This window comes from Buteo buteo, unplaced genomic scaffold (assembly GCF_964188355.1).
Source record: "Buteo buteo unplaced genomic scaffold, bButBut1.hap1.1 HAP1_SCAFFOLD_181, whole genome shotgun sequence".
NCBI lineage: Eukaryota > Metazoa > Chordata > Aves > Accipitriformes > Accipitridae > Buteo > Buteo buteo.
Genome location: NW_027439345.1, coordinates 61272 through 131085, shown reverse-complemented (window position 1 = coordinate 131085; position 69814 = coordinate 61272). Strand labels below are relative to the sequence as shown.

The window sequence follows — 69814 nt, the reverse complement described above, 5'->3', positions numbered from 1 at the left end:
GACCGAGTCAGTTCCATGGACACCGACGCAAAGGGACCGAGCCGGTGGCAAGGACACCGATGCGAAGGGACCGAGCCGGTGGCAAGGACACCGACGCAAAGGGACCGAGCCGGTTCCATGGACACCGACGCAAAGGGACCGAGCCGGTTCTCGTGGCTCCGGCGCTCTGCAGAGGCGCCGAGGGCCAGCCAGGACTCCGGCCGTGCCAGCCCTCGGCTGCACCCACGGCAGACTTTGCCTCGGGCTCGGTGCTGCTGGCCAGCCTGTCCCCGCCGCCCCTGGGCTAGCCCCGCTCTCGGGGCGGCACGTCCCACGCGCGAAGCGGTGCCTGGGCTTGCCCTGGGAGCGGCACGATACAATTATGCATGCAGTACACCAGCGTTCTCCGGCTGCTGCGGCTCCCGTCTGCGCGATGGACGGAGGCGGCGGTTTCCCTGGCGGCTCTCCGCTGGTCTCGGCCCATGGGCCGTGACCCCTCGGGCTCCGTTTGGGAGAAGGGGTGGGTGCCGCAGAGGGGAGGACGGCGGGGCTGGGTGGGCTCTGGGCAGCACCGCCCGGGGCTGTCCCTGGCGGGGGTCTTCCCGGCCGGGCCCCCGGGATGGCTGAGGAGGCCGGTGCCCGCTTTTCCAGGGAGGAGCTGGCCGGGAGCGTGAGGAAGGGCAGCTGCCCGGCTTTGCGCTCCCCAGGGGCCCTCGGGGTTCCCAAGGGGCCGGGCCGGGCTTTCCCCCCTGCCCCCCCGGTTTTGTCCAGCTTTGCGCTCTGGCTTCACGCGGCGCTCCGGCGTCGATCGGATAAGCCTTGTTTCCCGCCGCGCAAGGGTGACGCTGGCTTCCCTCTTACGGATGAACAGGAATCTTTCCTGGAGCTGAGAGCAGAAACTCCGTGGGCTTTGGCACTCGGATTTTCCTAGCTTGCTGCCGCCAGCGTCCGAGGGGACTCCAGATTTCGTGGAGCACCGTCGGGACGTTAGTCTCGGGGAGAGGCTTCGTTCCTGTTTCTGGACAAAGATGGTGGCGGCGGGGGAGTGAGCGAGCAGCCTTGTGGTGCTTGGTCGCCGGCTGGGCTGAAACCACAACAGTCCTTTTTGGTGCCCAACGTGGGGCACGAAGGGTTGAGATAACGACAGATCTGGCCGGAGCGTGTTAAAACGAATTTGTTGTACGCATTTCTTAGATTAGTTGAATAGTCGCTGGTCCCAGTGTTGGCTCATTTGTTCCCGTGGCGGTGTTGTGCAAGTTCTTACATGCACTCTGTTTATCACCTCTGGGCGCGGGCTCAGGACTATCATTTTGCTGTCCTGGGTGACGTCGACTCGCAAAATGATTACGTCACGGGTCCTGAGGTTAAGCTGGTAGTTGCGTGCGGCGTCGACGTCACTCCCGTGCCTCGGGCGCCCTCTCTCGGAACTTGTTGGTAATCGCACCCAATCTGTGGGGAAGTTGGGGGGGGTACTTTCTCCCCGCTCGTTCACCTCCCCTTCCTCCTTCAGGCTAATTACAGCAGCTTTTGAGAAGTTTGAAGATCCCTGGGGTGTTCAAGCCAGCATGCTCGTCTTGCTATGTCTCCCGAATGTGTTTCAGGTCTTGTTTAGGGCTCCAAAAAAGTTTTTTAAGAATACCACGCAGAGATCTGCCCCAAGGCTGAATAGTCATGGGTGGCGTGGCATGTGGGAGAAAACGGGCAGGTATCTAGAGGACTTCTCACCTCCAATGGTTTGGAACTTCACTCCCAAACAGCTACAGGACCCTGGTGAAGCGATAGACCGTTGGAAAGGAAAATGCGGTGCCTGTTCCAAAGCGGCACAACTTACCGCACTGTGCTGGGCCCTGGCCAGTATCTACCAACCACTGCTCGATATTATGCAGCACCCTCAGGAGGAAGGGAGGGAAAACAGACCGACAGGCACTGCAGCTATTCCAGCCCTCGTGACAAGCACTGCAGCTACCCCAACCAACCCCGGCGACAGGCGCTGCAGCTGAACCAGAGAACCAACCTCTGCCGGTGTCAGTCGCCCCTATGCAGAAAAAGAAATACACGGAGAAATCGGTTCAACTTAGCGAGGGATGGAGGTGAGCCAGGGCCATCACGAGAACAGGAGAAAGAGGCAGAACCCGAGATAATCACCCGATCCCTATCCCTGAGTGAGCTGCAAGATACGCGAAAGGATTTCGGCCGCCATCCGGGTGAGCACATTTTTACCCGGCTGCTCCGCTGCTGGGGTAACGGGCCGGTAGCTTGGAATTAGAGGGTAGGGAAGGCAAGCAGGTGAGATCCCTGTCTAGGGAAGGGGCCACTGACAAGGCGTTTGGGAAAAAGACACGAGCCCTCAGCCTCTGGAGGGGACTTCCGTCAGGCGTGAAGGAAAAATACCCCTTCAAGGAAGACGTTACGTGTCAGCCAGGCAAGTGGACCACCATGCAGAGAGGTATCCAGTACCTGAGGGAATTAGCCGTGCTGGAGGTGATTTATAATGATCCGGATAACGAGCAGTCACCCACAGATCCAGATGAAGTCCAATGCACACAACCCCTGGGGCGGAAGTTTCTACAACACGTACCAGCGTTGTATGCCAACTCATTGGCAGTGATGTCCTGGAAAAAAGGCGAGGGACAAACGGTGGATGAAGTGGCTGGCCGACTCCGGCAATACAAAGGAAGTCTCTCTTCCTCCCGACGGGCCCGTGTCTCGGCTGAACTCCCGTGTCGCGGGAGTTTTTCCTACAAACGTCGCTGTTAGGCTTTTGTGGGGTAAAAAGGGGCATTTTTGATCATCGCTCGGCTAGGTCACTGACCATCGGAGCTTTTCGGTTGTGTCTGTTTGAGAGGTAAAAGGTGGCTGCCAGAAAGGCTCCAGACAGCTATCTATGAGGGTGTTTCCTCCCCCAAACCCCAGAAGAGCCTAACGCTGCTGCTGTTGCATTTCTGTGGCCCTCCAGGAATCCCACTGTGTGTGTAGGGGAGGGATGAAAAAATCTCTGGGAATCTTTGCGTGAAGGGTGCCTGGACCAAGAAAAGGCAAACCTGCTGACATCATTGCAACTGGGGAGAGAAAGGGCTGAGCTACCAGGGCCACTGCCAGCATACCGTCATTAGGCACCAGAGTCAACGTTGACTCGAGAGGCCTGGGCAGAGCCCAGACCCCCCTGAAAGCAGCTGCAAGACCTGCCACGAGGTACAGGCCAACTCCTCTGATGCTTGGGGCTCACGCGGGAACCCAAAGCGCTCCAAGCCCCAAAATGCAGCTGCCTCTGCAGCGCAGCAGCAGCAGCAGCAGCCAGTGCAGAGCAGCGTGGGGAGCTGGAGCAGAGGGAGGGGGCGCCCGGGCCGGGCTCGGCTCATCTCGGCTGGGCTCGGCTCCCTTCGGCTGGGCTGGGCTCGGCTCCCTTCGGCTGGGCTGGGCTCGGCTCCCTTCGGCTGGGCTGGGCTCGGCTCCCTTCGGCTGGGCTGGGCTCGGCTCCCTTCGGCTGGGCTGGGCTCGGCTCCCTTCGGCTGGGCTGGGCTCGGCTCATCTCGGCTGGGCTGGGCTCGGCTCGGCTCCCTTCGGCTGGGCTGGGCTCGGCTCATCTCGGCTGGGCTCGGCTCCCTTCGGCTGGGCTGGGCTCGGCTCCCCTCGGCTGGGCTGGGCTCGGCTCCCCTCGGCTGGGCTGGGCTCGGCTCCCCTCGGCTGGGCTGGGCTCGGCTCCCCTCGGCTGGGCTGGGCTCGGCTCCCCTCGGCTGGGCTGGGCTCGGCTCCCTTCGGCTGGGCTGGGCTCGGCTCCCTTCGGCTGGGCTCGGGTCCCTTCGGCTGGGCTGGGCTCGGCTCCCTTCGGCTGGGCTGGGCTCGGCTCCCTTCGGCTGGGCTGGGCTCGGCTCCCTTCGGCTGGGCTGGGCTCGGCTCCCTTCGGCTGGGCTCGGCTCCCTTCGGCTGGGGTGGGCTCGGCTCCCTTCGGCTGGGCTCGGCTCGGCTCCCTTCGGCTGGGGTGGGCTCGGCTCATCTCGGCTGGGCTCGGCTCCCTTCGGCTGGGCTGGGCTCGGCTCCCTTCGGCTGGGCTGGGCTCGGCTCATCTCGGCTGGGCTGGGCTGGGCTCGGCTCCCTTCGGCTGGGCTGGGCTGGGCTCGGCTCCCTTCGGCTGGGCTGGGCTCGGCTCATCTCGGCTGGGCTCGGCTCCCTTCGGCTGGGCTGGGCTCGGCTCCCTTCGGCTGGGCTGGGCTCCCTTCGGCTGGGCTGGGCTCGGCTCGGCTCCCTTCGGCTGGGCTGGGCTCGGCTCATCTCGGCTGGCTCGGCTCCCTTCGGCTGGGCTGGGCTCGGCTCATCTCGGCTGGGCTGGGCTCGGCTCCCCTCGGCTGGGCTGGGCTCGGCTCCCCTCGGCTGGGCTGGGCTCGGCTCCCCTCGGCTGGGCTGGGCTCGGCTCCCTTCGGCTGGGCTGGGCTCGGCTCATCTCGGCTGGGCTGGGCTCGGCTCCCTTCGGCTGGGCTGGGCTCGGCTCCCTTCGGCTGGGGTGGGCTCGGCTCATCTCGGCTGGGCTCGGCTCCCTTCGGCTGGGGTGGGCTCGGCTCCCTTCGGCTGGGCTCGGCTCGGCTCCCTTCGGCTGGGGTGGGCTCGGCTCATCTCGGCTGGGCTCGGCTCCCTTCGGCTGGGCTGGGCTCGGCTCCCTTCGGCTGGGCTGGGCTCGGCTCATCTCGGCTGGGCTGGGCTGGGCTCGGCTCCCTTCGGCTGGGCTGGGCTGGGCTCGGCTCCCTTCGGCTGGGCTGGGCTCGGCTCATCTCGGCTGGGCTCGGCTCCCTTCGGCTGGGCTGGGCTCGGCTCCCTTCGGCTGGGCTGGGCTCCGCTCATCTCGGCTGGGCTGGGCTCGGCTCCCCTCGGCTGGGCTGGGCTCGGCTCCCTTCGGCTGGGCTGGGCTCGGCTCCCTTCGGCTGGGCTGGGCTCGGCTCCCTTCGGCTGGGCTGGGCTCGGCTCCCCTCGGCTGGGCTGGGCTCGGCTCCCCTCGGCTGGGCTGGGCTCGGCTCCCTTCGGCTGGGCTGGGCTCGGCTCCCTTCGGCTGGGCTGGGCTCGGCTCCCTTCGGCTGGGCTGGGCTCGGCTCATCTCGGCTGGGCTGGGCTCGGCTCATCTCGGCTGGGCTGGGCTCGGCTCCCCTCGGCTGGGCTGGGCTCGGCTCCCTTCGGCTGGGCTGGGCTCGGCTCCCTTCGGCTGGGCTGGGCTCGGCTCCCTTCGGCTGGGCTGGGCTCGGCTCCCTTCGGCTGGGCTCGGCTCCCTTCGGCTGGGCTCGGCTCGGCTCCCCTCGGCTGGGCTCGGCTCGGCTCGGCTGGGCTGGGCTCGGCTCCCCTCGGCTGGGCTGGGCTCGGCTCCCTTCGGCTGGGCTGGGCTCGGCTCCCCTCGGCTGGGCTGGGCTCGGCTCCCTTCGGCTGGGCTGGGCTCGGCTCATCTCGGCTGGTCTGGGCTCGGCTCCCTTCGGCTGGGCTCGGCTCAGCTCCCTTCGGCTGGGCTCGGCTCGGCTCATCTCGGCTGGGCTCGGCTCCCTTCGGCTGGGCTGGGCTCGGCTCCCCTCGGCTGGGCTGGGCTCGGCTCCCCTCGGCTGGGCTGGGCTCGGCTCCCTTCGGCTGGGCTGGGCTCGGCTCCCTTCGGCTGGGCTCGGCTCCCTTCGGCTGGGCTCGGCTCCCTTCGGCTGGGCTCGGCTCCCTTCGGCTGGGCTGGGCTCGGCTCCCCTCGGCTGGGCTGGGCTCGGCTCCCCTCGGCTGGGCTGGGCTCGGCTCCCCTCGGCTGGGCTCGGCTCGGCTCCCCTCGGCTGGGCTGGGCTCGGCTCCCTTCGGCTGGGCTGGGCTCGGCTCCCTTCGGCTGGGCTGGGCTCGGCTCCCTTCGGCTGGGGTGGGCTCGGCTCATCTCGGCTGGGCTCGGCTCCCTTCGGCTGGGGTGGGCTCGGCTCCCTTCGGCTGGGCTCGGCTCGGCTCCCTTCGGCTGGGCTGGGCTCGGCTCATCTCGGCTGGGCTCGGCTCCCTTCGGCTGGGGTGGGCTCGGCTCCCTTCGGCTGGGCTCGGCTCGGCTCCCTTCGGCTGGGGTGGGCTCGGCTCATCTCGGCTGGGCTCGGCTCCCTTCGGCTGGGCTGGGCTCGGCTCCCTTCGGCTGGGCTGGGCTCCGCTCATCTCGGCTGGGCTGGGCTCGGCTCCCCTCGGCTGGGCTGGGCTCGGCTCCCTTCGGCTGGGCTGGGCTCGGCTCCCTTCGGCTGGGCTGGGCTCGGCTCCCTTCGGCTGGGCTGGGCTCGGCTCCCCTCGGCTGGGCTGGGCTCGGCTCCCCTCGGCTGGGCTGGGCTCGGCTCCCTTCGGCTGGGCTCGGCTCCCTTCGGCTGGGCTCGGCTCGGCTCCCCTCGGCTGGGCTCGGCTCGGCTCGGCTGGGCTGGGCTCGGCTCCCCTCGGCTGGGCTGGGCTCGGCTCCCTTCGGCTGGGCTGGGCTCGGCTCCCCTCGGCTGGGCTGGGCTCGGCTCCCTTCGGCTGGGCTGGGCTCGGCTCCCCTCGGCTGGGCTGGGCTCGGCTCCCTTCGGCTGGGCTCGGCTCAGCTCCCTTCGGCTGGGCTCGGCTCCCCTCGGCTGGGCTGGGCTCGGCTCCCCTCGGCTGGGCTGGGCTCGGCTCCCCTCGGCTGGGCTGGGCTCGGCTCCCCTCGGCTGGGCTGGGCTCGGCTCCCTTCGGCTGGGTTGGGCTCGGCTCCCTTCGGCTGGGTGGGCTCGGCTCCCTTCGGCTGGGCTCGGCTCCCCTCGGCTGGGCTCGGCTCCCTTCGGCTGGGCTGGGCTCCCTTCGGCTGGGCTGGGCTCGGCTCCCCTCGGCTGGGCTGGGCTCGGCTCCCCTCGGCTGGGCTGGGCTCGGCTCCCCTCGGCTGGGCTCGGCTCGGCTCGGCTGGGCTGGGCTCGGCTCCCCTCGGCTGGGCTGGGCTCGGCTCCCCTCGGCTGGGCTGGGCTCGGCTCCCCTCGGCTGGGCTCGGCTCGGCTCCCTTCGGCTGGGCTCGGCTCGGCTCCCTTCGGCTGGGCTGGGCTCGGCTCCCCTCGGCTGGGCTGGGCTCGGCTCCCTTCGGCTGGGCTCGGCTCCCTTCGGCTGGGCTGGGCTCGGCTCCCCTCGGCTGGGCTCGGCTCCCCTCGGCTGGGCTCGGCTCCCTTCGGCTGGGCTGGGCTCGGCTCCCTTCGGCTGGGTGGGCTCGGCTCCCTTCGGCTGGGCTCGGCTCCCTTCGGCTGGGCTGGGCTCGGCTCATCTCGGCTGGGCTCGGCTTCCCTCGGCTGGGCTGGGCTCGGCTCCCCTCGGCTGGGCTGGGCTCCCTTCGGCTGGGCTGGGCTGGGCTCCCTTCGGCTGGGCTGGGCTCGACTCCCTTCGGCTGGGCTGGGCTCGGCTCCCTTCGGCTGGGCTGGGCTCGGCTCCCTTCGGCTGGGCTGGGCTCGGCTCATCTCGGCTGGGCTCGGCTCCCTTCGGCCGGGCTGGGCTCGGCTCCCCTCGGCTGGGCTCGGCTCCCTTCGGCTGGGCTGGGCTCGGCTCCCTTCGGCTGGGCTGGGCTCGGCTCCCCTCGGCTGGGCTGGGCTCGGCTCCCCTCGGCTGGGCTGGGCTCGGCTCCCCTCGGCTGGGCTGGGCTCGGCTCCCCTCGGCTGGGCTGGGCTCGGCTCCCCTCGGCTGGGCTGGGCTCGGCTCCCCTCGGCTGGGCTCGGCTCCCTTCGGCTGGGCTGGGCTCGGCTCCCTTCGGCTGGGTGGGCTCGGCTCCCTTCGGCTGGGCTCGGCTCCCTTCGGCTGGGCTGGGCTCGGCTCATCTCGGCTGGGCTCGGCTTCCCTCGGCTCGGTTCGGCTCATGTCGTTGCGGCGGCGCTCGCCTCCCCTCGGCTCCGCTCGGCTCGGTTCGGCTCATCTCGTTTGGGCTCGGCTGCCCTCGGCTCCGCTCCGGCCGCAGCCCCGGCCCGGCCCCGCCTGAGGCAAGGGCGGGCGGCGGGCGCGGCGGGGCCGGTGGCCGTGGCGGGGGCTCCTCCCCGTCCGTGGAGCGGTGGGCTGCCCGGCGGTCGCCAGCGCCGGGGCTGCCCGGGGGCCTCGCAGGCCGGCAGCGGGGCTGAGGCGGCGGCGGCGGTGGCGGCATCTCCCCTCGCGGCAGGCCGGGGCGCCGGGACCCGGCCTTCCCCCCGCAGGCCCGGCCAGCCCCGGCCCCTCCCTGCCGCCCCCGGGGCTGCGGGGGCAGCAGGGGACTGCCTGCCGCTGGTGGCTGTCCGGCGGAGGCCGGCGGGCACCGCGGAGACGTGCGGCTGTGGAGAGAAAGGGGTTTCTGCCGGCTGTCCCCGCGGGGACCCGCAGCCGGCGGGGGTGTCCCTCCCTCCCTCACAGCCTGGCGTCGGTGGCGGGCTGCGACGCAGTCCTGCCCGGGCGTTCTTGGCAGCCCCCGGGGCAAGAGGCCTGTCAAGCTTCAGGGAGGTCGGCAGCGGCGTCTCCAGAGCAGTCGCGTCCCGTTGGCTCTCCTGCTTCCTTCCCTAGGCCGGGAGAAAGGAGGACGTCCTCGAAAGCAGGTACCTGTCGGTCGCCTGAAACCAGGTTTCTTCATGCAGGCAGGCGTGTGTACGGACTTAAAATCGGCAGGTGAGCGTGTTGAAGCTACAGCCTGCGGTTTGGTGCCTGCCGGTAGCAGTGAGTTCCTAGGAGACCCTAAATTCGGACGGGGGGGGCTGCTCTTTTCCTGCCTTCTTTCACTGACCGTGAAAGCGGTCACTTCCGAGGGGCTACTGCGCTTGCACGGGCTGAGCATCGAGTAATGGGAGCTGTAAAAAGCGCTCCTGTTTCACTGCCGCGCGTGGATTTCGTGCTTCAGTGGGAAAAGAGGCTGGTTTTACTGACGGTAGTTTGAAATTTTGCTTCAAGCGTTCAGCTGAGAAGCTCTAGAGCCTTTGTGTGTGAAGCCAGGACTGTTTTTCCCCACGTGCGCCACTTTGTACCTCTCTGCCATTTTATTGCTCCACGACCGAGTCTTGTAAGACCTTTCTATGGTTCTTTGCTACCTGCCCTTCTCCCTGTGTCAGTAATCTTGTAGGATTTGCAAGCTTTCTCACCTTGCTGCTCATGCCCCTTTCCCTGTCACGTCACGCTGTTTTTCTCTTTAACTGCTTGTTGGGCTTCCTAGAAAAGCAGAAAGCCTAATACTGGAGTGAGTGCCTATTGTCATTTTTTAGATGAGACTTTGAAACGTGAGTACAAATACAGATTAAGGGTACCTGTCTTGTTGGCTTAGAGGGAGGTACTAAAACCCTGCTTTCTAATGAAATACTTGAGCAGCCATTTACAAGATTGCTTCCTTTTTGTGACTTTTGGTAAACTCAGTTCTTACCCGTTTGACTTATTTTCAGAACTGGAGCCGAGCGCGTTTGCCATACGAGTAAAGCAAAGCATGGATTTGAAACGATAAGCTACAGAATATTCAGAGACAACAGCATCTGTTTAGTCCTAGGTTCTTAAAGTGGCAAGCATAAAAATGCCTTCAGGTAACTTTTTTTCCCTTTTCACCTGCATCACCTGCATGGAGACATTTGTGATTCCTGCTCATCAAACTTAGCCACGGGATGAGTTTTACCGGGAACCAACACAGGCTTTTCTGACTGTGAAGCTACAAGCTCTAGGGGTGAACTTAGCCTCTCGCAGCTGAACCTGAAGGTTGCCCTGCCTTGTCCTCAAGAGACTCCAGTCCTCTTTTACCTCACATGCTCCTTTGTGCAGAACTCCATGAAGGGCCAACAGTGGGTGCTGACACCTTGACGCTGGCTTCGGTGCGAGTACTTGCCACTCCTCAGCAGTGTCCTTTCTCTGTGCAGATGGCCTTGCAGGCATCTCCCTCTTCTTGAAACAGTGTCATGTTTTTTTCTCGCTATGTCCTCAGAAGGCAGATTTACGACAGGATTGTCCCAGAGGGATTGGCAGTTGCTTTCTAAACCCACTGTTCTCCAGAGACCTTGTCAGGAGGGCAAGATTCTTTCTCTTGTAGCCCACAAGCTAAAAGGCTGCTCTGACAGAGCTGCTGTTAGGCACACCCTTTAGGTAAGAGGGTCTTCCCTCACCCCCCTGTTCTCCTCCTCTTGGCTGTTGCCCATCCTCCCAGTGCATTTCATCCATTTTCTGGATCCTGATAGCCATTCTGCATTTAATTCAAACCCCTGCCACACTATTGCCTTCCTGGCCACCTTACCTCTCCAGCTCTTTGGAGAGAGTCTTCTCAAAGGAGGCAAACTCATTCCTCTTGGGGCTGTCCACAAAGGAAGTTGCCTGGTGGTATAAAAGGAACAGCTTCTTCTCCCACTGTTCCTTGGGAGGGGAAGAGTTGCATCAGATGCCCAGGTTTCTGCGTGTTTCTGCATGATGACGTGCTGCCCCCATTTCAGAAACCTTTTGGACCTCTCCACAACTGGCTGAGCCTTTACGCAAATATCGTCTGTGGGCTTGGTGCCTGCTGGCCAGGGCATGCTGCCTGCTTGCTGCTGTAGGACTAGTTTCAAAGGGCCAATCTCAGCATAATTGCTCTGCAGGGATCCCCTGCATGTACAGTGGCCTGCAATTTCAGGTGCTGCTAGCTGCATGGTTACCTTCAGCCTGCCCAGGTAAACTCCTGTATTGAAAGAGCCCTCACCTTGTTGTAAGCCCAAAACTTTCTTTCAGAAGAGGGGTTTTTGACAGGTTTGTTGGATTTTCAAGATAGGAGGGAGACTGTCTGGTAACTCCTCAGGAGCCTTCAGTACAGAACTTCTCTAAAACAAGTAGGCTGATTTGTCTCCAAAACCTGTATCCCTTTTTTTCCCTTCAGCTTACCTTTGCAGGATTAGCGACAGGTCTCTCTACGCGTGCCCTTTCTGGCTTCTTTCCTCAGGTGCTCCAAACACTCTGTTGGTGGGATAAGGGTCATCCTCTGAAAGATGCTTTTTTTTATTCCCCGCTTTGCCATAATTGCTGTCCCCAGAATGCCTCCGCTCCTTGTACAGTGGCTGAATTTCCCAAACATTAGGGTCCTTGGAAGCTGGAGCTCCGGGTTAGCATGTTGGACCCTGAGAAATGATGTGGTAGGTGGCAGACATCACCGTAACCTCCTGTTATGTTAACTGATGTGGGAGGACATGTCCTGAGCTCTTTCCAGGTAATCTGGAACTATGATGAGTGAATCATCAAGTCGGCAAATACCAGTTCAGGTGAGAAGAACCTTCTCCAGAAGAGATGCTTGTGCCACCATGACTCGTACCTGCAATTTGCACTAGTCAGGGCACTGTTACACTGAGAGGGAGCTCCAGACACAAACTGGTGTCTTTATGAATACCAGACCAGATGTCAGGAGCACCGCATGGAATCCTGAGCAGATGACCTCTCCCTCGTGTGCTTTCTTAGGAGATCAGGGCCAGGTGCTTCTGTGACACGCCTTCCGTTTGGTTTGCTTTCCATTTGTTTTCTTTTGGTATTCAGGATGAGAAGAAAGATCAGGTTTAGGAAAAACCATCTCAGTAGCGCCTGTGCTTTCTCAGGATTCTTCTGGTCATTCCTCCAGGGCTCTTGTTCAGTTTATGAGCAGTGTATGACTTTGGATCCAAATCCAGCTGGTGTTTTAGAGTGCATCTCGAAAAGGGAAGGCTCTCGTTAAAACATGAAGGAAATCTGTCTGCTTAGTACGCGTAGGACTGACTTTACAGCATCGGCAGTCGATTCAGAAGGAGGAGCGTGGGAGTGCTGCAGTTGCATGGCTTTTAAACAGATTGCATTTTCAGCTCTCATCCCAATGCCTTCCAGGCCTGTGATTTTGACAGGAGGCTGTCTGGTCAGGGTGACTGGAGTTGAGCCTGTGCATCTTTCTGCTTACCAAGAGCACCAGTAGAAGTCCAAGGAAGAAAGAAGTGGGAGACGCTCAGCCTGTCACTGCAGATAATTTTCCTACCTTAGTTAATGCTCTGAGACTAAACTGCAAAGATCTCTGGCCATCTAAAGTCTGGAATTTCAGGTGAACCTGAGCTTAGTGCAAGAGAAGCACCATCAGGGAGGGATCTATTCTTTGCTTATCTTATCTCTGTGACAGAGTTGTTTCACTTTCTCCTAAAGAAGCTTACGGGGTGGTTTTGTTGTTTGTGGTCCTTTGTATTGCTGATAGCCTTGTGAATGGGTATTGCTGGCTCACCTCTTGCTTCTGGCACTTTTCACTTTTGTCCCTGCCCTGTTACTCTGCTTCCTATGAGTGTGTCTTAGCAGGGCTGATGTCTAGGGGCCTGTATTGTCCAGCGGCTGTTATTTCCCACAGCACCTCTGTCGATGTTTTTTAAAATGTCTGTCTGTGCCGTAGCTGGTGTCCCGCTTTCACTATCTGCTATATTAAAGTCTAGTCAATGAATTCCAGCTTTATGTTAGGCCTGGGAACGTCCTGAGGAGGGAGGGGCAGAAAGATATTGGTGAAGAAGGTCCTCATAGTAGCAGGAAAGAAAATAAAGTCACAGAACAAGAGAGCAGACCCTGCCTTTTAGTTCTTCAAGCAAGCAAGCAAAGAAACAAAGATCTCCTGTAGAACAGAATTTTACATGGTGTGAAAGTTCTTGGGTTCCTTTTCCTTTCAGAATTCCTCCAAAGAAGATGAGCGTGAGTTTAGTCCAGCATCCCTTACTGTGGGCTGTAACCGGGTGAGTTTGTGTAAGTAAGGAATTCCTGGCTTGTTTCATTCGAATTGGTCATATGAAGTCAAAAGCCGCAAGGATGACATTGGTAATAGTTTTCCTTTAAAAGTGGTGTTTGGTATTTTCCAGCACGTGAGACTAGGAATTAGAACCACCAAAGAGCAGTAGGTCAGCAATGATTTTGGCTGTAAGCAATTCCCACCCACAGAGCCAGGCTACGTAGCTCTTTCAGAGCCGGGCTGTGAGATGGGAGCCTACCTCCAACCAGTCTGCACTGTGATTGCTTTGAAAGCTCCCAGGCGTGATGTCAGTCAGAGTCTGGACCGACCTCTCGGTTTCAGGGTCTGCCGTTGGGTGTGCAGGGAGTGTGGAGAGAGCGAGCTTGTGTTTTTGTTCTTGCTGCTGTTTCTGACAGGGGCGCCTGTGGGATCGAACCTTGAACAAAGAACAGGAACCGGTCAGGCTGAGGGTGCGGTGCAGCTACTGCAGCAACTGGACCAAACGGTAAACAAAGGAAACGTGGAGTCAGAAGGAAGAGGTCTGTCCAGGTTCTGGAGAAGGTACAAATACTGCAGCTACGAGCAGATGCAGTCCTGGCTCTGTCCGAGGCTGTGCCTGATTCTGGCAGTTCAGGTGATTCTACGTTCTCTTGAAGAATGGGTCCCTCTTTTCTGTGGTTAAACAAAAAAGTCTGCCAAGGCAAAGGAGCATTCAGGGGTGTCCTTTTGTCTTGTGGTAAGGTGCAGCATTCCCAGGAAACGTTCCTCTTCTGGGCTGTCTTTGGGGAAAAAACTCCTCATGGGGGGTTGGGGTTGGGGAGATGGGGGGGTGTTACTGACCTCAGTCACAGCCCTCGTAGGATGTGGCTTTTATCAGCTGCGGAGTGCCGTCTCCAGCCCGGTTTCTAAAGGACTTTTACACACTGCCCCTTCTCGAGGGGCCTTCCTGGGAGGGACCTTCAGTCCCCTTAAGGCAAGTATGGCCTTTATTTGCCCGCTTAGCAACTGTGGCCTTTGTAACTGACTCCCAAAGACACCATTTTAAACTGAAATGAAAGTAGCCCCGCCAGCAGTTGCTGGGCATTGCTGACTAAAGGAGTGCTCTAAAGCTGTCGAAACAAGAGTGGTCTGTTCACTGCACAGCCCGTGTTGAACGTTGGCAGTAACTGTTTGATAGGTGGGTTGGTTTTGGAAGGAATAAAACTCCTTGTTAATCATAATGTATGCCAGTCCCCTTAACTATTGAGACTAGACCGTTATGGCACAGGTTGTTCTCTATGTTTCCTCTACTTTGTTGGTCTTCCTCTGTATTATTTTGTGCTGGGGATGTGTCTTTCTGGTGGACAGAAATTACCTTGTTGTTACAATTGTCAGAGAAGTATTTTAGGTACAGCGTGGGGGGGTTTTGTTGTTGTTGTTTCCCCAGCATAATCTTCTCGCCACTACAGCATCTCTTTGTTGGAAAGAACTGACCTGGAAGTACTACTGGTTGTGGAAAGGTAAACTTGTAGCATGAATGTCGGGTTGTATTGTTTCTTTTGTAATTCAGCTTTACACATGGCTTGTCTCCGCTATTAAATGCTTTAAAATGAAATTCTACTTTGTTTACGTTTTCAAATTAACATACTGAAGATGTTGGGTTAGAATGTCTTTTTCTTCACAACCTAGAGGTTTTGGAAAAAAGAGCGACAAGCTTTACGATGTTGATCCTTGAGTGTCATAAATGGGGAATTTTACATTTGAAAATCATTGTATGAGACTCTAATAAAACAAGCATCGGCTTGGCACTGTGTGTTACTTTAATCAGTCTTACCCTGGCAGAAAGCACTCCTTCCCTCCAAGAAGAAGAAGTAGAGGTTTCTCGTCTTGGATGGACTGCTGCCCTATGCTTCACAGCATTAAAAAGGTCAAAATTGGTGAAAATGTTTTGGATTAGCTTTTACCACTCTGCTACAAGTTGTGTAATTATTTATGCCTTTGATAGGTAGTGGGATGAGGCTGGGAGTTAAGATTTCAGACGCGCCTAGGGCATGCTGAGGCAGCTTTTTGCCATCACGCTAGCGCATTTGCAATAAACCGTCATTCTTCAGCCCTCTCCCGAGCTGAGGCACCGTCAGCACCTACACGCACAATGCTGGTCTAACACATAACACCGTGTTACTGGTGGTTACTTTAGCAGTAGCGACGTGTGGCCGTCTGATGGGGTAACGTGTCTGGCAGAATGAGGCGATGTTCTAAAAGAGTCAGATGATAACGCAACACGGGGTCTGTTTGGCTTGTTCCCACCATGATGCACGGATTATCCACCCTATATGCCTCTGTATTCATTCCCGGGCTCCCATCAGCAGTGAAAGAATGCTTTCCCTCCAAGAAGAAATGGGGTTGAGAAACTGGTTCCATTTACGGCGTTCTCCTCAGTCCTGTCCCACAAACCGTGGTACAGGCGGAGTGCACCAGGTTTCGGTCCCTTCTGCTGGGGGGCTGTACAATGAGATGGACAGCGGTGAGGACCAGGGAATGGCTAGAGAGTTGACCAGATGGAGAACAAGCCATAAATAAGGGAAGATATCCACGAGTTGATCTTCTTTAGCACTGGTTCTGTCAGGAGCAGGAGGATGTCCCACTTCCCTGATCTTAGATGCAGCTGCATAAGAAAGGGCCTTTACCCTGCAAGAGCTGGGCTGGCTGAGGCTACAACCTACACACAAAGACATTTTGATGTCTCAGTCCGGAAAATGCCATTACAGAATTACGGGCAAGATGCGCATCCATTTTGGAAAATCATTTTAGACGATAAAGAACATGGGTTAATGAAATCTAAACAAAGATGGTTTTTATTTTAACTGGGATAGGCATTCTTTTAACTTTGAGAAAGCACCTTGTTCTTTAAAGCAGTGGCCGCCTTCTAAAAGGAAAGGGAAAGGTACTTAAAGAAGAACAAGCAGAAACAAGCAAGCTCTTCCCTCTCTTCCCCTTGGCATCCCATAAACCCTGGAAAAAGCCACACGCTTGCTTCTGTTGTCCTAAAAGCGGATTTGGTACACGGTGTGCAAGAGAGCAATCTCACACAGGCGGAAGAGATACTGTTTTATTCTGCGCAGGGTGCTCCGTGGACTTTGCACAAATCAAGCAGGGCGGATTCATCAGTTGTGTCCCTTTTATACGGTAACAATTGCATCTAATTTATTAAACTACTCCTACCTAATACATATTCAAACTATCTGGTGCATGTGCCTAGCATTGTGTAACCCTGACGCATCAGACGCCCTCTCTGCACGCGCGGGGGTCTCGGCTGGCCTTCGGTGGTCTTTTGAGGAGGTGTCCCCTCCTCGCTTTGACCGCTCAGTCGCTCTGTATCGGGTCAGCGGTCCGTTTTCCTGCCAAGAGGGACGCGCCATCCATGAGGAAGAGCAGAAGGGATCGGCACTGGTGCTCCAGGTGAGGCACCGTTAAACAGGAAGACTAGAACCGATCGGACTGGTCTTGGCTAACTGACTGAATTTAAACCAGGACTTTCTCACCTACCACAGGGTTTTCTGTATTTGACATCACTTCCAGCGGTACCTGGGCTGGTGGCACCGGTCCCGTATTGCTGGCACTGGTGACTGTGGACCTTGATGCTCCTAGCTGCTGAAGTCAGTGTGATCAGGCCGGAGAGCTCGTGGGTGAGGAGGGAAGTCGGAACTGGGAAAGGCTTCTCCGTTTTTCCTCCTCCCGCAGGACATTTTTGTGCTACTTACCCGCTCCCTGCCCAAAAGGGGGATCTCCTCTGCCCCGGTGCTGCTTGTCCTGCTGCTGGCTTTGCTTTATTAGCGATTTACTTTCTTGGGGAGGATAAGTTTGTATGAAAATACTACACAGACACCCGGTGCTCCTCCGATTGATGGTTGCTGTTACGGCTTGTTGGCAATTACAGTTGCACTAGAGAGAGGGCGAGAGCTACCTCGCTAGATGCACAGCGTCCGTGTCCCCCCAGTCCCCCCCCCGCACACACACACAGACACACAGACACACAGACACACACACACCCCTGAGGCAATCCGTGGCAGAGCGGAGCGGTGCAGGGGAGGAAGCCCCCATGGCCGTGTGTCGCAGGGGAGGCGAGGGACCCCCCTTTGTCTGCCGCCTCGCCCCCCCCCCCCGCCGGGGCAGCTCCCCAGGGCTTTGTGCAGCGTGACGCCGCTGTCAGTCAGTCCCCCCCCGCTGTGAGGGCAGCGCTGTCAGTCAGTCCCGGGGCGGACCAAAGGGGGTCCTCCCGTGCCCCCGCCACAGGGGGGTCGCCGCCAGGACAGAGCCGGCCCCGGCCCCGGCCCCGGCCCCGGCCCCGGCCCCGGCCCCGGCCCAGCCCTGGGGCTCTCCCGCTGCCCTTCCCGGGCACCAGCGCAGCCTGCCGGGACAAGGGGACCCGAGGACGGACGGACGGACGGACGGACGGACGGAGCGGCGGGTGGCTCCCGGCGGAGAGAGCTTCCTCCAGAGGAGAGCCCTCGTCTCCGGGAGCTTCCTTGGAGCAGCCTGGGGCCGCTGCCCGGCTGTCACTGCGGCTGGCAGTCGGTCGCCGAGGCGAGCTGCCCCGGAGCCGGCCCGGCCCGCAGCGGAGCGGAGCGGAGCGGAGCGGAGCGGCAGGTCTCGGCCCGGGGGCCGCGCTGTTGCCGAAATCCGGAATAAAACCCCTTGACGGCAATGAGAAGTTAAGAAGCAGGCACTCCTTTATTGCAGCGCTGGGCACACAGGGGATCACTGCACCTCGTGTGTGCACCCGTCTGGTTTGACCATGCAGGTTAAATACACACCTGTTATACATATTCGCTAGATGCCTGGGAAATGTCATACATAATCATCAACTGTCCGACAAATCATTAGCATATGTAAACGTCCCTTTACACAGGCGTGGTGAAGTCTCTGGTGGTCTTCAGGAGCCCTCTGGTGGTCTTCCGTAGTCGTCTTCACTTTGTCCGAGAGTTGACCTCTCTTATGGGATTCTGCGCAGTACGATTTTCGCCATCATGTATTAGATTGACATAAAAAGGACATTCAATGTTAATTCTTGACTTTAACGTTTCTAGTGATTGGCCCTCAGTCACACCACCTTATCAATATTCTTATACTAAAACATTCATTGGTTAATCTTACTTAATGCCACTAACTGGAACCTTGATCAAAGTGGGGCTTCTAAGCAACAGAACTAAGGTCCACAACGATCTCTCTTAGTTTCTTAGGACAAAACACTACAAACTAACCAATCGGTCGAAGTTTCTATGGTTAACCAATCTTAGACACTACTTATTTCTTATGACTGTATACAGCACATTTTGTACGTTCCTAAGTTTCGACGACTACATTGCGAGCTTCAAACCCCTGTATTCTACAGTCTTCACCTTTTGATCGAACCCACTTTATATAAAATTTTAACTTACCAGATTATTTGTAACAGCGCCACCCCCACCCCTTTCCGAAGCGGCCTGGGGAGCGCCGCGGCCAGAGCGGGCAAAGAGAGCCGGGGGCGGCAGTTGGCGGGGAAGGGCGGCGTGCCCCTGCCCGCTCCAGAGGGGAGTTCGGCCGGGGGAAGGAGCCAGGCGACGGTAGCAGAAAGCCACGTCCTCTGCGCTCGCCAGCAGGGATGTGGCGACCCAGAGAGAGCTCCCACGCAGCCTCAGGGCGTGCCAGAGCCTGGCCCTGGGAAGGGCTGGCAGGAGCGGGACCAGCCCTGAGAGGTGGGACCGAGGGGACGACCTGCTCAGCTCAGCTCAGCTCAGCCCAGCTCAGCCCAGCTCAGCCCAGCTCAGCTCAGCTCAGCCCAGCTCAGCCCAGCTCAGCTCAGCTCAGCTCAGCTCAGCCCAGCTCAGCTCAGCTCAGCTCAGCTCAGCTCAGCTCAGCCCAGCCCGCCGGCAGAGCTCCGGGAGGCAGCAGGAAGGGGAAGGCGCACCCGGGACTCTGAGAGCCTCTGGCTGCTGGAACCGTGCTCTGCCCTCCCCGAGGCAGAAACGGGCGCCAGAAAGCACCCGAGAGCCGGGGGACCCTGGATCCTCCCGCCGCCGGGGGAAAGGAAAGGGAAGGGGAAAGGGAAAGGGAAAAGGAAAAAAGGGAAAGGGAAAGGAAAAAGGAAAAGGAAAGGGAAAGGGAAAGGGAAAAGGAAAGGATAAAAGGAAAGGGAAATTGAAAGGGGAAAGGGAAAAGGAAAGGGAAAAGGAAAGGGAAAAAAGGGAAAAGGAAAGGGAAAGGAAAAAGGAAAGGGAAAAGAAAAGGGAAAAGGAAAGGAAAGGGAAAAGGAAAGGGAAAAAAGGGAAAAGGAAAGGGAAAGGAAAAAGGAAAGGGAAAAGAAAAGGGAAAAGGAAAGGAAAGGAAAAAAGAAAAAGGAAAAAGAAAAAGGAGGCCAGGCTGGGGGCAGCAGGCAAACCCCCTCCTCACCTTCCCAGGTGCCTCTCAACAAGAGCTGTGAGGCTCCGGAGGTGGAAGGCCAGTCCAGGGAGGATGTGGAGCTCGGGCCAGCTGCGCCAGAGGTGTTGCCACGGTCAGAAAGGCCTACCCCCGTATCACGACCGCCTCCCCGAGGAAGCCAAGACAGCTTAGGGGTGTGGGTGACTCCCTTCTGAGGGGAACAGAGGGGCCGAGATGCCGGACAGAGCCTCCTCTTAGGGAAGCCTGCTGCCTCCCAGGGGCCCAGGTTCAGGGCAGCACTGGGAAACTTCCCAGCCTGGGACAGCCCACGGGCTATTGCCCACTACTGCTCTTCCGCCTGGGTGGCGACGAAGCTGCAATGCGTGGTCCAAGGGCGATCGAAAGAGACTTCGGGGCCTTGGGATGGTTGGGAGGGGAATCTGGAACACGGCTTATTTTTCCCTCTCTCCTTCCAGCTGCAGGCAGCAACACTGGAAGAAAGAGACGGACCCGGTCTGTTAATACGTGGGTCGCGGCTGGTGTCACTGCCAGAGTTTTGGGTTTTTCAATAATGGGGTGGCCGGCACGGCCCCAGGCCTGCTGGTGTCAGATGGGATTCGCCTTTCTCAAAGGGGGAAGGGGGTCTTGGCTCACGAGCTAACGGGGCTCATTGGCAGAGCTTTAACCTACACTCGAAGGGATGTTATGGAGGCACACACAGTCAAATCCAACAGGTGTTAAAACTCAGCTTTATTCTTTCGTAAAAAGTTAGTTAGAACTCCAGTAACATTTTGTAAACCACAGGCTCAGTGATGTAAGGGGAATTAATACTACACAGCCGACTTAAGAATTTAAAATGATGACTCAAAATGCGCGTATCACTCACCTAAAAGTTGAGGGCTCTCTACCTTGAGGAGTTACCTCGGGCGGCGTCCCGACCCAAGGGGGAGTCCCTGACTGCAGATCCGCTGCTCTTGGGAGGACTGATTCCAAAATGTCCTCCGGCGGGACCCTCTTTACACCCTTGTTGAATCTGATCTGTGATCTCCGGTACTGAAAGCAGAGGTCAAAAGACTGGGAGATGCCTGGGAGTCACAGGTGGATCCCGGAGGGGAGAGCTTCCTCCAAAAAAGAAAAAAACCTCAAGGGTAGCTTACTTGGAGGATTCTGGGGCTGATACCAGAGATCTTAGGTAGGTAAAGCAGAGGACAAAAGCCTCTGGGAGATGACTGGGAGGAGGCTCAGGCAGCTGCCGGAGTTGAGCTGTATCTAAAGGAGAAAAAAAATACCTGGAGTAACTTACTTGGAGGAGTCTGGGGCTGCTACCTGGGATCTCTGGTCCTGAAAGCAGAGGTCAAAAGACTCTGGGAGATACCTGGGAGAAGTCTCAGGTGGCTGGCAGAGTTGAGAGATTTATCTAAAGGAGAAAAAAATATTTCGAGTAACTTACTTGGAGGAGTCTGAGGCAGGTAGCTGCAATCTCCGGTACTGAAAGCAGAGGTCGGAAGACTCTGAGAGATAACTGGGAGGAGTCTTGGGTTGATCCCAGAGGAGACAGTTTCCTGCAAAAGAGAAAAATCATCTTGTGTACCTGCCTTGGAGAATCCAGGGCTGCTACCTGGGATCTGAGGTCCCTATAAGAAAAGGCCAAAAGACTCTGGGAGATGCCTCCGGGGAGCCTCAGGTGGACCCTGGAGGAAAGAGCTTCCTCCAAAGGAGAAAAATCATCTTGGGTGGGTGCCTTGGGGAAGTCTGGGGCTGCTACCCGGGATCTCAGGTGCCTAAAAGGGAGGTTAAAAGCCTCTCGTGGTTGCTGGGAGGAGTCACAGGTGGATCCTGGAGGGGAGAGCTTCCTCCGAAAAAGAAAAAAAAATCTCAAGGATATCTTCCTTGGAGGAGGCTGCGGCTGCTACCTAGGATCTGATGTCCCTGTAAGAAAAGGAGAAGGGTGAATGTTAAATTTCCCTGAGCAGAACTAGCACAACAGTTTAGGGGGAAAAAAAAAAAATCAAAACTGGGACTATAATGGTGTAGGAGACTGAGCTGTTTGTCAGACAGGGCTCTGAAATTTAATAGAAGCCATTAGGGCATGTGGAGAACTAGGGGTAAATTGGTAAACTGAACTAAAAGTACAAGAATGCAGGCAGAGACCTGATGAGTGTCCCAGTGATTTTGGGGGACTCAGACAAGCTCTGCTAACAAAATTTTAATGATGCACTTGCAATTAGTGTCCTTGTGGGTCAAATGGCCCCTGATAGCAGAAACAAAACAAACAAAAAAACAAAAAAAAAAACCAAAAAAAAAAAGAAAAAGAAAGAGAGAAAAAAGAAGAGGAGCAAAGCAACAAGAGGCTGATTTATTGGCAGTCGCTTTTGCAAAGAGTTTACAAGTGAGATAAGGATTAGGAAGAAAGATGATCGGGTGCAGGGTCTGAACTAAGACCTAGAAAAAGAGAAGGAGAATGTGAAGGAACACTAGAAGAAAATGTTACTCTTGTGGAAATCTGGGATATGTGCACCAATAAAAATATTTTTCTAAACATGTCCCTGAATGACCAGGGAAGTTAATGGATGAGGTAGTGTGTTTGGCTACAGTGGTCAAGAAGAGGAAAGGGTTAAGGAAGAGGGATGTTAAAGGAAAGAGGAATCAAGTGTATTTGTGGCTGTGCTGAGAGAAGCCTTTGAAGTAAGCAGGGGGAGAGGACTGATGGGGACCAGAGCAACCTCTCCCAGCAGAACCTCTGGTTAAAGCAAAGCTGGGAGATGAGGAAACACAATTTTTAGTCAACACTGGGGCTACGTATTCAGTCTTAAATACACTAGAAGGAAATTTAAGTAACAAAAGCATAAATGTCATTGGTGCGACAGGGACTCGTGAGACCTGGCCATTTTTCAAATCCCTGAAATTTAAACTTGGAAAACAATGGGTTACTCACCGGTTTTATATTTGCCAAATTCTCTGAAAACTTTACTGGGTAGAGATTTACTTGAAAAGGTAGAAGCTGAAATCAGATTCAAGGATGGGGAAGTTGAAATTTTAATCCCAGAATCTAAATATGTCGAAGCCATAGCCTTGTTGTTACAGGATACAAACCCCAAAAGGGACAAGATACCTTGAGAAATAGAAGATGCAGCGATCCCCATCGTTTGGGCAGGAGAAGTTCCAAGAAGGTCTAAGAGAGCATAACCAGTAAGAATTGATCTAAATCTAGGATCGTCACCTAAGAAGAATTAAACAATACCCTTTAAAATTAGAAGCGAGAACTGGCTTGGTACCAATAGTCCAAAAATTCTGAAAATATAAGTTGCTAACAGAATGTGAGTCAAAATATAATACACCTATCTCACCAGTAAAGAAAGCTAACGGAAAAGATTACCGTTTAGTCCAGGATCTTAGAGCAATAAATCAGAGAGTACAAGATATACATCCAGTTGCTGCAAACCTGTGTACGTTACTAACTACCGCCACCAGTGAACAAAGCTTTTTGCTTTTGAGTGGGAAAATCCTGAACCAGGGTGAAAGACACAATATACTTGGACAGTTCTACCACAAGGCTTCAAGAATAGCCCAACTATTTTTGGAAATCAGCTGGTGAATGAATTAGAGATTTGGAGAAAAGACAATGGACGGGGAACTGTATTACAATATGTAGATGACATCTTAATTGCAGCGGGATCTCGGGAAATTACTGTGTGTGTACCACATACGGTAGTCACAGTTTCGGAACAAAAAGGGGGGCATTGGTTGTCCCTCAGCCGTACGCTGAAATACCAAGTAGTACTACTAGAACAAGATGACATCGATCTCAAGACCACTTCAGTTACAAATCCTGCAGTGTTCCTCTCCACTGATTGAGCGGAGAGTTCACCAGAACACAATTGCTTACAAACTGTAGAGGAAATATATGCTAGCCGTCCGGATCTTAAAGACGTTCTGTTAGAAAATCCAGACTGGGAGTTATATACTGACGGCGGTGGTTTTGTTCACGATGGGAAGAGACTGTCAGGATACGCTGTGATGACCTTAGATGGCATAGTAGAGGCACGAGCCTTACCTCCCAAAACATCAGCCCGAAAGGCAGAACTAATAGCCTTAACTCAAGCATTGAACTGAGTGAAGGGAGAAAGGTTAATATCTGGACAGAGTCTAAGTATGCTTTTGGAGTTGTACATGCCCATGGAGCCATCTGGAAAGAGAGAGGACTACTATCAGCACAAGGAACTGAAATCAAGCGTGCTGCACAAATACAAGAACTATTACAGAGCATTCAAAAGCCGACGGCAGTAGCAATAATGCATTGCAAAGCCCACCAAACAGGAAAAAACCCACCAGAAATAGGTAACCAATTGGCACACGAAGCTGCCAAAGAGGCTGCAGAAACAGGCATCGTGGCATTATTACCAGAAAAAGAAATAACTTTACCAGAAACACCACCTACATATGATAGTAAAGATGCTAGCTTAATAAAGGCCTTACAGGCACAAGAACAAACAGATGGGTGGGCTGTCACGCCCACAGGGCAAATAATAATCCCACCCTCATTAATGAGAGAAATTGCTAAACCAGAACATTGCTAAATAAAGAACATTGGGGAACTGAAAATTTAGTAAAACATCTTCAAAAGATAGTTATAAGCCGAGCGATGACAGAAATTATCCGATCTATCATGGAAAAATGTGAAATTTGTTGTAAAAATAACCCAAATACCAGTAATAAATTAATATTGGGGTTACAAAAGGAGGAAATTCCCCAGGAGACTATTGGCAAATGGATTTTACAGAACTGCCTAGAAAAGGGGGATATGGATACATTCTTCTTCTAGTTGATACTTTTACTGGATGGCCAGAAGCTTTTCCCTGTCACACAAATTAAGCTAGAGAAGTAACTAAAATCTTGTTGAAAGAAATTATCCCAAGGTTCATGTGGTCCTCTGCCTGAGGACATTCCTAAAGGGATACATTTTGTTGCTGAAGTTATAAAACAGTTGAGTAAAAACTTAGCCATAACATGAGATCTCCATACCCCTTATAGGCCACAATGAAGTGGAAAAGTAGAAAGAATGAACCATACACTTACATTGCAGATCGGGAAAATATGTCAGGAAGCATCAATGACTTGGATACAAGCGCTACCTTGAGCGCTGTTAAGAATTGGAATACAACCTCGTGGTAAAACCAGCTTGAGCCCTTGCAACTTACTTTCTGGAAGGCCTTACCAGGCCCCACATATACCAGGAACAATTCACATTAAAGGGGAAATGGACTTTAATTACTTAATGTCCTTGGGAAAGACTGTACAGGAATTGCACAAGTACGTGACGACAAGCAGGCCCTTGGAACTGGACACACCAGCCCATCCATTTCAACCTGGAAACTTGGTCTACATCAAGTCGTGGAATTTGGAGCAGCTAACTGAGAAGTGGAAGGGGCCATTCCAGGTGCTCCTGACTACTCATACAGCTGTCAAGGTCCAAGGGAAAGGCCCGTGGATTCATTATTCCAAGATTAAAAGGACTCCAACCTCATGGACAGTTGAACAAGAGTCTCCCCTTAAACTGAAATTGATAAAGTTACGACTGATTTTTATGATTTGTTTGTAACAATTACGGTAGCAATGAGTCAAGTGTGCCAGATACCATCTTGGGATCGGAACCTCCATTTAATCTTAACACAGAATATAGCTCGAATATTCCGCAAAAGTGATTGTTGGATTTCTACCCAAATGCCAGCCTCTGGACAAAGCTAAGTCCTACCCTTGATAGGGGTGCCACTGCCAATAAATGTATCATTATTTAACAATCCACAATATGGTAAAGGACATCCAGACAATGCATGGTGGCCAGGTCTCTCTGGGAAAAGACAAGAAGGAAGGTTACAAGTTACCATCACAAAAGATAACCTATAAAAGATAAGCCCTTCCCTGCAGCCCAGGCACCCCAGGCCCCACCAGCAGGTATGGCACCCCAGTCTGCTCTGGCACCTTCGCCATCCCCATCACACCCGTTCCCCCGGCACTTTTCGCATGGGGGTTCAGCAAGCCCCGGTGAGCATCCCCCCAGGGCTGAGTCACCACCAGCGGGGCAGGCAACGGTGGGCGGGACGCGGACTACTCCCCTCTCCCCTTCCCCGGGGGCAGCAGCCCTTTGGTGGGGAAGCCAGGACAGACAGGTCCCTGCAGGACTCACGGGCACGGCCCCACGCAGAAAGCAGCACAGAGCCCCTGCGACAACGACAGACCTTGGGGGCCGGGGGGGACGCGGGCACACACGACAGCAAGGGCTGCAAGGCCTTCGTCTTGAACACCACCAGCGTCCCCTCCAGCGGGGACGGGGCTCGCTGCAAAGCCCTTCAAAGCCTCAAGACCGTCACGGCCTTCCTCGGGTCCCACTGACCTCAGCCCCGGAGAGCCCAGCTTTGCCTCACTGACACAGCAAAATAACCCCAAATCACCCCAAGAATGGCGAGGGAGGGAGCTGCAGGCCAGGCAGGGACCCTCCTCCCCTTCTCTGGCTGCATCTTGGGCAGCCACAAGACCGGGAAGTGGCGGGGGGAGCGGAAATCAGAAGGAAAAAAAACCCAACCAACCCCCCAAAAAACCCCAAATCACTGCACCGGCCAGAAAGTGCCTGGAAACTTCATCCCTCTTTATTGCCCATTTCCCAAGCAAGCTCCACGACCTGGGAGCAACGCAGCCAACGGCATCTTTGAGAACCAGACTCACAACCTGCTGCAGCTGACCCTGCTTGAGCAGCCGAGGTGGGCTGGATGATCTCTAGAGGTCCCTTTCAGCATCCATTCTGTGCTGCTGTGACTCTGTCTCCGTCGTGGTTTAACCCCAGCCAGCAACTAAGCACCACGCAGCCGCTCACTCACTCCCCCGCCTCCAGTGGGATGGGGGAGAAAATCGGGAAAAAGAAGTAAAACTCCTGGGTTGAGATAAGAACGGTTTAATAGAACAGAAAAGGAGAAACTAATAATGATAATGATAACACTACTAAAATGACAACAGCAATAATAAAAGGATTGGAATGTACAAATGATGCGCAGGGCAATTGCTCACCACCCGCCCATCGACACCCAGCTAGTCCCCGAGCAGCGATTTCCCGCCCCCCACTCCCCAGTTCCTATAGTAGATGGGACGTCGCATGGTATGGAATACCCTGTTGGCCAGTTTGGGTCAGCTGCCCTGGCTGTGTCCTGTGCCAACTTCTTGTGCCCTGGCTGGGCAGGAGAAGCTGAAAAATCCTTGACTTTAGTCTAAACGCTACTTAGCAACAACTGCAAACATCAGTGTTATCAAGGTTCTTTGCAAACTGAACTCAAAACATAGCACTGTACCAGCTACTAGGAAGACAGGGAACTCTATCCCAGCTGAAACCAGGACACTTTTAACCACTTAACATTCCCTGAGAAATTCCCCAAGAGCTCAAGAAGAAAGAGCAGAAAGACAGGAGACAGGTGAAAGCCTAGAGCGCCAGCTAGACGGAATGAAAGACCCTCTTCCTTCTCTGAAGCTTCAGCAAGGCTTCCTTCACCTGCTTGTTCCTCCGACTGTAAATGACGGGCTTCAAACTGGGGCTGACGAGAGTGTAGAAAAGGGAAAGAACTGTCTCCCTCCCAGAGGACTTACCGCTCCCGGGCCCCGCGTACATGAAGATGGCGTTTCCATAAAAGACACCCACCACGGTCGGGTGAGAGCCACATGTGGACAAGGTTTCGTGCCATCCTGGCACAGAGCGGATGCGCAGATCGGTGGCCGGGATGTCCAGGGAGGAAATCAGGATTAAGGCTAAAGGGAAGAGGAAGAAGCACACACAAACAGCAAAGATCAGGACTTTATTGGCAGGAGCGGCAGTGCAGGCCAGCTTTAAGACAGCAAGAATTTCACAGGAGAAGTGGACAGCCTCGCAGGGGCCACAGAAAGGCAGGTGTAAAGCCAGAGAGGCTTGCAGTGTACCAAATACGAACGCCAAAGCCCACAAAACTGTGGCAAGGGTGAGGCGCAGCCTCCAGATCATGATGAGGGCACAGCAGAGGGGACGGCAGATTGCCACGTAGCGAACATGAGACATCACGGCCAGCAGCACGCACGCTGTAAGTGCAAAGATTAAATAAAGATGGATCTGTGCCCCACACCCAGCAACGGAGAGGGTTCTGCCTTGTCCAAGGAGGCTCCTTAGCATACGGGGACATTGCTGGAGGCGTAGCAGATGTCCGCGATGGAGAGGTGGCAGAGGAAGAAGTACCTGGGGCTGTGGAGGCAGTAGTCCAGGCAGATACGCAGAAAGACAAGTGTGTTTCCCATCCGAGTGGCAGAGCAGAGGGCAGAGAAAAGGCCAAAGAGGCAGCGCTGCAGGGCTGGGGTGCTGCAGAACCCCAGGAAGACGAATTCTGTGACAGTCTTTTCATTCTGCACGCTGTGCTGGAGGTGAGGCAGCACAAACTGCGACCACGGAGATCTGGAAGCGAAGGAGCAAGGAAAAGGAAAGAAAAAGGAGAGTTTTCCTAAGAATGTTGTGTCCTTTACTCTTTACGCTGCAGCTCCCTTCTCCCTGTTTTTCCCTCTGACTCCAGTGAAAGGTGCGTACTACCCTCCCCACGCTGAGTGACGTACATCTGAATTGCAAGCTCCAATCTCCCTGCAAACTTTGAGCAGTTTGACCAATCTCGCACAACTTTGCTGCCTAGCTTGCCCTTGAAGTCTTTCTTTTCCTGGGTTGGTTTTGGTTTTTTTTTGCAGGGGGTGGGGAGGGGCAGGGTGTGGTGTCGCTGTTGGAGAAGATAAGATGATGAAGATTGCAGGTGTCGATTAAGGTGAAGCCAGAACAACTTCAAAGCAGCCGTTTTAAATTAAGTCCATATTAAAAGGAATGCACAGTTGACAGAATAATTCCAGTTTTACCATTAAACCAACCAGCATTTCCAAGCCACTGCTGTGTCCTCTTTACCTTGGTGAAATGCATTCCTATTGAATCCTGCAGTTGCTTGAGCCAACTCCCCTATCCCAGCAGGGAGGCTACTGCAGGTCCAGGAAGGTCAGGCAGAACATCACCTTGGTTCCTGCTGTGCAGCTGCTCGCCGTTACCAGTTTCGCAGGGTGCTGGTCAAGGTCCCTGGGCATCCCCTGGCACTTGTCTCCACGCAGCTCTCTGGTCTCCAAGATCTTCCGCCACTTCCAGGATACTTCCTCCAGCCAGGATCTTCACCTTTTCCTTCCTGGGTCCCCTCCTTCTCTTCAAGATCCCTTCTTCTTTCTGGGAACCCTTCTTTTTGCCACCACCTCTTCTTTCTGGAACCCCACGCCCCCAGTGTTCCCAATCTAAGTTGTCTATGGGAGCAGTACAATGCCTGATCAGCCTCCGAATTAAGGCTTCTCTCTCCTAGCTCGTTATTAACTGTAGGATTCGGGACATGCCACTTTTGCTTATTCCAGGTGTTACCCAAATTTACAACCAGCCCACGCTGGCTGCGTGTAGCGAGAAGCAGGCTTCTGCTTGACAGCTCAGAATCCAGTTTCAGACATTCACATGCACAGACCTTGCCACACACGTGCACCCAGTCACGTCTCGCCTGGTAACCTTCACAGTTTGAGCCAGTTTTTTGTCTACGGCCGGGCTTCAGAGGCAGGGCATGGCCACAGAAGCGCATTCCCCCCGTCAGTCTGTGAGGTGAGCAAGGGAGAGTCAATACTTGTCTGGTGAGCCTCATACCCAGACAAGCTGGGCGATCCCTCTCCTGCGACAGCCCTGGGAAAAGCCACAGCAGGGTGCTCCCTTGCCTCTGCCTAGGTCCCTGGGGTTCCCCTGCCTGCCATTGCTCCTTTGTCCTCCTCTGTGTTTGTGGAGATGAACCTTTAACCACACAACCTAACACCTACAACATCGGGAAAAAGAGAGGCTGCAGAGGGTCCAGCGGGGAAGGTCGCCGATGTCAAATGCTCTTTGTGAGAGGCAGCACACCCAGCTCACCTCCTCGCTCCTGAGCTGCTCTATCGGAAGCACTGCGTGCAGGACGCTCTGTTCAACAGGCTGTGTCTGTATCTGACTGCCTTGTCCTCGCTACAGCACCGTGTGCTGGGGGAATGCCACGGAGAGCAAGGAGGACGCTCTTTCCCCAGGAGCAACGGAGGGTGCTCAGCTGAGTGCTGCTGCAGGGGCCACAGTGGGGCAGGCAGGCAGGGAGGGGAAGGCAGGAACGAGGGAGCTGGGAGTCACCGGCCAGTCTGGGAGATGCCCCCCGAGAGGCTCGAGAACCCTGGAAGCACAGGACGAGCTTAGAGGAGGTTCAACGTGAGGCCCTGTGGTTAACCATCCCCTCCAGATCTGGATCTTCTCTGGTTCCCAAGTTACCGTGCAGTTTAACAGCCTGCTGCAGAGATCCTGACTGGGAGATCACTGTACCTCCAGGAGTTGGGGATCCACCTAACAGTTCACCGGAGCGGGTGCAGGTCTGTGCTGCACCGTACGTACGGCGTGGCCTTCAGGCTGTGTCCCTACACATGGCCCTTGGCCGCAGGATAAACGGAGCTGGTTGACTGTGACAGAGGAGCCTCCAGGCAGCTCCTGCTTGGTACCAGCGATTACGCCACCTGCGCGGCCCTGCCGTTATCTAAAGTGCAGCAAGAAGTCCGCGCGTGAACATCCTTTACGCATAGAGTTGTTTTCTTCTAAGAAAAGTTGTATAACACCGTGAATGACCAAAAGGAGGAACTTCTCCACAGGCAGGATCTGTACAGTGTGCCAAGGGAAAATCCATCTGGGGTCTGCCCAATGCTGCATGAACGCAGGGTCCCCAGCATCTGAAGGGACCTAAGATTTACTTGCTACCGAGATGCCTCTTCTTGCTGCCTGTATGCCTTCTTCCTGGCTACGTTGCCTCCCAAGATCTTGCCCACCCCCAGCCTACTGGGGAGGGGGGGAATGTTAGAGAGACAGCCTTGATGCTGTGCCAGCACTGCTCAGCCATGGCCAAAACACTGCTGTGTTATCAACAGCTTTCTAGCTACCAGTACAGAGCACAGCACTACGAGGGCTGCTATGGGGTAAAAGAACTCCAACTCAGCCAGACCCAATACAGAAGGAAAGTGGAGGAACAACAGAGGGGGCAGCCCAGGGACACAGAGCCCCCCCCAGGTCTCATCTGGCCGCTCCTGTGACCATACGGTGTACTCAAAATCAAATACCTGAAGTGCTCCCTTAGATGCAGTGTACAGCCAGGGGACAAGAAGGTGGCAGTTCTGCATTTTGCAGCTCCCAGGCTGATGGCAGAGCCAAAGCAAAAAAACCAAAACCAAAACCAAACCAACCAAGAGAGGTAAAACTGAAGCGCAGGGAGCAAATGCTTCTCTTTCACCTTAGGCCAACTGCTCGGACGCTCTCTATGCTGCCCTGCCACAGAGGGCATCCCTCTCGTACCAGTAAGAGACAGAAGAGTGAATTAAAGCCAGGACCCCAAACCAGACCAAAAACCCGGTCGTGATGAAGAAGAAAGTGGAGAATGCATCAAATATAACAGAAAATTATTTTGGACATTCCCAGTTTACATTTGGAAAAAAGAGGAAAAAAAAAAAAAGCGGAGGAATTAGGTATCAAAAGAAGAGCACTGAATGATAAAGCAGTAGCAGTCCCTCTACCACTACAAACCCACACCCCCACACGCACACGTACGCACACAGACTTAACACCACCAAACTCCCATTGACTGTGACGTTCACCTCAGCTTGCTGGTCTAGAGACACTGAATGCCTGAAGCACACCAAGGATAACTGAAAACATCTGCATGGCTTTAATGGGAATCCTCCAACTGAAACAAAGCGCTTTCTCCCTCTGTCTGCGTTGGCACATCCCCGAGTCACGCTCTCGCTCCTCTCCTTCCAAGTCAAGATTCCTAAACGTGAAAAGCGGGAGTGGGGAAAGGCAAAGGGAAGAGAAAAAGAGGGAGAGCATCATCAGTGGAAGACCTGCCAGCTGCTGCTGATTCAGCCCTGTTTGGGGGACCACCCCAGCAGAGAGGAGCTGGTTTGCATGCCACGGTCCTCACTGCCTGTTCCCAGGGACAGGCTGTTTGCTCAGCCTTGCCGGCCAAAGCGTGGGAAAAGCGTAGGCGTGCACCGTCGCTTGCAGAGGAGCACGGACACGTTCGTGTGCAATCCTTTACCTTTTTCCTCCCTGGATTCAAAGGGTTTCTGTCTTCAAAGTGAGAGCCTTCCATACAGTCGTTGGTGACATTTCATCCAGGATAATAATCTCAGAAGGATCAGTCCTGCAATAAATATTTTACACAGCAATCCGTGATTATGGGAACTGATGCCACCAAGGGCATTAGCATCAGCAAGAGGAACAGCGGAGCCCTGAGAATCAAAGCTGCGCATAAGCATGGGAGGTTTTGCTGGATGAGGAGTTTTGGGAGGCAAGCTGGGGAGCTGCAGAGCAACAGCTCTGTGCAAAGGCTCTTGCTGGGGTTTAGCCCTGGTCCGGGTTCCTAAGCCACTGCTGGTACAGATCACGCCTGCAACTCCTCATGTGTAAGTATGAGGAACTCCAGCTACCGTAAAGGCGCTGATGATGCAAGGTTTGGGGGTCAAACGCGAGTGCTGCAGCCACTCTGCTTGGGGTCAGAGCCCTGCGATCACCTCCTGCAGCCCTGCCCCCGAATTTGATTTTCCCACCAAGCTGCCTGCTGGTTTCTGTGGGATGCCCCACAAAGAGGCAAGTGGAGAAAACTCTGCCAAACCCCTTCAAGCTAATCTTGCCGGGGGTCCTGGCGCTTGGTGGGGCTTTACCTGTCACTGCCTTGCTTTGGGATATCCATGTCACTGGTCTTCCCCACGTTCAGCTGAACTGAACTTGCAGCAGCAGCAGCTTCCATCGCCCTCCTGGACTCCTGAGGTAAAAAAGGGACAAATCACGTTCTCTGTCTTTGGTCAAAGTGGAGATAAGCTGAATGCCCAGCACAAACTTAGCAGTCTGCCCTCCCCTTCTGCCCCTTGGCAGCTATAGGTATTAGTGCAGCAGGGTAGAAACCGTTCACTCCAAAGGTTTTGGGGCAGGGGGATTGGGTGTTCAAAACACGATTATGAGCAAATCTTGCCAGCAGCAGCAGCAGCACCTTCTAATAATAATCATCGTAATGATAATGACCTTGGTGAAAAACGACTCGTTTTAAAAATTACACCTGTATTCAAGCATTCAGCTCACTGCTACTTGAGGAAACAAAGGTTACAACGTGGGATCCAGGCTATTGGGATCTATTTCGATTGAGTGCTGATCTTCCCCCAACGTTTCCAGACAAGCTGTAAGAGAAACAGGCAACCTCACAGCCCGACGGAGATGTCCAGCCCCGAGGACCCAGCAAGCCTTACCTCTTCTTCTTCTCTGGCTTCATTTCTGGCATCGTCCAACTTCTTCTTCCTTTCTGGCATAAGGTCATCCAGAAAGCTGAGCTCGCGCTTTGAGAAGCAGAAATCCATCGCTTTCCGGACAAAGACGAGAGCCAAAACCTTCACGAATAAGAGGGAAGATGCGGTGAGCTCAGAGACGATGCCACCTCTCATTCCAACGCTGCAAACACCCCGCTGCTGAGCGGCGGCAGCTCTTACCATCATGGGAAAGATGATGGCGGCACGGGACACCTTGATGGTCCAGAGCAGGACGAGGCAGGTCAGCTGGATCACCGTGAACAAATGCACCTTTTGCAAGGGCACGTGCCGCAGGTAGATGAAATCCGGCTGGTGTTTCGCTGGCATCCAAAACAGCTTCAAGCGATCAAAGAACTGCAAAATAAAAGGGAAAGGTTGCCGCCTTGGGACTGCGGCAAGTTTCTGGCCCTCTCGAAACGTGGAGGCGGTTTGCAGCATCTCGCTTGCCGTCAGAAATCCTGGATCCCACCGCGTTCCTCCTGGGAGCAGCACCCATTTTCCCTTCGCTCCATCTATCAACCGGCTTGCCCCTGAGAGCTGCCCACCAAACGGCAACTATTCCGTGCCGTTCCATTATTAGCATTTCTCGGCCCACTGAATCCCCCAGCGAGGATTTCCACCAGTGGCAGAAACTGCCTTCCCTTTGCACTGAATTCCCCCGCTTTCACGTAACCAAACACTGACCTGCCCTAAACCCTGAAACAGAGAGCGCTGAACTTGCCTGGTCCTCCCAGCCCTATATACCTCCTGTGCCTCCACCAATCTTTTTCTTACACAAAAGAGTTTCATTGCTTGCTCTGCAAGAAGTTTTTCCCATGCCACTGCTTTTTTCCCTGCTGCTACGGAGACAAAATACCAGGGAAACGACATGCTGCACGCTGTAAAAGAGTCCGTACCTGAATTCCTCTGAGCGACGACACACCCATGTAGAGAAAGACGCCATAAAGCACAGGCATTGGTATAAACTGGGGGGGAAAAGAGAAAAAAAAAAAAGAATGCAATCGTTTCTTTCTCCATATTGCATTTTCAGTATTACCACCCTCTTCCACAGGCACTGCCTAAAATTGCTTGAAGCCTTCCAGCTTCCATTCAGGCTTACAGATGGGTCAGGTTTTAACCATTAAAGATTTTGTGCGCACGAGTGAGCTAAGGCTCTGCTTTAGGCTGAACTTTGGAGTTACCTCTCCTCAGAATACTCCTATTTTCCAGAAAGGTTGGAGGAAAATAGGCGATTTCACCCGTGCTACCCTATGCCGCATTCTGTGGCGGTAGAAAAACACTTCTGCCTAATCTTGGGGCAACAGGCAAAGGCCACAGGCCTCCTTTTAGCCTAGAGACGAGATTACTTTGTGGGAGGAACGTGCAAGGAAGCCCACGGGGATGACCTCAGTGTGTTTAGCTCCTGGGAACAGCTGCTCCGGGGCATTTGGGGAGCAAATTGCAGCCAGTAAAGGGCTGCCTGTTTGAAAGAGAGCAGACGTGCTGGTCTGAATATGCTCAGCTGTAACCCATAAACATGGGCGGGCCTGAAAGACACCCGAAAATTCAAGCAGTTGCGTTGCTCGCTTGCCTCGAGCACACCAAACGGGGGCCCGAAGGGCTGCAAAGCCTAACCGAGGCTGGTTCCCACCGTGGGTCAAGCCCCAAGGGTTGGGATCACCCCCTCCTCCTCCGCTCCACAACTAACTACTCAGGCCTGCAGAGAGGGGACTGTTTTTCTGTAACCTCCAACAAGCTCGCGGTTGTCGGGTGGTTTGCATTTTCCTCTCACCTTTAACACGGAAGTGAAGAAGACGGAGCAGCCCATGAGCCCAAAGATCAGCAAGCCAGTGACTCTCTGCTCTCGTATCCCCAGAAACTTGGGTTGTTCTCCTGGAGCTGAGCAGTCAGACTCTACTTTGAGGCTATTCACGTGGGTGATGGACAGGACGGTCGCAGCCACAAACCAGGGCAGCCCCATCACCGAGCACACCCCCAGCATCACGGCCACCACGAAAAGGTCCAGGTGGTACCCGCATCCTTTCTGCAGGCAGGAAAACAAGAAACAGAGCATCCCATAGCACAAGAGCAAGGATAACGTTGCAAGTCAGACTCAAACCCTGCTCGAGCACAGGTCAACTTCTTCAGAATTTAAAACAAGAAATGGAAACAAGTAAGGGTGTACGCAGGCTTTGCACAAGCACCTGGCATGAAAATCTGGCAGGAGTTCAGACACAAGGGATATGGGGAGCTTGTGCGATACATACTTCTCCAAAAAATACCCACCCACAACCCAAAACCACCAAACCGTTTTTTTCACTCACAAAGAAAATTCTACCACTTGCGAGGAAGGTGTGACTCTGAGTTATCCCTGGCAGCGCATCAAAACAATGCATTCCCCGCACCTGCTGCCGCTGCCGTTTCAAAACAAAAACGCGCTTCCATATTGCTCCAAGATTAATTTGCTCCTCCAAAAGGTTGCTCATCTGAACTGCCCTGTCACTTGCTCCCTGCATCATCGTTAATCCAGGAGAGCATCCTGCCACGCAGCCTGACCTTGTCCCAAACCAATGCCTTCAGAAAGCATCGGCAATAAGAGCTTCTCCCCAGACCTGCAGCCCAGAAGGGGCTGGGGCCGGGGTCATCTCTCGCAGGCCCTTACCTTCAGCTTGTGCTCCTTCCTGTTCACAATAACGGCACTGATCTGCTGGTCCATGAATATCAAGATGGTGCAGAGCAGAGCTGGGACGAGCGCAGCCAACACCGTCCACCAAGGGTTGGGTCCTATGGGGTTGATGAACCACCCGCGGTCGTCTCTGGTAGGCTGCAACAAAGCCCACACATCAGCATCGTCTCCCAGCCCAGGCACTCCACTGGCTTTCCTTTTCCCCTCCCTCCCTGTGTCAGAGCACCTCCCAGCCCTGGCTTCATGTCCCCCTCTCCCGTGGGCTTCAGCAGTGCCAGTCTCCTCTTTGCAAGCACCTCTAGGTACTTCTCCTGTAGGTATCTAGTTTTGGGGCCATCTTCTCGTTGCCAGGAGGAAGCAAGGCACTTGGAGGTGGAAGAGGAGATGGTCACACCACCAGCATCTCCTCCAGACTCAGCCCTGCCCTGCCCCGGCATCACCTTGTGGCACCCCCACGTGCCAAAACACCCCATTACCTTGAACGTGTGGGGGACCTGGAGCTTTGGCGATGGGATCCCAACCACAAAGTCAAGGAGCACCATGATGGCGATGGTGAGGAAAACAGCAAAGTCGCTCACCGTGGACCGTACCTGGGGCGAGAAACCAGAGGTGAAAGGGGCATGGCAAACAGGGCCGTAACGTGAGATGCAAGAGTTGCGGACATCCACAACATTCAGGCTGGTTAACCAAATCCCACCACCCCTCTGAGCACATGCAGCCTGATCCCTTGCTTAGATACTGTTGCTGTGTTTGTCCCCGTGAGATCTGGCGTCAGATAATAAAAAAAGCTTAATTAGGCGGACAAGGGTTGGTTTAAGTCAAAACCTAAAAATAATAATAATAATATTAAAAATAAGAAAAGAGATGTCTGCCACTACAGCTACACTCACAGCTACAACGGCAACAAGGCACTGAGGCATCCTTTAGTCCTCAAAAGGAACCTCCTCATTCGAATCTACTTTCCGCTCGAGCACATAATGCGCAGAAGGTAGGGAAAAAAAACCACAACCCCAACCCCCAAAACTTTGGGAAACCTGACTTCCTACTACCTGAGGAGGGGGAAAAAAAAAAAAATTAAAAAAAATCAAACCCCAAAAATCTTCAATCTGGGGCAGATCGCGAGGCAGGTGGGAAATGCTACGATGATTTTGCACTCACGGAAATGAGTGCGGGACATCCAAGCTCTTGGAGAGCTTGGCCTGCAAGGCCAACGTTTCCCAGCTTGACCATGGCGGGGCTAATACTGCTTAGTGCTCCAGGAAAGCCATTTTGGGAAACGAGTGTGGAGATGGACGCTGGCCACCATCTTCTACTTACTCTGGTTGGAAAGTAGCGGCTGGTTTTAAACTTCTTCAAGAAGCTTGACAGGGCAAAGGTGGCGAAGAAGAGGATGCAGCACCAGAGGAACACATCAGGCGTGTAGGGGCCGTCGCGTCCACAGGCAGGTCCTTGAAACTCCCCACGCAAATGCCGACATTCCTGGAGAAACAGAGCGTCAGGACACAAAGGCAGTGCACGTGCGGCAGGGAAACCTCGCGTAGCTAGGGGGTTTTGAGGATCTTGGTCCAAGATCCACGACCCTCTAACTGCTCCTGCCAATGGAGATTTATATGTAATGAGCAGCAGCAGCTGAACAAGTGACACATCGAACTATAGAGCGGAGAAACGAGATGTGAGGGGACACCATACCACGCACCCTCGGCACATCCTCTGCCTGCCATTCGAGCAATCGTGGCTAAAGAAGACACCAGAGGGGAAGGAAACACTGGAAACTCTTGGGGAGAGAGAGAGAGGGAAGAGGGAAGGAGGGCTAAAGACAACCATGGTAGGAAAGGAGGAGAAGAGACAAATCGTCCCTTCCCAGGGGAGGGCTCGCAGAACCTGGCCAAGAGGGGATGAAGGCCACCATAAGAGCCTGCCGCCCTAGGCCCGGGCTCTGCTTCCAGCCACAACAGCCTGAGAGGCTGCTCAGACATGCAAATTTATGCATGTACCTACAGACAGCACTGAACGAGAAAGCAAGGCCCAGAGTTACTAGGAACCCATTAAGGAGGCCAATTACTACCTTTCAAGCATGAACTTAAGTCCTACCTACAACTTCTACAATAATCAAACCACCCACTACTTAACCTTCCTCCCAGTCAGAAATACTGTCCGGCAACAGGCTTGAGGGGGACACTTGCTACCTACCCACAACGCTGGGGACCAGGTAGACTGGGACAAGGTGGACTCTCCTCCCGAGGACCAAGCGGTTTTAACAAACCACACGCTAGATTTAAGCAAGGACTTTTCCGAGCAGCACTAGCACAGTTTGAAGCCCATCATTCCCTGAAGGGCTCTGACTTTTGCACCATGCAAATGCCCCTGGACCCCGTGGCCGCGGCGCGAGGAAGCAGTGGCTCGGGGCACTTACGGTCACCGTGAGGTTTTCCCAGGCGATGCCAGACACGTTGATCCCGTTGCTCGCCCAGAAACGCAGCGTTTCGTTGCTGGGATGGGTCGGTGCCTCACACTTACAGCTGGGAGGAGAGAAGCCAAGACAGGGGTAAGGGAAAGGCGATGGAGGTGCAGCCCGCAGATCCTGCCAAGGGGCAGCAGCTTTCTCAGGGGGAAAAAAACCCACTAGTAGCTGGTGAGGAAGTCCAGCTTGCTGTGCATGTGCACAGGGTAGGTGTCTCGCAGGTGACTCAGCTTCTCCAGAGCCTCGTAGATGAAGATGATGCAGATGAGGGAGGCAAAGGCTTCTTCCGTGAAGCGGGTGACGTAGCACACCAAACAGCTGGCATCGGTGGCCACCAGCACTATGCACAAGAAGGCGGTCCACAGCCCAATGCACGCCCGCAGAGACAGATAGGAGAGCGTGTACTCCCTGGGAAAGCAAAATGAAACAAAGGCTGCAAAGGCCAGCAAGAGGCCCTGAGACATGCCTGCCTTCGGGGAAAACAGGGAGCAATTCTGGAGCGTGTCAAGGCTGCGGATGGGAAATGCAGTTTCCAGGTACTACTACAGAGAGCCTCGGGGCTGTGGTGCAGGGTGTAGACCCACAGGAGGAGAGGCCAATTATTTAGTTACCACTGTTGAACAAGGATCTTGTGTTAACACCTTGGAGGCTGCTTGAGGTCAGGTCCCTCTTGGGCCAGGTGGTGTTCTCCCACATCACCCTGATGCCCTGACACTGAAACCAGCTGGGTTTGCACCCAGTCACCTGCTGCCAGCAAGCTGGGGCTTAATGATAAACCTTATGGCAATAAGGGTGGTTTATCTCCCATCAAAGCCATAGCAACAAAAGGACTGTCACTAAAATCTAGCAACTACCCCTAAGAAACAGAAAAGCAAAGCAAAGCATCTTTTCTCCATCACTGCCCCCTTCTGAAGGCTCTCGCAGCACCCAGCTGCGGCAGCCAGCCTTACTTGCAGAATTTGTAGAGGATCTTCTCAAACACGAGGACGGGTCCGGTGCTGCCGAGGATGGTGAGAGGTTGGCCGGCAAAGAGGCAATACACCACGCCGGCCATGGACGCGCCCAGCAGCGACTCCATGGCACTCTGTCCGGGGAAGAGAGGCAGCCGTGAGTAAATAAATCGTTAGGGAGAAACAAAAACCAAAGCCGATTCACTGCAGCGAGGACTTTGGCCTGACTTTTATCCTCCCCCATGCCCCCCAACAGAGAGACGTGCTCACTATCTGGCCATTGGTCGCCTCCCCCAGCAGTCCCCCAAAGGTGATGACAGGGGACATGCAGGCACAGTAGAGGAAGAGGAAGGACGCCAGGCACTGCAGGCTCAGACCATCCCGGAAGTCGCTCCAGAACCACGGGGCTTTCCGCTTCACGTCCAGGGTCAAACCTCCAAAGAGCCTGCAGGAAGGAAAAAGAAGAGAGTCTGTTCTCTTGGAGGAACACGGTGACTTTGCTTTGCTGCAGAAGGGCAATCAGAAGCACGGAGTCACTTTCGTGGCTAAAAAGAAGCACTCTCCTTCCTCCCAAATCAAGGAAACCTGCGTGCAATGGTGATGGCTGGGGCTGAGCCCAGCTGCCCAGATCTCCCCCCTGCCCAGCCCAGGGGACCAAGCTGGCAATGCGGAGCCCCTTCGTTGAACCAGCTAACCCCAAAGACCTGCTAGAAGGGAGGGTGCATGCTCAGATTTGAGAAGCAAACAGAAAAAAACCCAAACTATTAAAGCTCCCACCTTCCCGTCCGCTGCAGTTCAGGGCCACTGTGTTTCTCCAGCGTGCTGTCAGAAGCACTGTCGTCAAGAGCTCCTGGCATCTTCCTTTTTTCCTGTTAAAATGGAAGTAAGATAAAGCTATGGACTTGTAACCGCTGGCTTGTTTTGCTTCTGGTCTGGCTCTGTGACTGTGTCAGAGTGGGACCTTGTGAATTTGGGCCCCTGAACAGCATCCCCAGCCGTCCCGCCCGTCCCCCTCGCGCCTCCCACCTGCGAAGGGACGTTTTTCGGGGGCTCGATTCGGATCGATGGATCCCACTCTCCTGGCGGCAAGACCGTGACCTGATCCAGAAACTCGTCGATGCCAGCCACGAGGTCAGCCCCGTTCTTGGCTTTATAGGCAACGTCACGGAAAACCTGCCAAGAGAAGACAACCTGGTGAGAGGACAACCCAGCTCGGAGGTCCTAACCAGTGCAATAAGCTCTTGGCTAAACGCAAGGCTTTTTCCCCAAAATTTCCTGCTGGAAAGGGCAGGAAATACTCCCCCAAAAGGAAAAATCTGTGCGTCAGGGCATTTGTAATCATCTCCCCCACGAGGCCCCCGTCCCCCATGGCACACCATACCCTTCTGCTTAAAGAGCAAGAGAAGTTTGACTGGCCCTGGCAATGCCACCACTGGGGACAGCGTGCTGGGGACCCCGGCAAGAAGGATGAGGTGCAGGATGCACCCCGGGTGGGATTTCAGCCTCCAGGATGTGGGGTGATGCAAATCTGCGTGTTCGCTTCGGGGTGAGAAAGAGGGCTGGGCTATTTGGAGAGCTGCGGGCAGCTGGGACAGCAAATCCTCTTCCTCACTACTTCAGAGACAGGGAGAGCTGAAGAAAGGCAAAAATGACCCGGAGCTATCTCATCTTGTCGCACCTCATCTGTCATGATAGTGGCCATGGACCTGCCGATCTCATGGTACTGATGGGCTTTTCCTTCTGGTCCAAGCAAAACAAACAGGAACCTGGGCAAGAAAAACAAAATGAGAGAGAGAAGAAGGTGTCCTTGCTCCAAGAGCACCCAAGGAAAGCCCTGGCAGCTCCCAGCCCGGAGCGTGGCTCAAGACGGGACACGTAGGCTCAGCGACGCCACGATGAATTTGAAATTCTTCAAAACCGACGGCAAATTTCATTTGGGGGCCAACTTTCATTACAATTGGCCGATGGGTTTAAAAGCTACAGCAGGGAATGGAGAAATGAAGGCGAGGAGATGCGGGTGGGGGAAACGTGCTTGCTCCCCCTCCCACTCGCCTTGTTCCCTTGGGACACCAAACTGATGCCTGCAACTCGATCTTTGGTTGGGTGTCTTTTTTACGGAAAAAATTTGCGCTTCTCATTCGCACCTTGTTGGGATGGGAACTTCCGTCATGCCCGAGAGGAGGACAGCCGGGCTCAGGCGGACAAATGCCACGATGGGCTGGTGAAGGAAATCCAGCTCTCCTACGAGCACGTTGGATGCTTCAGCCCCGGTGGGAATTTTCTTCATGAAGTGCAGCTCCGCCTGGGCACGACAAGCGATTTTCAGGCAATTACCCCAAAAGCAAAGCCCACAGCGCTCTGCAGCACACTCTCCAGCCAAGTTTGCAAGAGCAAATCTGGCCCTAAAGGCGTGAGAAAGCTACGAGTGTCTCACCTTGCTTAAATCCGTTGCTCTGCTCTCAGGGTTCACCCCATCTTTAGCTTCTGCAGCGGTGGGAGAAGGACAAGAGGTGATTGTTTGGGCTGGTAGGAAAAAGAAAGACACTCAGAAAGATGGACGAGGAGCAACTGGGACGCTTCTCCTTTGCCCGGACAAGTCTAATGGGGCCACAGCCCTGCAGAAAGCCTCACCTGGCTTGTAGAGGAGGTGCAGGTCTGACTGCCTCTTGCTCACATCAGCAAACGAGCAGACAGCGGGCAGAAGGTTGGTTGTCTTCTCGTTCTGATGGTGGTGCTTCCTCAAGAGGACTTCTCGAACTTGCGCCCGCACGTGCTCGTCAAACTCCGTGGACTGTTCTTGCTGGGCCAGGATCGTATCTGAGGATGGCAAAGGGAAACAAAGCCATCAGAGCAGAAACCCCAACAAGTCCCGACCCCCAAAGCCCCCAGGGAAGGCTGTGCCACACAGGCTGCACCCTAATGCCGGCTCAGCCTTGCATAGCAAGGCCTTTTAATAATGTTCAGCCTTTGCAGCCAAAACGAGAATTTTCTTCTGCTAAGAAACATGGCATCCAAGTGCTTATTCATCATTCCGCTAAGATAAATATTTCCCATTCTAAATGACGCAATTTTCTTGCCTGACCTGGCCTTTCTGACTCTACACGTTCACCCAAATTATAAGCGATCTATAGCACAGACGTTCCCAGAGCTTCCCGTGCTGATCGAGTGCAATTTGCCGAGCCCAGGGAGAAACGTGCTAAGAACGGCTCCGACTTCTCCAGCCCTTGAAAGGGCTGAATGGAGACCTGCCGCCAGCCAAAGATAACTTCTCCAAAGCGGCTTTTGCAATTAACTTCAAGTATCTTCCCCACAGAAATACACTGCTTGGTCATCGCCAGATAAACTCTGCCTTAAAACTCTTACATGCTGGATCTTAAGGCAAAAGCAAAAAAAAGAATGCGAGGAAACAGCTTGTAAGAAATAGTTCCTTTAAGGAGGTTCAGCTCTTACGCAGACTCTGTATTTCTAAGAGCAGCCTGCTAAGCCCTGACACACGCTCCTTTTTGGCTGCAGAATATTCTCTAGTGGCTTCTCCAACCCCACAAACTGCTTTCAAAAGGACCCCGCATTGGAATAAAAAAACGGTGCGACTGTTGCATGCCCAGTCTACATCCAAAAACAGCTCATGAGAAAAACACAGTGGCACTTCTGGAAAAGGACGTGCCATTGGGGCAGGGTTTGATTTGGGAGTGAAGAGCACCGTGGCGAGCTGAGCTCGGCCGTTCCCGGAGGGATGCAGCGCCCATGGTACCTGCAATCTCTTCGATGCTGTTGGCACAAATGTCCAGCAGCACCGACCCGTTGCTGATGCAGCTCCTCAGCTCGGAGAGGCTGTGCAAGGACAGCGTGCCAACGTAGGGCTTGCTCCAGCGCTCGCCGCCATCTTCCACGTCCTCCTCAAACTTCAGCCACCTGCGGACATCGGGTGCGATCAGCCCCATTGCAAGAAAACAGCCCCAGCTCTGCAACCCCTTTGACAGAGCCACGGGGTGGCAAGAGGAGAAGGCTCCTCGTGCCGCCACCTGCAGCTGCAAAAGCTTCGCATCCTGGAGAGGAGAAAGCAGAGCCCACGGGCGCTGCCGGTGCAGGGACTCCTCTCCCACCGCAGCCAAGCAGCAGGGATTTACCTTGCCGTTTCCTTCCACTCGCCATCTCGGCCCTCTTTTACACAGATCTCATCCAGCTCGGAGAACAAGTGGTGAGGGAGGTGCTGCTCATCCTCCTTGCTCCTGAGAATGAACTGCACCCGCTGGGACGGGGAGCCTGGGGGCAGAAGGCAAAGACCCATCCCGTTACCGCGCCTGAACACAGCTCGTCACGCTCACGTGCAAAGTGGCCATCAGCACCAGTGCAGCCATAAACACTGGGCTGGCCCCTCTCTTCTGCGTCTGTCTGGGCTTGCACAGAGCCGTGGAGAAGGAGAAGCATCTAGTCCACCTCTGCATGAGGATGGGCTGCTTTCCTTCCCCACATTGCCATTTTTAAAGCCAGGATCCCTCTAAGGAAGACGAGCCTAAACCCATTATGCATTTAACTGCATTAAAAAAAACACAAACAAAAAAAAACAACAAAAAAAAAGAAAACTTGGGAAAAAGAGGGTGTTGCTCAATACGGCCACTTTCCCTCGGAAGAACAGCAACTCACTCAAACTAGCCACGGGGACCTGCTTGCAGAAGGCCCCAGCGCCCACGTTGCCCCCAGGAGTTTAGCGAATGCCGCGGTGGGACTTACAGTGGTAGCCCTGCTCCATCGGGGCAGAGTCCTTCTCCCGTTCCCCTTCCCGATGCTTCTGGCTGTGGCGTCGGTGATGCCGGTGGCTCTGCCTAACCAGTGGCATCCGCGCGCCCACGTACAGGGTCCGGTGGCCTGCGAAAAAGCAGCGGTTTTTGCAGCACTCTCGGCATTGCGGCAATGGTTGAGGTGGCCGGTGCCTTGCTAAGCCACGGTTATATATCCCAGGAGCAACGCCAGCTTCCCTGAATGTTATTTTCACTGGACCTCCTTTTTTCCAAGCCTATTTTACTCGAGCTTTGCAACAACACAGCAACAACAAGTGTTGGCTCTGGGTCATCTAAAAGTGCCCCCAAAGTATTGGACCTCTTCTCAAATTCCAGCTTCGGCTGGACAACACTCAGACTTGCTCATTAAGCAGCAACACAAGCTAATTATTTTCAAAATCTCTGTATGGCACGAGGCGACAAGAGACGATCAAATCAGTCCCATCGTAATGAACTCCAGAACAAAAAAAGAAAATCACAGCCCCGCGTCTGCAGCCCTGAAATGATTCTCCTGACATCTCCAAGCCAGGAGCAGCCTCTGCGAGAAAAAAAGCCGTGAATTATCGAGCCCCGTGGCTACAGCTCACACCATGGCCTCCCAGGGGGCTTTTTCCCTCCGTTTAAAAAGCCATAATAGTAAAAAACATGACAATAACTGTGCTGCTTCATTGAGAAGCGCGGCACGTTTTGCTGCACGTGATGTGACACCCGACAAGGCACACAGGAGAGACTTTGTGCAATGGGAAAACGCGCTGGGCTGGTGGCTCCTCTACCAGGATCTCAGCAGAGACTCACCTTCCAACTCCTCCTCCTCATAGCGAACACTGACAGTGTTGCTCCTTCTTCCCCGGTCAATCACTGCCTCCTCGTCATGTCTCTGTTTAGCAACGACAAGAAGGGAAAAGTTGGGGCTGGGGGTGGAGAGCTCCCTTACGTCCTCCCAGCCATCACCCACCCCTGCGTCCACGCGAGTCCACGAGCCATCACGCCTCTACGTGCCGCCTCCTCCTCCTTCAGGCACAGCCCTAAAACCACGGACTTGTAGGAGGTTTTCCTTCCCATACGCAAATAAAACAGCCCATAACATCACCTCTACTGTATACCACGAGAGTCTGGACGTCTTTAATACAGCAGGAGAGGGATGAGTGTTTCAGACCAAAAAAACCCACCTCCTGCTTTGTTCTTGAGGTTCCTGTCTAAAAAAGTGATTTCCAAACTGGAAAAAAAACAACCCCAACCCACAAAACTGCACTTTTGAGCCCCGGCCGTGCTACCTGTAACTCTTCCAGAAGTGTCATTTTGTAACCCCCGTTTGGGTTCATCCTCACGTCAGTCACTGGGTTTCGGGGACAACTGAACCTCCAGGTCAGTCAGGGGGCCCGATTCCCCAGGGACTGATGGAGTAGCCCTCACGGGAGGAGCTAAGTGGCACCCAGTGTGCACCAACTCCAGAGACACAATAGGGACCATTGTGAAATCACAAGCTATGATGCGGATCCAGGCAGCTACTTAAAGCCATGCACCCCTAGAGCCTTCCCGCTTGGAAAACTTAGTGCCTGGGGAGAAGCCAGCTCTGCTTTGAGCAAAAACTCTCCAGAACAGAGAAACTTCCTGCATGAGAGGTGTCAGGCTCAAAAGTGTGCAGAAGGAAAACCCTTCACAGGCTCGTTCACCCTCCTGAGAAGCAAAGCCCACTAGCAGCATCATGTTTTCTCTCTTTTTCTTTCTAACAGTAGAGCTGAAGCTCTAGCATCCTGAGGATAACAGGAGGCACAAATACGGTAGGGAAAAAGAATATCTTATTGGATCAATGGGTAGATTCAGAAAAAAACCCTGCTACACAGTAGTTTATCCTGGCTGCTAGCTAGAACCGAGAAGACTGTTTTTTCCACCTGGGTCAACAGTTCCGGTGAAACATACTACCCGCCTAGGACAGCTGCATCTGAGGAACAAGAATTAGTTATCTGCAATACAAGGAATAACAATGAGTCATTTAGTGCCATGATATTCATCAGGCTGCACAGAGAAACAAGAGACAAATGCATTTGAATAACCATGTCTTGTGTTACGTTTTAACCACTTAACATTCCGTGAGAAATACCCCAAGAGCTCAAGAAGAAAGAGCAGCAAGGCAGGAGACAGGTGAAAGCCTAGAGCGCCAGCTAGACGGAATGAAAGACCCTTCCAGCAACAACAGCCTGAGAGGCTGCTCAGACATGCAAATTTATGCATGTACCTACAGACAGCACTGAATGAGAAAGCAAGGCCTGGGGGGATCATTTCCCCTCTGCTCAGGGCTGCTGGGGCCAGTCTGTGTGCTCTGTCCAGACTGGGCTCCCCAGGACAAGACTGGGACTCACTGGGGCGAGCCCAGCAAAGGGCCACAAAGGTGACGAAGGGACTGGAGCACTTTTCATATGCGGAGAGGCTGGGAGAGCTGGGACCCTTCAGCCTGGAGAAGGCTCAGGGAGCTCTTATCCATGTACATCTGATGGGAGGGAATGAAGAAGAGGGAACCGGGCTCTTCTCAGCAGCGCCTTCTGGCAGGACAAGAGGCAAAGCGCACAAACTGCAAAACATGAAATTAAAGCTGAACACAAGAAAAACTTTCTGACTGCAACTGTGGTCGAGCACTGCAACCGGTTGCCCACAGAAGTTGTGGTGTCTCCACCCTTGGAGTCCACTCAAAACCTGAGGGGACACGTCCTGGGCAACCTGCTCTGGGTGACCCTGCTTGAGCAGGAGGGCTTGGACTCGATGATATCAAAGGTCCCGAAAACCTCAACGGTTCTGTGAAAGCCACAGACAGAGATCTCTGCCTCAAGCCGAGAGGCAGCAGTCATCAGCCGACTCAGAGGAGCAGGCTGGGAGGCAGCTAGAAAACTCTTCCCAGTTCCTCCCTTGTCATCCCTGCCTCAGGTGTGCAAGCCAGTGCACCGCTTTGTTGAGCCGCCCAGTTCTCATCCCGCTGTGATTCTGCAGGTAACGTTAACACAAAGGAGTGAGAGGGGAAGAGCTTTAGTTAACGGCATGGGAACCTGAAAGCACAGGACAACTTTTCCCCAAACGTGGGCAATGCTGCTTAGATTCTGTCACCTAGGGAAGAGAAGGAAGACGACAAATGGGCCAAAGGGTTACACAGGAATGAAATACGAGGAAGGTGCAAGAGACATCAAAAACATCGATATGTGCCCCAGAAGACTATTTTGTAGTCAACTGACCTGCCCACACCCGACTGTGGGCATGAGGCCTCCGCTCCGACTTCCACTCTTCTCCTCTTCACCATTTCTTCCACTGCAGCACTATCTGACACTTCTTTTCTTCTCTTGACCTTCAAAACATTGCAAACTTGGTATTGATAAAATTTGATTTTGACTTTTCTATTTTAGAACAAAAGTCAGACTTAATATACATCTGTGTTTCGCAACATTGTCCAGGCTTATACAACAAAAACCAAAAAATGACTCAGGAATAAAAGATTAGCTGCCTTATTCAAACAGAAGGTAAGCACTGAGAGGCCATCCAGAGAATTATGCTCAACAGTTTTAAAGAAGAACTACTGCTTCCCAGGACATCCTATTGGCTCCATTTTTAGAGGAGGGCCTAGGAACATCATTAGCAGGAACGTAATGCTAGCAGAGAGAGCGGGATTTCCTCAGGGGGAATTTGGACAGGACACCTTCACTAATTCACTCCATCTTCAGACACTTACCTGTATTGAAAACAAACCCAACCTGAGATCTCACTAAACAACTACTTTCCAAAGAAGCTTAACTTGGTTGTTTTCGACACATGCAGCACTTAGGAAACTACTTCATTATTCAGCACTATTGACCTCATACAGACTCTCACAGCGAAGAAACCATTTGACAGCTCAGCTCAGACTTGGCGAAAACACATTTAACTGAAGCCAGCACGGCTCTCACGTCCTCAGGCAGGACTTCATTCAAAGTCCGCTGGAATTGACAGGAAGGTTTCCCTCAACTTGGATGGTTCTAGGTGAGAATTCACTCCCACCTTACACTGCCTGACTGACACCCAGAAACAGGACAACTACAGCATTGCCTAGATATATCTTCTGCTTCTCCAGACTACTTGGAATATCACTTTTTTTTAAAAAAAAAACAACACACAAAAGAGAACCACACACGCAACTTAAAAGCTCATCACTGCCCTTGTTTACTTCTTTACCTGTAACAGAGGTATTGTAAAATCTGGTGAATATTTGGTGACTGGACTTTCTTTAACCAACTTTATAGTACTTTTTTGCATTGCACCACACGTCCTGAGAACAAGATAAATGACTTAGAAACAATGCTGGACTTGCATATGATATCTTGAAACCGAAGAACTGCAAATACAGCTCTTTCAGAATTCCTGGCTGTGAATAACACAAGCCAGTGGGATGGGGACAATTGCTTTGGACTACTTGTCCATTTGATAAGGGAGACCAGAATATCTACTAAGTGCTCACAAGACAGACCAGCAGCAGCCTTTCCCAGGGACCAATCATCAGAACAGGAAACAGTAAGAAAAAAACCTCAGTTTTCACAACAGAGGAGGTTCAATGCAGAGTCCCACAGAGGTCTCAGCTGGGGCCTGAGGCTCTTCAGGGAATTCATAGAAAACCTGGAAAATGAGACACTAGGGAGGTGACAACATTTGCTAATTATACAAAAGACATTATTACCATTATTACTATCATTATTTAGAAAAACAAATGCATTCTTTCTTTAGGAAAACAGAAACAAAGAGCGTGAAATTCAACGTCAACAAATGTAGTCAAGCATAAGGAAGAAAAACACATGTTCCATATATATATGTGCTGGCTCCAGCCTAGTTACCGACATTCAAGAATGAAGGCTGGGAGCCACTGGGCATTGCTTCATAAAAATACTAGCTGAAGAGTCAGCAGTGGGTGAAAAGGCAAAGAGAAATTCCAGACATTTTCAAAAAAAGCAATACAGGACAAAAGAGAACACATTGCTATGCTCTATTTCAAATCCATGGTACAGCCATACCGCACGCAGTTTTGCTCCCTCTCATTCAAAGACACAGTGGAGGAAGGGAAAGGGAAAAGCAAGACATAGATCATAGATGTTTCCAGACATTATCCAAACATAACCATAGTGAATTACCACAAGATACGCCGTGCTGAAATAGAGCCGAGTTCTAGATACATCGTGCAAATGTAGGGATAAGGCACGAGGTGGACATTCTCATGTTTGAATCTCATCTTCGATACTCTCTCCCATTTACTGACATCTGAGAACAACAATAAGACTTAAGAACATAGCACTAACATTTCAAAGGAGCAGGAGTCCTCTTGTAAAGCTTCAAAAGTCATACCACACTGAACGTATATGCAGAAGGGAGCACCTACAATCTGTCCGTATGAACTTGGTGAAAAAGCGCTAGTAACACATTACAAGAAACACTCACCCAGGTGACACTCTCCCATCAGTTGCTTGCATTAATAGCATTGTGTTTCCTTAACTGTATCTGGCTTCAGTCCTGACATCTTCCCGCAAGAAACAACATGCCAGGCGCTCCCAACCCTGTGAATAAAACCTCATCAGCTTTCCTAACTAAAAAGTAATTTTTTTAAAAACTGAAAAGGACTAGGATTCACAGGAGTAGCGTCATTACATTCACTTCACAGTTCAAAATGGGAGGACAAAAGATAATTGACATGACAAACGCCACAGTTACAGACGTTCCTTCCTGGGGGTGCAGTTCGCACACCTAGGAGCTCATGCATGCAAGAATGGGTGACGCCAGGCAGCAGTCTCCTTACGTGCCTCTGATCTCAGGAAGAAACAGGTAACATGAATACTTTTACTCCATTTGCTAGCAGAAACTAACATCCTGAGGACCAGAGATGGAGCCCAAGATTTGCCTAGATGAAACGCTGACGCAATCAGTTCCTTTAAGGGATGAAATTGTTCGTTTGAGTTTGGCTTCAAGGACTCCCACAGCTGGTGATTAACTAAGAGGTATGCTACAGCGAGGAGCCCGACACACAGATTGCAGGACAACTCATCACGCCAGGCCTCTGAGCTTGCAGTTCTCCGCAGGGCCCGGTGCTGGCTGAGCAGGTGGATGGACTTCCCAGTTCTAGAAATACAAGCTCGGGAATCAAACCCTCCTCAAGCACGCAGGCAAAACTGGCTGCGCTTTAGCGAAGCAAACCAACAACAAGGCTTCGTTTGTTTGGGTGCCTCCTCTCTGACAATGCTCTGGGCTACTTTCTCTTCCTGGCAGTAAGAGGAATAAGTTGCTCTCATACATACCAGCTTCTGACAGGGAAAGAGGATGATCTCGTTCTTGCCTGCTAGGACCAGGGGTGGCAATAACGCAGTCTGCCGAGACTGGAAGGGAATGCCTTGGAGGCGGAAACACGTGGGTGTTCATTACTCCTGGGCACTCGGAATCACGGGAGGTGATGATGTCAAAGGGCCTGATCCGATTCACAAACTGACACACCTTAGGACTGAAAAGGCTTCTCCTTCAACTAACTTACTTTTCTCTGCAACAACAGCCTCAGGAGAGTAACTTCTTCTTAACCCTTTACACTACAGCAACTACAATGTTTAATCCTAATGTACCTTACAAGAAAACTACTGCGGTCTTCTCTACTAGTGGGCCAACACTGCTGCGCCTGTAAGGAGCGCTTTACGTTTTATTAACCTTTTGAAACAACGCACTAGCTTTCCTTGCAATCGCATTACGTGGGCTTCCTGGGACTTTACATATACACGTTTGTTTTCTCTGGCTAAATCAGATTTGGAACGCAGGGGTGGCCATCTGAAAACACTGCAAAACATTCTTTTTACATACATCAGTTCTCTGGTGAAGGCAACAACTGAGGAGGATCTTCAGCTGGTGTAAAACTGCAAAGCTCAAAGGACTCGTACTCCAGCTAAAGATCTGCGCACTACTAGGCAGGAATGTCAAATTAAGCAATGCCCAACAGATACAAGTCATTGGATCTTTTCTTTTACAAGTAGGAAAGAAAGGGTACACAGAAAGATAGTGAAGTGGTCTGTAGAAAATGGATGTAAATCATCAAGATTTCCGAGGATTACTCGAATTGCTTCCTGGAGAGGCCAAAATAAGAAAGGAAGGAAGAATATTAACAAGATAGCCACAATTCCACTGTCAAGTACAGTTTTCAGGCTTGGGAAAAAAATAACATTGCAGTTTGCAGGAGTCATGGAAGAGCAGGTTCCAGATATTTTGCTTTTCCTCTTCCCCTTCTTCCCCCTGCTCCCTCCCATCACCTCAGAGCATGCTGCCCTAACAGATTCACAGAAACTGAAGTGAATGAATATCTTAACCCTGAATTAACATGGAAGCATTACTATGGAGAGTGGAGGTGTGCTTTTAAATTTAAGAAGTTCTACATTTAAGAAGCCTCCTCCTTGCCAGCACAACACATGCAGTATTGACCTGTTTCAAAAATAAACATATTCCCCTTTTTCGGAATATTGACCCAATTCAGTTACAAAGGAACTGTAATTCAGCTCCAACAAACTCCTGCTTTATAAAGGAGAAACTTTTTCTAGGAATACCTTTCAGTATTTTCAAAAGTGAAAAAGAAAAAAAAAAAAGAACCAATAATTTTCTGTATCAGTTAAGATCAGCACACTTTCTTCAATACTATTTACAATGCTACTACTGTACTCTGAAGATTTGTTTAAACTTAACTAACAGGAGCATTTTTAAGCAGGCAGTATATTGGTCTCATTTCCTCGGGAATGGCAGGGGCTTTCTTCTGTCTCAGGAAGAAGATGACAACAACAGAACTCATCAGCTGTCACCAAGCTTGGCCACAAAGTAATGGCGTCATTAAAAGAACGTCCCCTGGCTCCCACAGCTATGAGGAAAGCACATGCAATTGAGCATTAGATTAGCTGCTATCAAGCTAGCTCACCAGTACTGCCACAGCTCCTGAAAAACTAGGAGGGTCTGACAGCTAGTCAAGCCTGAGAAGTTCAAAGCAGTGGTCAGGTCTGGGGCTGAGAGCGAAACCACGGGAAAGTGCTACTGCAGAACGAATCTGAACAGGAACCAGCAAGGCACGGAGTGCAACGAGCTCCACAAATAGGAGTTTTCATTTGTCCAATTTCAACAGGCAGTAGCTTCTTTGAAGTATTTCTGATAAAAGCATTACTCGCGCTCATGCTGCCTGTTGATGACACTTTTCATTTACGTCATTTTTTTCACCCTCGTACTCTCTAGAGAAGTTCCCCATTACTCGCACTTGAAATGCTGCATTTGACAAAACGTCCTCCGTCCCATAACAAACAAAAGATTTGCTCAGCCTAACATTCAGCTAAGCTCCCGTGGACCTGCTTCATCTCCTACCTCTAACTCCTTGACAGCACTTTCAGTGGTGTCGAGATCCAGACCGCTGTGAAACAAACAGAGAGTTAGTCCCACCCCAGCCAAAAAGCAACAGAGCTACGTTCCTTGTAAGAGTTTAAACAACAACAAAACATCATTCCCATTGCACAGAGAAAATACTTAGCAGGCAGATGAATTCCCAGTTTATTGTTCTTAAAAAACATCCAGTCTTCCACAAGGACTGTTCCTTTTCAATTTTCTGCCCATTTGTATTTTGTGCATCTGAGGATACAAAGGATGAGAGATCAGATCTTTTCAGTCAATCCTCACTAACCTTTAGGACTGGGGTTTTTGACAAGGTGCCCTCAAACCAGCACCTCTCTCTTCCAGCCTATCGCAATGCCATTCTGCTCAAGGGACTAAAAGAAGGAACCGGCAGGACGTGTCTCTCAATCCCCTCCACAGTGCAAACCTGCAGAGGAACGGGCCTTCACAGCATTGGAGCTAGGCCCTGTGATGCTGGGAGTTGGGTACTGCCTGCATCAAACTGTGTTCGCACCTATTAACGACATCTTTTGTAAGCCAGCTTCTCAAAAGTTGTTCATTGCCAGGTATCGGCCCACAATACAATGCACAGGGAGAGAGAAGGTCTCAAAGAAAAGCTGAACCCATTAAGAAGTAAACAAATGTCGCACAAGTGTCACTTGGAAATAAGGAAATAGGGTGGAGTGTAAGGAATTACGGCATGCAAGTATTCGCTGGTATATGGTCTGGCAGGCAGCCACTCTCATATCCTCCACATTCAGGGGCCCCAGCCAGAACTCGGTCAGAGATGAGAACTTTCCTTCCTCTTCAGAAAGGCCCTCTCCTTGCTTAATATGGAAGAAGTTAATGAAAGGAGTTACACAGCGCGCCACAGCAGAAGGACAGATATCACCCACCCAAGACTTACGCTGTGGTCATGAAGTCTTCAGGAATCAGCAGGGACACAAAAGTACGATTCAGGAAGGGACGCTGAAGCGGCGATGAGGGGAAGAGGGTGGAAAGAATGGAAGAAAGCAAGGCGCGATGACAGGCTGCCAAACTCAAACAAATGCAGTGCTCTCTCTACCATCGGGAGATCAAACACCTGCAGGCTGCTCAGAAACGTACGCACACTACTGGCAGTGCTGTCCAAAGGGATTACGCTGAGGGAAAGAGCTCGGTCACAGACAAGAGCAACGTTTCAAGCATCTTCTGAACACCACACGACACCACAAGACAGACAACACGCCTTCCTCTCCAAAATCAACACAGAGAACAAAACAAGGAGGAAGGTTAATCCTCCTGGATCTGACACTATTCCAGCAGAATGCTAATAAGCAAAGCTAAAGAAACAACTGCATTTCAATTCATCCCAAAATAAAGTCATGTGGCAGAATTTCAAAGACTCGGCCTACTTCTCCAAAGGAAAAAGGAGACTAGTGTGGCACGAGATTTAATGCAGCTTCAGGTCTGGAGACAGCCTAATTGGCGTGGTGTTCATAGCACAGTCTCTTCAATTCTGCAGCAGCTAACAACAGTCACTTCCAGAGTAAAGCCAGGCCCTGGCAATGCCTGTACACATCTCATTGCAAAAGCAAATTCACTCACACTCATAAAACCACTCTCTAGGTCCCTGGCTGCCGACCCCAAACGCGCTCCCCCGCAGGAGCTCCCCGGACCCTGCTCGGGGCACCAGGGCTGGGCTCAGGAAGGAGTTTTTCCCCCGGGCAGATTGGCACAGGTCCTGGGGGGGTTCGCCTTCCTCTGCAGCACTGAGCACAGCCCCTTGCCGGGGTCCTCGGGGCCATTTCTGGCCAGCGAGTCCCTGCTGTTGCAGGAGCAGGAGTCCAGCTGTGCCCTCCAGCCCTCCGCCTCTCTTCCCTGGGCCAGCTTGGCAGGGGAACCTCACGTCTCCAGGTCACCTGCAAAACAAGGAGCCTCAAGGAAGCCGACTTTTCCCTGCTGCTTTTAAGCTGGCACACTTCCGTGGGGAGAAGAGAAAGCCTGGGGGTGTGTGTGGGGGTGTCTTATCTATCTATCTCTCTAAATCTGCTGGGAGGGAATGAAGATGAGGGAGCCAGGCTCTTCTCAAGAGTGCCCACTGAGAGCACCAGAGGCAACAGGCACAAATGAAAACACATGATATGCTCCAGCTGCACATGAGAAAACAACTTTTTCCTGTCTGGGTGGTCAAACACTGGCACAGGTTGCCCAGGGAGTTTGCGGAGTCTCCGTCCTTGGCGATGTTCAAAACCCAAGGGCACGTTGTCCTGGGCAAGCTGCTCTAGGTGAGCCTGCTTGAGCAGGCGGGTTGGACCAGAGGAACTCTACAGGTCCCTTCCAACCTCCACCCTCCTGTGTGAGTCTGTGCTTTGGTTTCACTCCTAAAGCACCTGAACTCAACCCTGATGCCTGCGGGAAAGGATGCTGGGACAAGGCAAGATCCCAGACTCCTCCCCGAGGACTCACCACAAAACCCCATCTACCTAGTCCAGAATATCGTATAGCAGACACACTCAGAAGAGAGAAAAGATCCTTTTATTGCAAACATCAACTGCGGCGGGGGGCGGGCCCGGGAGTCACAGGGCTTCAGCCCGTAACAGGGAAACGGCACCTACAACGACAGAGTCAGAGAGCACTGATAAACCCATGAAGGCAGGAATAGGCATGACTTGGTTCCCCTTTCTTTGGGGAACACCGTTGACGAGGAATTGTTCATAGCCCAGAAGAGAGAGCTATGGCTGGCATCAACCAGGGGATGGCTCTGGCACCTTATCCCCACGGGTAATGCACTTGGAGACCTGCATGCGTGCACAGATGCACAGGGCCCCTGTGCCACGCAGCAGGGCTCGATGGGGAGCCGCTGGGGAGCGGCCATGGAGTTATTTCCAAGCCCCGCGCAGCACCGTCCCTTGCCAGCGGGTCGGACTGACTTGGAGCAGCGCTGAGAGTTGGGAAAGATGGGCAGCAGAGCCTGGTACACACCTGGGCTTCCTGACCTGCTGGACCTTCCTGCTTCTTTTAAGTCCCCATCTCCTTCTCTCTTCCTTCTTTTCTTTTCTCGTTGGCATTCCTTCTCCTCTGCCCAGGCCTGTTTTCTCTTTCTTTTCTTTCCGTTTTCCTTCTCCTGGGGGGAGCCTGCAAACCTTTCCATCCCCCAGTATGATTAGGTAGGTAAAGCCAGGATCAACTAGAATCAGTTCTTGATTTACCCAAAGCTGACTCATTTCACCTTCTTTCCTCTGAAACGCTCTTTAGTCCTTCTGTGCATCCCAGGGAGTCTACTGTGCTCCCTGGGGTGGCTGGAGCCAAAGCAACGGGTGCCTACAACAGAAATGTCAGAGTCAGCAGGTGGCAAGGGACACCCTGGAGTAGCAGGCGACTGTTTGGCAAAATGCTGCCTTAGCCCTACAGAGAAGATCCCTCTGGCTGGTTTGCATTAGCCCGTTCTTCCAAGGGCCTCACTTTGGAACACAGGGTTCACACGGGTGTGTGACACTCAGTTCGTTTCTGGCAGCTCAACAAACACGGGGATACCGTGTCTCGGGTAGGAGGGTAGCCCCTGATGGAGCTGCCATACCTCTGACGTTTCGGACTCCACCACCGCGTCTCCCCCAGCTTCTTTGAGGACATCCAGCAGAGAAGCGGGTGGTGTGTGCAGCAAGGCTTCTGCCTGGTGGTCCTTGTCTGCTCTGCCTGCAGGGCCACTTTGCTCTTCCAAATGCAGGTCTAGAAAGGAAAAGCACGTGCAGCAAAGTGACTCCTTGGAAGTAAAGCACACCTAAAGCAAAACCCACCCAAAGCCCTACACCAGCTGTCTTCTCGACATTGAGGTTTCTGGTAGCCCAAGCCCCAGCCTGGGACAGCCCTCAGTTCCTCCTCATACCTGTGGCTCTGTCCATGGGGGCTGCCGACTCCCCGGCTGATGGACAGGAGCGGCCAGCCATCTCCTCCACAAAGATGTCACCGCAGTTTTCAATGAGAAACGCCACCAGCACGTTCACCTGCACACATCAAACCCTCAGTCTCAACCCAGGTGCCTGAAAATGTATCACACAGCCTTTCCCACTCCCGACCCTTGCCTCTGCGCAGGAGGCTGTGGTTGTGGGGCTGCTCTTGCAGGCAGCCACCCCACCAGCATTCGCTCAAGAGAAGAGGCAGCCAGGGACCTCTGAGCAGCCAAGCTCGGATGGGCCGGCAAGGCTGCAGCCGGCTGCTCAGTACAGCGCACCTTCTCAGTCACCGCCAGCATGGCCTCGAGGGGGAGCACGTCCTCGTTAGGTGGGCTCAGCAGATTTGGCCCAAGGCAGATGGCCAGGTTGCTGGCGGTCATTCTGCTGCTGGAGGCGTTGTGGCCGATGTGCTGGAGGAGGGCCAGCAGCCGCTTGAGGAGGACGAGATTGGCTCCAGGCAACTTCTTGGCCACCCTGAGGGAACAGGAACTCAACGTTAATAGAGCAGATGTTGCCCACAGCTGTCCCCAAAGCTTGCCCAACACAGGTGGGTTGCGCAGCTTTCCGGGTGCTCTCAGCCAGCGGCCAGTGCTCCTGCGCTTCAGGAAGGAAGCACGGCGTTGCTTCCCAGCTCCTCATTTCCCCCAAGCCCAGGCAAGGGAAGGCTCCCTGTCCATGCCCTTTCCCCCGAAATCTAAGCCCACCGCAGCAAAAGCAAGCTGTCAGAAGACACAGCTTTTTAAGGAGACCGTCCCTTTTCAGGCAAGTCCCAGGCCTCTACCAGTCCCTCCTCAACAGGCAGGCTGCTGCCCACACTTACGCTTTCAGCTCTTCAACCTTCTCCTCCTTGCCGCTCTTCTGCATCGCTGCCATCCAGTCCTCGTAGAGGTCTGTCACGAGGAGCTTGGCGGGGATGCTTCGGAGGAAGTCCTGCAATGCCAGGGGCTCCAGGTGAGCCTCTAAACACTCCAGGCCAGGCAGGAGCTCTTCCAGCTGCAGGTCAGAAGCGCTCACCTTCAAGATAACGGCCAGCAGCAGCGCAGGCTGGCTGCCCAGGTCGACATCCGCACCGTGGTCCAGGGCCTCCCGCAGCTCACGAAACTCTGTCCTGCCGGCAGCTCTTCGGAATATCCCTTCTGTCGACGGTCCTTCCTTGTGCAGGACAGCCAGCATCTCCTGCAGGAGGGGCAGGAGGACAGTTGCTTGGCTGAGAAGCTGCCTTCCAACAGCAGTGACCAAAGCACTGCCCCAGATCCTGCTCCTTGCCCCCCGCAAAGGGGGCTGGCACCAGAAGCGTCTTCTGGGGGTGAAGGGCCCAATCCCCCATCCCCGGAGCTCCTGGGGACACCCACCTCCCCTCTGGAGCAGCGGGAGGGAGGGCTGGGGACCCCCTGCCCAGGCTGGCTTACCTGGATGGGCCGGGGCAGGGAGCCGTCCTCCCCGCAGAGGGCTGCCAGGGGCTGGCCAAAGAGCGCCCTGCTGCAGCCGGAGCCCACCTGCCCTGGCGCCTGGGCAGCGGCCAGGGTCCTCCGATGAGCAAAGGGCCAGGGCAGCCCCATCCTCTTCCTCCTCCTGATGGTGTTCCCTCCTTCCGAAAAGGAAAATGGAGCAAGAGCGTGTCAATGGAGACAGCCGGGCCAGCACTCCCGGAGCCTGCCCTGCCTGCAGCACGGTGCTGAGGGCTGAGGCAGGATGGGCAGGGAGCCAGCAGCTGGAACCACAGCTCCAGCTCAGCGGCTCCAGCTCGGAAGCTCTTGAGAGCCGGCATGCCACCGGGACAACCTGTCCCAGCCCTCGCCCTGCCCTCCTCCAAACTGTGGGCAGCAGGAGAGGCTCTGGGTCCCCGCAGAACCACATCCAGCGGCTGCTGCCCAGCAGGTGTCCTTGCTCGTCCAGGTGACGTCCTCCCTTGGGGTGCCGCACCTGCATGGAGACACTCAAAGGACAAGTGAGCACAGCTCAACCATTTGCAGGACAATGTGCTTCTTTCCAGAACTCACCTGGTGAGCCGCAAAGTCCCCCAGCTTTGATAGATGGGGCTGTCGGTGGCCTTTGCCCTTGCTTGGGACGATCCTGCAAGAAGCAGGCTGCGCTTAGAGAGCAGCCCCGCAGCAGAAAGGGCCACCGGCGAGCTGCCACCCGGCACCAGCAGCCTGAGCGCGGCAGAGCTGGGACCCTCTGCCCTCCTGGGCTCTCTGCCCCACACGGCAGGCTTCCCCCCAGCGCCGCCAGCGAGGATGTGCTGGCATGCCTGGTGGCTCCCCAACCCTCTACGCTCCCCGAGTGGCACCGCGGGACGCTCCCTCCCTCCATCTCTGCCTTACAAGCTCACCCCGCTGGCCGCAGACGCCGGCACAGCCAGAGACGGGTGAAAGGCAGCCATTCTCACCTCTGCCTGGCCCTCCATCAGCCTCTCCAGGCTCCTGGTGCTGAATGTCCTCCACTGGGCAAGAGAGAAGGAGCGGAGGAAGGTGAGCAGCAATGCCTCAGGACCAGGGCTCGGGGACAGAGCCCAGACCGGGGAGACACTCACGGTGTGGCGGCAGCTCAGCTCCTTCTCCAGGGGTCTGAGGGAGGGGAGACGGGTCACGCGGGCTCTCTTGGCTCCTCCTGGTGTCCTGTGCACCGGCAAGGGACAGGGAGAGAGCAGGCTGAGCCCCAAGCTGCCCCTTCTCTCCTGTGAGGCAGCTCTGCCCGAGAGCTGCCCGCAGCCGCGAGGGCACCTCTCCCCAGCTGGGGAGCTGTGTTCCCCCGTCCGGCTGTGCCTGGAGCATCCCCCCCAGCTTACCCCAGCAGCGTGCCCACCCACAGCTCCTTCAGCGCCCGGGAGCTGCAGAAAGAGAGGAGAACCAGCGTCAGGACCCGCTGCCCCCCAGCCCGTGGGCAGAGGCGGGCGCCTGTGCAGCCCTGCCCCGTGGGGAAGGACGCCGGAATGGGACGAAGCCCCGTGGGGCAGGACAGAGACGCTGCCCAAGCCCTGGCTCCCCGTGTCCTGCCAGAGCAGCTGCTTTTGCCCTTCTCTTCTGGGGACCCAAAGGGCACCAAGGGATGCAGGACCTGGCAATGCCCCCATCCCTCCCTGCCAGCGTGCTTCCCGCTCCCTGCCCAGGCTCTCCACACAGGGCAGAGGCCGTTCACAGGATGGCGTGGGCACGGTTGTGAACCTCTCCTGCCCGACCATGGGACGTGGCACCACGACTCACCCAAAAGCGGCAACACAGGAGCCGGTGGACCAGACGAGGATGATGGAGGTCCTGTCCTCATCGCCGCCTTCCTCCTCTTCCTCGTCCCCCGCTGCCTCCTTTCCGCCGCTCAGCACCCACAGCTGGTCCAGGGCCAGGCGGAGCTGTGGGCGCAGGCTGGTGCCGCGTCTGCAGAGAGCAGAGAGGAGAGGCAGGCGGTGAGCTGGGGGTGTCCTCCTCGGGGTCCCCCCGGGCAGAGCCCAGTCCCCCACCTGCCCTTGGGACGGACGGACGGACAGCGATGGGCGCCTCCAGCACCCACCAAGGTGCCGGGGCCTGGGGCTGGTGCCGGGGTGTCCCTGCCCCGGGGCCAGGGCCAGGGCTGGGGGAAAGGCGGCTGGGGGAAAGGCAGCTGGGCTCTGAGGGTCTTACTGCAACTTGGCGATCACCAGTTCCTCCTGGAGGAGGAGAAGGCGTCTCTCGCTCCTCTTGTGGCCCCGGGTCAGCCGCACGTCTGCGCTCAGCACCGCCTCGGCGTCGGCGAGAGCCTCCCTGCAGAGCAGAGAGCGGCGGGCATGAGAAAGGCCGCTGCCACCGCGGGTCCCGGCCGTGCCCCCGAGGCACAGGGAGAGCTCACCTGGAGCCGCAGCAGCAGTTGGCCTGGCCCATCCTGCCCGGGAGAGGAGGACCCTTGCCGTGGACCGAGGACGCGGGCCACTCGGCGACAGCGGGGATGGGAGGCGAGGTGCCGGTGCCGGCGAGGTGCTGCTCGGCCGGATCCTGCCTCCTCCCAGTGCTCCTGTGTGCCAGCACAGCTCCGTGCTGCTGTCTCTGGTGGCTGTGGGCTCCAACTGACCAACATTCTGAGCCCAACGACCAACATTCTAAGCCCAACGACCAACATTCTGAGCCCAACGGAAAGTGGGAGGGGCACCCACCCAGTGGGTGAGAGTTCTCTCCAGTATGGCCGTCTCTGCCTGGCACTGGGGAGCCCCGGGCGGGCTGGACGGACCCAGCAGAGGGGAAGGACCGTCTCCCTCCACCTCTTGCCAACGCTTTGCCTCCTGCAGCCCAGGAGGCAGGGAGCCGCCTTTGCCCCAGGGGCACTTTTCTGGCTCGAAATCGCTCCACTTGGCGTCCACCATCACCCCAGGTGTCTGCACAGCTGCTTTCCAGCTGGGTGTCCCCCAGCATTTACTGGCGCAAGGGCTCCTTCGTCCCCAGGTCTCCAGGACTTTGCTCTTCCCCTTGGGGAACTACAGGAGGTTCCTGTCAGCCCCTTTCTCCAGCCTGTCAAGATCCTCCAGGTTGACAGCAGGACCCTCCGGCGCATGAGCCTCTCCTCCCGCTTCTGTGCCACAAGCTGCAAGCTGCCGGAGGGTCCGCTCTGCCCCATCTCCCAGACCAGGGAATGTGAACAGATCCCACGTGGTGCAGCGCAGGGGGGGGCAGACATGCACTTTTATAGGCCATCACTTGTCACAGGAGGTTCAGAAATTTAGGGGAAAAATCCATATTGGTTTGGGTATTATTTACACAGTGCTTCCCCTTTGTATTCCTGCAAGCTATTACAAGGTGTTCAAAATGTCTCTTTTTTCATTTGAATGTCACAGCTCTTCACAGTGCTGATGTTGCGTGTAACACTGGATCAGGTTGTACTCTCGCATAGATTGTTAGGTAGTATGTAGCCTAGATTATTAGGGAGAAGACAGCAGATTATCTGCATTAATTGTGCTAACACCAACGACAGAAGGTTGTGTCTAGCTCTTGAGCCGAAGGATAGAAATCCAAGGCGTCTATTGAACGCAGTGGGCTATTGATCAGCAGATTGAACTCACCGTGTTCAAAAAAGAAAAGGTACGTGAGAAAGGCGTGTTCCATCTTGACTGCTACAATGCGTGGTTTTGTAGGTATGAAGACAAATTATCCATGCCCCTCCCGCCACCCCCTTCCAAAAAAAAAAAGGACTAGAGAAAAAAGATTCAACTTGTAGAGCAATGGGGCTTTTAATAGCCAAGTAAATTTCCCTAGATCATTCCCATTCGATGAGCCACTTTGCCTGACATTCTGCCTCTACTTGGTACCAACAGAAGACTCAGTACCTGTGCCATGCTAGAGGAGACGTAGAATTTCGTGCTGATCCAGAGCTTTCCACCTACAGCCAAAACCGGGGCGAAGCTTTCCTCCACCTCAGCCACTCCCTGGTGCCTCTTCCCCAGGGAAAGTCTTTCCTCTGTCACTCTGTGCTCATAGCTGGTCACAGGCAATGCAAGCCCCAAGCCTCAGCCACCGTCCCAGGTCACCAACCCCCTTTAGCCATAAGCAAGCTCTCAAACTCCTTTGCGGCTGCAGGAGAAGGGTTGTTAATAGAAATGGATGCACACGGCACAGTCTATTCCAGAATAGCCACAGCGGTTAAAAGCTTTCCATGTCCTGGATTGGTGGTTTTCAGGACCAGCTCCTGGGTGCCGTTGCACGAGGCTAGCGATAGCTCTATTTCATGCAGGTAATTCAGGCTTAATCCTTTGTCCCCACAGGCCCAGCGGCACAGAAAGTCACCGTGGGCTGTGTTTGAGCAGCCTGCTCCACTGGACTTGTGGCAAACGGCCGCATCCTTGCTCTTCTGTTGTCCGCGTAGGGTCCTGGTCAATACAACAAGCTGTTTTCCCTGGAAATGACCATCGTGGCTAAAGACAGACTCCTCCTTGTGGACGCCAGCCAAGCTGTGGGAACGTCTCTGGCACCCATGCTGTGCCAGCTTTCAACCCCCAAGAGACTGGAACTGAGGCGGGTCCAACAGGAAGAAAATCTGCAATTTTCACTGAAAGAGGGGAGCGACCACCGGCACTGAAGAGCCATTCATATCCTGCCGAAAGCCACAGGGAAATGCAATGTGTGGTGAGCTTAGGCAGGAATACTCCTGTCCGAGGAGCAGCACGCTTGGTTATTAAGGCTTTATCACACTTGGGTGATAAGGCTTTATCCTTGGCTTTCCCGCCGTGCTGACCGCTGTGGCTGCTGCCTGTTCTTTCCTGCCATGCTGGCTGCACCCACCTGTGGGGCTGTCCTTGGGAAGGGCACCAGAACCGATAAAGCCCCTGGGAGAGGGGCGGGAACAAGCTTTTCTCCAGAGATTTGCCAGAAGCTCTCCAGAGCATCCCTTTTCCAGCCCATGAGATGCTCTGTGTGACAAGGGAAGGTGCCCGTCGGTCCAATGGATGAGGCCCTGCAGGGCTCCCATCAGGGTCCTTTGACCTACCCATCTTCCAGCCACCACTCCAGGGGCTGGGGGTCTCACGAAGGGCAGAGCCCTGTCCCCCACCTGCCGTTGGGACAGACATTGGTGCATCCAGCCATTAAAACCTGCCGAGGTCAGCTAACTAGGAAAAAGAGATGAGCCACACTGCGCATGCCCAAAGGGCAGACACTATGTCAAGGATAACATAAATAAGTATACGATTAGAACAATATAAGCTTGCCTTGCTGTAGGTAACGGTATGCACGATAGGCAGAACGATCCCCCATGCATCCAGCGCTGCAATAAAGAATGCCTGCTTTCTAAAACTCCAAAATTGAGCCTCAGAGAGTTTCTTCGACTGGCTTTTTCGGTTACACACCCCTACCTCTGACTGGCAGGACAGAAGAGAAGATCACTCGGGCACCTGTCCCTTTCACTCGTGCCACTCGAGTCCTGCTTGACCTTGCCCGGGTTTTGCTTTACCGTGTCCTGGTGCCCGCGTGGAAAAGGAGCAGGGGAAAGCGGTCTGTGCTTCAAACCAGCGTGCCAGCCTCCCCGTGACATCCCGGAGCACTCCTGGGCGGTCAGCACCACAGGGGCCTCCTATTTCTTCTGGCAAAGTCTCAGCTCCTCCTCTCTTGCTTGCTCCTCCTCCCCCATCCAGATGCTCCTTCTCTAGGTGGTGGAAAGCATATTCCGCTTCCCCTGACTCCCACACGGCCCCTTGGTTTCCAGCAGGCTTCCCACCAGTGCCTCTGCAAGCCTGTTCTTAAGTGCAACCGAAAGGAGAATTTTCTCTTTATTATTCCCACACCTCAGAGGCAATTCTGCTTTCACTGAACTGAATGGAAATTTGTGAGTAAAGATGATGTTTAGATTTGTCTGCAGTGCCACAGTAGAGTTCACAGGGCCCTGCCCACCTTCAATAAATGTCAGCTTTGCGTTGTGGTTTTCACTGGAGTGACAGCTACTGAATTGGAGAAGACCCATGGGAGAAAACAAACTGATGACAGAAGTTTTGAACGATGGGCTTGGGAACCACAGATGTGCGTGTTTATGGAGTACCTCTCTTTCAATCTCCTGAGAGGATTTTTTCCTCTCATCACTTGAGTAGGATGGAAATCTTTTCGGTCTGATGGATTTGGTATTTTTAACTTCCACTTTTTACCGTGTTGCGAAAAAAATGCACGCAGCCTTACCGTTTACATCCCACAGTGTTACCCGCTGGGCAGAAACGTCTGAGGCTTTCACATCTGTTCCATACCTCTGCTAACACTCTGCCAGTCTTGATCCGGTCAAATGAGAGCAGCTACTGCGAATAACGTTCTCGACTTCCCCATCTCCTCACTCTGGTTTTCCTCTGTTTCTCAGGCATATGCTTTCTCGAGACTGCATATGAGGGTGAGAGATTACTAAAGTCCTTCCTTATTCCTAAAGGCATCTGAAAACTCTGTTAGGAGTCACTTGCTGTAAGATTATCTCCTGAAGTCATCGCAGAAATATCTAAGATTTCGCAGAAATTCTTTTGAGGCTCAGGAAGGTATGATTCTTTTCTTATGCTCAGTTTCACAAAAGTCTCTGTAGCCTTGGTCTCATCTTCTTTAATGCTACGTTTGAGGATTAGTGGTTCTCCCAAACAGGGTGCCCTGCTGTTGAATTAGCCAGGCACAGCACAGAACCCTTGGTCTGGCCACGGTGAATACTTTTTTGGATAGGCTCAGATGAGCACAGTGAGTTTATGTTGTTTCAAGGATTTGCTGCAACATCTGTGCCTTTTTTGACCCAATACTGCAAGCTGTTTAAAGCCATACACTTCCCCCCCGCCCCCCTCCAATGAACCAGTCTGAGACTCTGTAGAGCACAGGATTATTGCACTATAATATAAGGTATTAATATAGCAGCAAAGCAGTCTTCCTTGCTGGAATACCTACCTAGCCTTCCTACCACGATAATATTGTTTCATAATGGGTGTACTGGAATGAAGATGCTCATAAATGCAACGTGAATATTTGCTGACTGCAGGTATTTTTACAGTGCTGATCCCTCTAATATGGAGGCAGATGTAACAATAGTCACCCGTGTACTTCTACGAGCCTGTGCAATGTTTAGTTTGTTAATGGGCTGGAGAGTGATTTCTGATGATGATTCATGCCTTATCAGAAAGGGAAGAAGTGGATGTGGAAAGGGCAGGAGAGACTGGGAGCTTAAGCTTATAAATCATGGTAGCATCTGACAGTTCATCCAGTCTCAGTGGAAACTGTTTGGGAACAGCGCTAAGCACTGGATCTCGGTGAATGGTCAGAGTCGGGTGGGAGAAGGCACCGTGGCTTTATTCAGATCTTCCCTTCAGTTGACTTCAGTAAGAGTGGACGAAAACCCTCTTGCAAAGAAGCACTTTTGCATCTTCCTCCAGACTTTGAGGGGTTTTGCCTTTTGATTTCTACTAATGGACAGTCTTTAAAATATTTTCCCCTGGAAAAGTATATTGATCTATGTGTTCCTTACTTATCGAAGGGTGTTGCCATTAACTATTAGATAAAGAAGCTCTGTTGTATCAGAACCACTAGAGGAATATTGTTACAGAACTGTATGGAAGTGGTGGTATAATTTAACTATGATTGCTCAGACAATCGTAGCAGGTTATTTTTATCAAAAGAATTGGTGCTGACTTGGAGTTGCTAACACTTATGGAAGCTCATTTTATGAAGCATAAATCATGGGTAAAACAAGTGTGTTAAAGGTGATGGTAGGATGGGATTCAATGTGAGCCTTACATGCCAGGGGAGATTTCATAAATCAGACAACCAAGTAGATGGCTTCCTTGTGAACTGGTATGCATCTGGGATTAATTTAGGGACTAATGCCATTGGGATCAACTTTGGGACTAATGCTATTGCACACTTGTGGCCTGATGGTACATTTCCCTTACAGACATTTTTAAATAGGAAGCTGAGGATTCAACTCAATTTGTACAAGTTCCTGTGTCCTCTGAGAAATACTAAGTTTTTGCTCTAAAACTAAAAGATGCCCAAGCTGAAAGAGCCTTAGCTTTCAAACAAGATCAGTGCTTTCCATGGGAAACACCCACAGACTCTTTAAAGATGTTTTTCTAGAGGCCTTCACACATCCTCCGCAAAACTACTCCTTTTTCTTCCTAAACAGCTCTATTGGCAGTGTAATTTCTTCAACTGCCAAAACACCGTTTTGAAATGCAATTGCTAAACTGCTGTGCAACTTTGGACAAGGCATCTTTAATTTACTTTCTGTCAAATTCCAACAAAGTGGGAAAAACCTGTTTCTTTTTCTCTTTTCACATTCTGAATGAGAGTAGCATAGTTCAGCTGGAAGGGACCTACAAGTCCCTACTAGTCCTCCTGCCTGACCGCTTCATGGCTGACCAAAAGTTCAAGCATGGTATTAAGGGCATTGTCCAAAAGCCTCTTCAACACTGACAGGCATGGGGCACCCACCACCTCTCCAGGAAGCCTGTTTCAGGGTGTGACCACCCTCTTGGGAAAGAAATGTCTCCTCACGTCAAGTCCAAACCTCCCCTGACAGTGTGGTAGCAAATGTCCCTTGGTGCCTTGGTAAGGAACGGTGAGGAAACCGTGCATGCTCTCTACATCTCTGCAGAGTTCCTGCAGAGGGAACCAAACCCCTGTCTTTCACCTCTGGCAGCACCACAACCAAAGGAACGTCTGTGGCCTAGATGCCCTCATTTACAGAGTCTGAAGGTACAGATCCATTTTGGCACCAGCGCACAAAATGGCAAGGAGAGTACCTCTCTTAATCTCTCAGTACTCAAAATACTAAATCCTAAAGGAAAAGGAGACTTGCCAGGGTTTCAGATAAGATCTGAACATCTTCCCACAAACCGAGGTAGGCAAAGAACTCTCGGAAAGGTTCAAGTCACAGGTGAGCTGTGGAAGTTTCACCCATGGCTGAAGCGCCTTTGGTATCCCCTATAAACACGGCCAACGGGTGTGTTTAATAGAAAGGCTGCACAGCTGGGTTTCAGTGGGACAAGGGGTTGTGACGGCAATAGCAGCAATGGGCTATTTTGACAGTTTGGAAGAGCTGTCTGTCCTTTGCCTGGCAGGGCTTTGGTCACGGATCCAAATGGTCCACGTCTGAATACCACCAACCTTTCCTTCCACCACACCGGGGTCACCTCCGCGCACTTGTTTCTCAAAGCCTGACTTACTTCCGTGGCGGGCTGTTGGCACCCACCATCCCAACCTATGGCTCTGGTTACGCTTTGGCTTGCCTCCAGGCTGCGGCTGCCGAAATCACCCCCCTTACGCCCCACGAAAAGGGGTTGTGTCCAGCCACATCAAGTCCCTGCTCCTCCTGGCTGCGGGGCCGCATAGGCTGTAGCTCTGGCACAGAGAGGGGACGGCTAATAAGGGCGGTCTCTGCGCTGCACGCTTGGTTCCTGCCATGGCCCGAGAGAAGAGGAACAGCACTAGGCTTCTCCTTGCGAGCCGAGTGGCAGAGGAGGCGCCAGGGACACCCAGCAGCTGGGCCCAGGGCATGGCCGCCAAGGGCAGGGAGAGACCCCCGGGCCTCCTGGGCACAGCGACAGCCCGTGCAATGATTGCTGGAGGTGACTTGTCGGTACGACGCACGCCCCCCGCCGCCCCTCAAGGGAAGGTGAACCTCCGGGGAGGAACGCAGTGCACACGTAAAGGATCGGTTCCATGGTGGCTCCCTAAGCAACGTGACCTGCAACTTTGGACGTCAGCAACACCGGGGAAGCTTGGTACGCTGACTCTGAAAAGTAACACGGAGGGTGGAGCGGAGCCGAGACCCCGCGGCCAGGCTCTGTGATCGCAGGGGTAGGCAACCGGAACGATCGGAATGAGAGCGCTTGGTCCCTGCATTGAATCCACTGAAGCAAGGAGGTAAAATAACGGCGGTTCTGTCGAGCTAATGCCCTACACTTCTGGTTTCTATCACACGTGCCCACTTCTGGGGTACTCACACACAACAGCAGGTCTTTTGGGTGAACTCTGCTCATTATAATACCAAAACACACCTCCACCCCCAAAGGTACCCACCTCCAAGGTGCGACCACCCCCCCACTGAGCACATGCTCTGAATTTTCTCCAGCGTATACCTTTAAAAGCAAACCGAGAGAACTTTATACCAATCAAAGGAAAGGTATGTATGACTAGAGTCACTCAAGCTCCACCGAAAAACTCAGAAAACATAAAAGGGCTTAAGAGAGGAGAAATGTCAGGGAAGACACCATCACAGACAAGTCGGGAGGACATCGCTGACTTCTGGGATCAGTCGATGAGCTGAGCCTCTCTCCCCCCCCGCCACACGGATGCCTATTGCATGAGATTCAAACACTCGGCTGTACCGAGTGCTTCCCCGGGAAACTTAGAATTCTTTAGAGCTCTTTTCTTTCATCATTTCATGCGCTTGTAGGCAACTGTATTGCCACCTGCACGTGCTTTGCAGACAGTCTATTTATCACGGGCAATCCAAAAGCACCTGTACCGTTGCTTTAATAAACTGCGCTGCTCATTCATCTAGTCGTGATGAAAAACAAAAGAAAAGAGAAAGCCCCAAACCCAAACGTAAAGGAGCCTCACCGCCGGAGGACGAGCTCTCCTCTCTCACAGCAGCCTGGGGGAACCACGGGCAGAAGAGGTGAAGCCAGCCCTGGGCTTGGGGTTTGAGGACTGCTCACCGCTTCCCCAGCCACCCTCCCTGGGTGGCAAACTGCTGCAGCACGTTGAAGGCAGAGAGCAGGGCCCAGCTCTGCACCACCAGCGCTTTGCCGGGACACAGGCAGCCTGAGCAGAGCCTGGACCTCCCCGTACGCCTCACCGCAGACAGCCAGAGCACACCCAGACACCCAGGCATCCTCCACGTGGAGGCCACTTCCCACCCCGGCTGGCCAACGCAACGGGCTGCCTACCTTCTTCAAGGACGTCAGCAGTTTGATGCTGACGAAGCCCATCTTGTTCTTCTGGACATGTTTCAGGAGGAAAGCATCCTTGGCCAGGTTCTCGTCAGAGAGCTGGAATTCCACCTGGGACACAACCCTCCTGACCAGCTGCCGGTCAGGGACGGAGTAGCTGCAGTCCAAGAGATCAGCCCCCAGAACATCGCTCGCATCGCAGAAGCTCCCGGCAAAGCAGCAGGGACGCAGGTGTGACTTGGTGGCCTTTGGGATGTGCAGCACTGCCCGGTCCCAGCCACAGCGGTGCAGATGGCAGAGTGTTGAGGAGCGGGGCGGCTCAGCTGCGCTCTGAAATGAAACGGAGTTTTATGGTTTTAGAAGCGCGCTTGCCTTCACGCCCCCAGCATCGGTCCCTGCCACAAGTTACGCAGCAGATGGCCTTGCACAATCTTGCAGTCAGAGGTGCCTCACGAACAGAGTGCAATCTCTTTAATTAACTGCATACAGGCCAGGAGAGATCTTTGGCCTCCGGTTCACGGCAGTTGTCCCGACTCCCCAGGCCACACACTGTTCGCACAGCGGGAGCGAGAGGCCTGTGTCCTTGGTACCAGGGTGTCCTTGCTAGTGCCGAATCCTCCAAGCACGAGGAGGGGATGTACGAGCCCCATCCCTGGGGTCCCGTAGAGCGCAAACAGCCCCAGCGCCCCGACACCGGACGTTGGGCAGAATCCAGTGCTTTTCTGGGAGCACGCGGCGGTGGGTACCGTCTCCTCCTGGGTGTCACGCACCCAGGGAAAGCGCCGCCCCCTCCGAGGGGGATCCAGAGCTGCTGCTTTTCCCATCAGGAGACTAAAAGACCTGACAGCACTACTGGAGCAAGGGCTGGGGGAAAGCGTGCCACCGAGCGACACCACGTGACCTTCCTTTGCGCCCTCGAGGTCCTTTTTCCTATTTCTGCCTCGCTCCGGTCAACGCAGCGAACAGAAGCATGGGCAACAGTCACAAACGCATTTGCCATCTGGCGCAAGGAGGCTGCAGCTGCAGCTTGGTCCCCGCTCGGCTTGGCTGCATCAACTTGTTCTTCTTCCCCCACCGGAAAAATACTGTTGAAAGCAAAGAGGATTTGCACCCGCAGCCCCTGAGAGCCGCCTGTAGGCCCCGGGGGCACCCCGGCCTCCCTTAACCCTTTCCCTCCCCAGGACGAGATGGGGAGGCTCTTGGGGGTGGGGCGGAACTCAGGGAGCCCCCGCATTCCTTCCGGGGAGACGCCAAAGAGTCCTTGGCAGCCAACGGCCAGAAGGGACCATGGCGCGGCCACCAGTGCAGCTCCCACTGCCTGGGCCCTGGGGACCCCCGGCGCCCCAGCTTTTCCAGCCATTCGTGCTCCCCAAAACTTTCTACGCTCGAGGTAGGGACTGACCCCGACCCCAACCCCTGCAGCCCAGGGACGCTCTTGGGGGGCAAGAGTAGAGGTGACCGCCGGCCATCGCTCCTGTCTCTCTCTCTCTTAGGCTCAGCCAACCTGTGCCGCCTGCCCGCGTGGGAGCAGCCCTTCCCTGCAGCCCAGGCACCCCAGGCCCCCCAGGCACCACCAGCAGGTATGGCACCCCAGTCTGCTCTGGCACCTTCGCCATCCCCATCACACCCGTTCCCCCGGCACTTTTCACATGGGGGTTCAGCAAGCCCCGGTGAGCATCCTTGCCCTCGCCCGGGCGGTGCGTGCCCAGGAAAGCCCATCGGCAGAGAATTCCCCAAATATTTGGGGCCACCTCTCCCGTTTCACCTCATAGATGCGAGTCTCCTCCCCGATTTGCAACCCCATCCCACCAGCACAGCAGCTCACCCCGCAGGGATCGCCCCGGCCACAAGCTCCCCACGCCCCTGGCCCAGAGCTGGGGG

At 53.9% G+C, this 69814-nt stretch overlaps 1 protein-coding gene and 1 pseudogene across 1 annotated transcript; both read right to left on the bottom strand.

Annotated features, from left to right (window-relative positions):
* Positions 1–26413: 26413 nt before the first annotated feature.
* LOC142028157 (olfactory receptor 2A2-like) lies at positions 26414–27629 on the bottom strand (annotated as a pseudogene).
* A 5301-nt stretch (positions 27630–32930) lies between these two features.
* LOC142028156 (electroneutral sodium bicarbonate exchanger 1-like) lies at positions 32931–43729 on the bottom strand. Its single transcript, XM_075022191.1, has 18 exons — positions 43194–43729; positions 42602–42737; positions 42226–42386; positions 41106–41291; positions 40909–40997; positions 40619–40776; positions 40153–40240; positions 39501–39647; positions 39252–39343; positions 38745–38919; positions 38475–38608; positions 37687–37932; positions 37477–37582; positions 36381–36542; positions 35540–35653; positions 35040–35201; positions 34170–34421; positions 32931–33363 (listed from the first exon to the last, which is right to left on the bottom strand). Exons 1-18 carry the CDS (start codon positions 43309–43311, stop codon positions 33238–33240), a joined length of 2652 nt encoding a protein of 883 aa, XP_074878292.1. The 5' UTR covers positions 43312–43729; the 3' UTR covers positions 32931–33237.
* Between the last annotated feature and the right edge of the window lie 26085 nt (positions 43730–69814).

What these genes read in the sequence shown, in the direction of transcription:
- LOC142028156 (XM_075022191.1), bottom strand. Translation starts at nt 43,311, where the DNA reads ATGCCACTGGTTAGGCAGAGCCACCGGCATCACCGACGCCACAGCCAG. An exon ending in GAGCAACGGATTTAAGCAAG is followed by an intron (nt 40,777 to 40,908) that starts GTGAGACACTCG and finishes TGTCGTGCCCAG; the next exon opens with GCGGAGCTGCACTTCATGAA. An exon ending in AGGTCCCCCACACGTTCAAG is followed by an intron (nt 35,202 to 35,539) that starts GTAATGGGGTGT and finishes GCTTTGTTGCAG; the next exon opens with CCTACCAGAGACGACCGCGG.